Source organism: Aegilops tauschii, chromosome 2, assembly GCF_002575655.3.
Source record: "Aegilops tauschii subsp. strangulata cultivar AL8/78 chromosome 2, Aet v6.0, whole genome shotgun sequence".
Taxonomy (NCBI): Eukaryota; Viridiplantae; Streptophyta; class Magnoliopsida; order Poales; family Poaceae; genus Aegilops; species Aegilops tauschii.
In genome coordinates, this window is record NC_053036.3 from 347,539,205 (window position 1) to 347,611,293 (window position 72,089).

A 72,089-nucleotide genomic window follows, 5' to 3' on the forward strand; every position below is an offset into this window, starting at 1 on the left:
TACATAAATTCCCCTTGTAATCCAATCAAACTCCTCATAAGCCTCAAGGTACAAAGATTCAGAGATTTCTGAATAGGGAACTCTCCTCCTAAGATTTTCACTATAATATTGATAATCCCTAGATTCCAAACTACACATAGTTTCTTTATCATGGAGGATGTCTTCAATTGGAGGGTGTTCAACATCTTTTTTATAGAAAGCAAAAATATCCCTAGCTTCTTGTATTATAAAATCAAATTCACGCATAAGAATGATGGTGGCCATCTTTTTAGCTATAGGATGATTAATGTTGGGAAGTTCGTAAAACACCTTTTGCAAAGCAGGATGGATATGCACAAATTTTCTTCCTAATTTCTCAACGAGCATAAAAATGGCATCCGCATAACAATTTGTGTCAAGCATAATAGATCTTTTACTAATAGGCATAGATCCGCATAACGAAGGTTGTCGTATCAGTCATCTTTCTGTGATTCTGTACATTGCCGGTGGGTAGGGATGTTTGGGCAAGGCGCCAAGTAAACACCTTAATTTTTATGGTGAGTACCCACAATTTCTTCCATGAAATCCCGACCAGCCTCAATATGGGAATGCCATGGGACATGCTCTAACCAGTCCGTCCGCTACTTCTTAGTTGCTGACAGTAGTCGATATGCTGAATGTATAGGAAAAAACTCCCTTTTTTATCATAGTGCCATGCCCAAAAGTCATCCTGCTCTCTCAAGCTCACAGGAATGTTTGGGATTTCCTCCTTGTCCACCACAAGGAAAAGTTCATGAAGCTTAGCTATATTCCAAGTTGCCATGGTGTGCTCAATCAGATCCGAGACTTTTTGAGGTGGATTCATGGTTATAGGGGAAATCGCCCTTAGCTTATAATCACGAGGAATCCAAATGTCTAACCACATATTGGTTGTTTCCCCGTTCCATATCTTTTTTATTAGCCCCAACTTGAGGGTATCCCTTCCGTCCACAATATATAGAACGCCATACCTGAGAAGGATAGCTTCCCAACTCCGCATCAATAATAGAACAGGAAGGATAATAGACTGCCTTGAGAACCCAGGCACTAAGGGGGGAAGGTTCCTACAAGAGGCGCCAAGCTTGGCGAGCAAGAAGTGCCAAGTTAAACAGTTCAATGTCTTGGAATCCCATACCTCTCATAAATTTTGGTTGAGTCATGACTTCCCATGAGACCCAAGCCATTTTACGCTCACCCTTTTTTGATCCCCACCAGAACTTCCTTAGGAGACCATTAATGTGATGATAGAGCCCGCGAGATAGTTTAAAACATGCCATAGAGTAAGTCAGAATAGCTTGGGCTACGGACTTGATTAAAACTTCTTTTCCACTGACAGAGAGTGCCTTTTTCGTCCATCCCTGGACTTGCTTCTAGATCCTATCTTTAAGATATTTCAAGGAACACTCCTTGGATCTCCCCATGTTCAAAGGGAGTCCCAAGTACTTCTCAGAAAGTTTCTCATTTTGCACGTCGAAAGTTTGCATGATTTCTTGCCGTAACTATTTAGAACATCCCTTGCTGAAAGATATAGAGAACTTATCTTTATTTATACGTTGTCCCGAGGACCCGCAATATCTCTATAGTAAAGCATCCACTCGCACTACCATCTCAGGAGTAGCATTGAAAAAGAGTAAGGTGTCATCAACAAAAAGAAGGTGGATTCACCTATGGGAACTAGGAGCCACCATGATGTCATGTACCATCTCGCTTGGTTTGAAGGATTTAAGCAAGCTGGAAAGGCCCTCGGCTGCCAACAAGAATAGCTACGGTGATATAGGACGACAATCCCCTAGAGGGCTTGAACTCATCCAACTTTCCACCAATGAACATGACCGAAACAACACACCTCATGACAGAGTCAGTAAATCTTGGGCTGATTCCATGCTTCAACATTACTGCTTTCAGAAAGGGCCACTCCATCCTATCATATGCCTTCATCATATCAAGTTTCAATGAACAAAACTCGTTCCCCTTCACTCTATTTTCCATGTAATGCAAACACTCATAAGCAGATATAAAATTATCAGTGATGAGTCGGCCACGCACGAATACATATTGTTCTTCAGAGACGATGTCGGGGAGAATTTTTTTGACTATACACAGTAGGGCAAAGCCCCACTGCAACTTTTATAAATTAGAAAGGAGCCAAAAGGTCTTACAAAGAGCAACTAGGCTTGAGCTAAGCCTAAAAAAGGGCCAAAAAGAACAAGAAAAGAAAGAAAAGGAAAGAAGAAAGGAAAAGAAAAAAGGCCCTAACTATAACAAGAATTAAAATAGGAGGTCCAGCCAATTGATGAATAAATCTGCATGCTTGCCTTTGATCCTGTATCTGAGCCAGTTTAGTTCCATAAGATAAATCTCATTCCATCTCTGAAATGAATGTTGAATCTGTTGGAAGATCAAATTGTTTCTGGATATCCAAATGGCCCAAGAGGCAATTATGATAATTTCCATGAAGAAAGGGAGACCAAGTCTGGCCTTTAGGTCAATCAAAGCTTCCCGGATTGAGCTAGGGTTATCTTTGTTTGGAAAAAAGTTCCAGCATCATTCTGCAAAAGTGCAACCCTAGAACGGGTGGAATAAGGTTTCCTCATGTTGACAGTTCATCAGTGCACAATTGTATGATTCCAGGTAGAAATTCTTTCTTCTTAGCAGATTTCTTGTATTAACCCTGTCATGCAGAATCATCCAGAAAAAGATTTTGTGCTTGGGATGACAAGATCATTTCCAAATCCATTGAAACTATGGTGGGACCATTCTTACCCCAGTCATCACCTTGTATGATTTTTTAGTAGAGAATTTTGGTGATCCCCAAATATAACTCCAAGTATTTGTACTGTCAATATGCTTTGAAGATCTGAGTTCTTCACAAATAGTTTCTAGCTGTTGGAACTACTGATAGGCTTGGGTTGTTAGAGGCAAATGGAACAAATCTTCCAGGTATTCATGTTGAAGAGCATTATGGACTAAAATTTCTATATCTGTGGCAAATGAGAGCAACTGAGGAAATTCCAGTTGTAAGCAATTGGAATGCCATAGATCAACCCAGAAAAAAGCAGATTTCCCATCACCCAAATTGCATCTGGCCATGGACTTGAAAAGATAAATAAGTTTGAGGTTAGCTTTCCACCAGAAAGTGCCCAAGGTCTATTGTCCAGGCAATTGACCATTTTCATAATAAGCCTCCTAAATTAACTTGACCCAGGCAATGTAATGTCTGTTATAGAATTTATGCAAAAAATTAACAAGAGAGCTTTATTTTGAACATTCAAATCTTGGCCCCTAAACCCCCTTGACTTTTGGGTCTACAAACCACTTGCCATTTTACCAGTGCAGGTCTCTGGTCCTCCAAATCAGGCCCCCTCCAAAGGCAGTGTCTTAGATATTTGATAATCTGCTTTTTTAAATAGTTTCAGGTAGCTCTAGGTAGCACATAAAGAAAATATGCAAAGATGCCAGGATAGACTTGACCAATAATAATCTGCCAACTTGAGTCATAAAAGTGCCCAGACCCAATAGCTTGTTTGCAATTGTTAGAAGGGAGAGAGGGATTTGGTGGAATAGTTCATGTATTGCTTGAGCCTCGTAGGCATATATATAGGATTACAATGACCAACTTGGAGTACAAGACAAGGCAGGACCAAATCCTAGTCTATCCTATACTTCCTAATAATCATGTACTCAACATCCCCCCGCAGTCACAACGGTAGCAATGCAGACGATGAGACTGGAGAAGAATCCGAAGGAAAGCTGACGAACACCCCCATAGTCGTAAAGGTCGACGCATCACGGAAGTCATGCCTGGAGTAGAAACCGACGAGGTTGCTCAAGCAAGGCGGTAGCCCTTTGTGCCATTTGTCGAAGTAGCCGAGAGCGTAGGGTGGTGTAGCCGTGGTCGAGGTAGCCTGTGCGAAGAATGTCGTGGTCGATGTTGAGTCGGGGTGGCCGATGTCGAGGAAGTCGCCGTGGAGCCGCGGGCGCAAGGAGGCGCCGAGTTAGTCATGGGCGCAGTAGTGTCGAACTAGGGGTGCGCCAGGGAGAAGACGTTGTTGACGACGCATTGCGCCGGGGTTGCCATGCCCGGGGACACATCGTAGACGAAGGCACACTTCGGTGTTGCCAGCACCAGACATGCGTAGACTGGGACCTGCATGAGTTGTACGCCATGTCGAAGAAGTTGGAGAGGCCAGCAGAGAAGGACTCGATGACAGTTTCGGCATCAATTGGCGTGGGGCCGATGTCGCCCGCGGTTGTCGGAGTAGATGAAGTGATCGAGGTAGATGACAGTAATGCTGGCGACGGGCTGGGGCCAGACAAAGATGAAGGTGGTGGACGGGCGGCGGTGGCTACGGCGATAGCGGCGGCGGCTTGGTTAGGAGCGCGGCAGCGGTGCTCGAAGTAGGCGAGGAACCCGACAACGTGATGAAGACCGACGCGCACGGTGGCGTTCCTGCGCCAAGGGAGGTGGCGCGGTGCATACCATGGGAATTCGATGTGCGGGGACGACGGTGAACCGCAGACCGCGGCGCCACGGCTTGAAGGGGCGATGCGGCGGAAGCAGGCAAGTCATGGCGACGGTGGAAAGACCTTAGGATGGCGGCGAGGACCGCGAGTCGCGGCGCTATGGCCCTAAGAGGGAACGCAGCGGCGAAGCCCGGGTCGGTCCAACCACGGGGACAACCTCGGGGTGGCGGCGGGAATCGCGAATTGCGGCACTACGGCCCGAAGGGGCGACGCAGCGATGGCACGTGAGTCGATGCAGCCACGAGGAGAACCACGGGGCGGTAGCATGTTGCTCGATTGGTGGAGGGGCGCGCTGAACTTGGGGATGATCTTCATAGGACCTGCGGAGGCGCGCGCAACTGACGGGCCAGGTCGTTCGCGGGCGTAGATGAGGCAGATAACCCACAAGTATAGGGGATCACAACAGTTTTCGAGGGTAGAGTATTCCACCCCAATTTATTGATTCGACACAAGGGGAGCCAAAGAATATTCTCAAGTATTAGCAGTTGAGTTGTCAATTCAACCACACCTGGAAGACTTAATATCTGCATCAAAGTATTTAGTAGCAAAGTAGTATGGAAGTAACGGTAACGGTGGCAAAATTGACAGTAGAAGTTTTGAAGTAATTGTAACAGTGGCAACGGTAAAGTAACTAAGCAAGGATCAATATGTGAAAAGCTTGTAGGCATTGGATCTGTGATGGATAATTATGTCAGATGCGATTCCTCATGCAACAGTTATAACATAGGGTGACACAGAACTAGCTCCAGTTCATCAATGTAATGTAGGCATGTATACCGAATATAGTCATACGTGCTTATGGAAAAGAACTTGCATGAAATCTTTTGTCCTACTCTCCCGTGGTAGTGGGGTCCTATTGGAAACTAAGGGATATTAAGGCCTCCTTTTAATAGAGTACCGGACCAAAGCATTAACACTTAGTGAATACATGAACTCCTCAAACTACGGTCATCACCGGGAGTGGTCCCGATTATTGTCACTTTGGGGTTACCGGATCATAACACATAGTAGGTGACTATTGACTTACAAGATAGGATCAAGAACTCACATATATTCATGAAAACATAATAGGTTCAGATCTGAAATCATGGCACTCAGGCCCTAGTGACAAGCATTAAGCATAGCAAAGTCATAGCAACATCAATCTCAGAACATAATGGATACTAGGGATCAAACCCTAACAAAACTAACTCGATTACATGATAAATCTCATCCAACCCATCACCGTCCAGCAAGCCTACGATGGAATTACTCACGCACGGCGGTGAGCATCATGAAATTGGTGATGGAGAAAGGTTGACGATGATGACGGATTCCCCTCTCCGGAGCCCCGAACGGACTCCAGATCAGCCCTCCCGAGAGTGATTAGGGCTTGGCGGTGGCTCCGTATCGTAAAACGCGATGAATCCTTCTCTTTGATTTTTTTCTCCCCGAACGTGCATATATAGAGTTGGGGTTGAGGTCGGTGGAGCTCCAGGGGGCCCACAAGGCAGGGGGCGCGCCCAGGGGGGTAGGCGCGCTCCCACCCTCGTGGACAGGGTGTGAGCCCCCTGGTCTTGATTATTTCGCTAGTATTTTTTATTTATTCCAAAAATATTCTCGGTGAAGTTTCAGGTCATTCCGAGAACTTCTATTTCTGCACAAAAATTACACCATGGCAATTCTGCTGAAAACATCGTCAGTCCGGGTTAGTTCCATTCAAATCATGCAAGTTAGAGTCCAAAACAAGGGCAAAAGTGTTTGGAAAAGTAGATACGATGGAGACGTATCAACTCCCCCAAGCTTAAACCTTTTCTTGTCCTTAAGCAATTCAGTTGACAAACTGAAAGTGATAACGAAAATCTTTTACAAACTCTGTTTGCTCTTGTTGTTGTAAATATGTAAAGCCAGCATTCAAGTTTTCAGCAAAGATTATGAACTAACCATATTCACAATAACACTTAGGTCTCATGTTTACTCATATCAATGGCATAATCAACTAGCGAACAATAGTAATAAATCTCGGATGACAACACTTTCTCAAAACAATCATAATATGATATAACAAGATGGTATCTCGCTAGCCCTTTCTAAGACCGCAAAACATAAATGCAGAGCACCTCTGAAGATCAAGGACCGACTAGACATTCTAATTCATGGTAAAAGAGATCCAGTCATAGTCATACTCAATATAAATTAATAGTAATGGATGCAAATGACAGCGGTGCTCTCCAGCTGGTGCTTTTTAATAAGAGGGTGATGATTCAACGTAAAAGTAAATAGATAGGTCCTTCGCAGAGGGAAGCAGGGATTTGTAGAGGTGCCAGAGCTCGATTTTGAAACATAGATAAATAATATTTTGAGCGGCATACTTTCATTGTCAACATAACAACCGAGGGATCTCGATATCTTCCATGCTACACACAGTATAGGCGGTTCCCAAATAGAATGGTAAAGTTTATACTCCCCCACCACCAACAAGCATCAATCCATGGCTTGCCCGAAACAACGGGTGCCTCCAACTAACAACAGTCCTGCGGGAGTTTTGTTTGCAATTATTTTGATTTGAGCATGGGACTGGGCATCCCGGTGACCAGCCATTTTCTCGTGAGTGTGGAGCGGAGTCCACTCCTCTTGAGAATAACCCACCTAGCATGGAAGATACAGACAGCCCTAGTTGATACATGAGCTATTTGAGCATACAAAACATAATTTCATTTGAAGGTTTAGAGTTTGGCACATACAAATTTACTTGGAACGGCAGGTAGATACCGCATATAGGAAGGTATAGTGGACTCATATGGAATAACTTTGGGGTTTATGGAAGTGGATGCACACGCAGTATTCTTGCTTAGTGCAAGTGAAGGCTAGAAAAAGACTGGGAAGCGACCAACTAGAGAGCGACAACAGTCATGAACATGCATTAAAATTAATAAACATTGAGTGCAAGCATGAGTAGGATATAATCCACCATGAACATAAATATCGTGGAGGCTATGTTGATTTTGTTTCAACTACATGCGTGAACATGTGCCAAGTCAAGCCACTCGAATCGTTCAAAGGAGGATACCATCCTATCATACCACATCACAACCATTTTAATAGCATGTTGGCATGCAAGGTAAACCATTATAAACTCCTAGCTAATTAAGCATGGCATGAGCAACTATAATCTCTAATTTTCATTGCAATCATGTTTCATTCATAATAGGCTGAATCAGGAACGATGAACTAATCATATTTACAAAAACAAGAGAGGTCGAGTTCATACCAGCTTCTCTCATCTCAATCAGTCCATCATATATCGTCATTATTGCCTTTCACTCGCACGACCGAACGGTGTGGGTAATAGTAATAGTGCATGTGCAATTGGACTAAGCTAGAATCTACAAGCATTTAATACATAGGAGAAGACAAGGTAACATGGGCTCTTTGTTAAATAAACAATAATGCATATAAGAGCCACTTCAACATTTTCATTATGGTCTTCTCCTCTCGACCCCCAAAGAAAAGAAAAGAAATAAAACTATTCACATGGGAAAGCTCCCAACAAGAAAAAGAAGAACGGGAAATCTTTTTGGGTTTTCTTTTAGTTATTACTACTATAGGCATGGAAAGTAAACTAGCTAAAAGCTACAACTAATTTTTTTGGGTTTTCTTAAGGTTTTTCCAACACACAAGAAGAAAGCGAGAAAAAGAAAATAAACTAGCATGGATAGTACAATGAAAAAGTATGAGCACCGACAACTGGAATGAGTGTGTGAACATGAATGTAATGTCGGTGAGAAATACGTACTCCCCCAAGCTTAGGCTTTTGGCCTAAGTTGGTCTATGCCCACGGATCAAAGTGGTCCTCTCCAGTGTACTGAGGAGGATCCTCGGGGTGCCACCGGTTGGCGAGCTCCTCCGGATCCCAGTGATAAACCGACTACCAATAAGGGTCAAGTGGTGGCTCCGGCTCAGCCTCTTGAGCAGGTGTCACGCTCAAGTATGCATGAATGGACTTCGGCAAAATGAGGTACGTTCTTAACATCTTCAGCTTTAATACCCTTTTCTTTCATAGATTTCTTTGCCTCTTACATATCTTCAGGACTGAGAAATAGAATACCCCTCTTCTTCGGGGTTGGCTTAGGAGTTGGTTCAGGAAGTGTCCAATCATTTTCATTACTCAACATATTATTCAATAGCAATTCAGCTTGATCAACAGTTCTTTCCCTGGAAACACAACCAGCACAACTATCCAGGTGGCCTCTGGAAGCATCGGTTAGTCCATTATAAAAGATATCAAGTATTTCATTTTTCTTGAGAGGATGATCAGGCAAAGCATTAAGTAATTGGAGAAGCCTCCCCCAACTTGTGGGAGACTCTCTTCTTCAATTTGCACAAAATTATATATTTCCCTTAAGGCAGCTTGTTTCTTATGAGCAGGGAAATATTTAGCAGAGAAGTAATAAATAATATCCTGGGGACTACGCACACAACCAGGATCAAGAGAATTAAACCATGTTTTAGCATCACCCTTTAATGAGAATGGAAATAGTTTAAGGATATAGTAGTAGCGAGTTTTCTCATCATTAGTGAATAGGGTGGCTATATCATTAATTTAGTAAGATGTGCCACAACAGTTTCAGATTCATAGCCATAGAAAGGATCAGATTCAACCAAAGTAATTATCTCAGGGTCGACAGAGAAATCATAATCCTTATCGGAAATACAGATAGGTGAAGTAGCAAAAGCAGGGTCATATTTCATTCTAGCATTCAAAGATTTTTCTTTCAGCTTAGCTAATAATTTCTTAAGATCATATCTATCATTGCAAGCAAGCAAATCTCTAGTAGTTTCTTCATCCATAACATAACCCTCAGGCACAATGGGCAATTCATATCTAGGGGGAGAATCTTCATCATCACTTTCATCAATATTAACAGTTTCAATTATTTCATTCTCTCTAGCCCTAGCAAGTTGTTCATCCAGAAATTCACCTTGTGGCACAGTAGTATCAAGCATAGAAGTAGTTTCATCATAAGTATCATGCATAGCAAAAGTGGCGTCATCGATAACATGCGACATATCAGAATTAATAGCAGAAGCAGGTTCAGGTGTCGCAAGTTTACTCAAAACAGAAGGTGAATCAAGTGCGGAGCTAAATGGCAGTTCCTTACCTCCCCTCGTAGTTGAGGGACAAATCTTGGTTTTTTCGTCTTTCAAGTTCCTCATAGTGATCAACAGATATAAATCCCAAGTGGCTCAAAGAATAGAGCTCTGCTCCCCGGCAACGGCGCCAGAAAATAGTCTTGATAACCCACAAGTATAGGGGATCGCAATAGTTTTTGAGGGTAGAGTATTCAACCCAAATTTATTGATTCGACACAAGGGGAGACAAAGATTATTCTCAAGTATTAGCAGTTGAGTTGTCAATTCAACCCGTCGGGGGAAAATGACACCTATGGGATCACTGGAATCCCTTCTACGGTTGGCGGGCGCGGGGTTGTGCAAAGAGCGGGTCTAGGAGCCAGCACAAAGATCGTTTACCCAGGTTCGGGCCGCGAGGATGCGTAATACCCTAGTCCTGCTTTGGTGTGTATTTGAGTGTTCTTGAGCTTTTGAACTAGCTACGGTGCGTGCGTCGTCCAAAGATTCGAATCCTCTCCCAGTACGCCGCGGGCCTCCTTTTATAGGTAAATGGGCTGCCATAGTGGCACACAGGAGGTGGAAAGTTAAACAGTGCACAAGCTTATCGCCTGTCATTACAAGATAAAGTGCATTAAATGCGCTACTTAGGTGTCCACTTGCTTTATCGGGGGCGGTAACGAGGTTCGTCCCGTCCGTCGCCGCTCCGCCTTGCTCCGGCACGTGTCCAGGCCAACGAGGCATACAACGCCACGTAGGCTGGCAGGCTGCTGAGTTGGCGTGGTGGTAGGGTCTTCATGAAGATCTGCATGCCACCACGCAGGTGCTTTCTGAGTTGGCCTAGAGGACGCACGTCGCCACGCAGGTGTTCGCCTAGTTGATGGGCTGGCAGCTGCATGGGAATGGCGGCAGAGCTTTGGCAGATGTGGGCCTGGCTGCGGCCCCGCGGATGTCTTCGGCAAGAGTCTTGCCGGGGCCCCGGCAAGGGTCTTGCCGTGGCGTTGTGGTCGTCCCCGGCAAGGGGCTTGTCGGGGGTCTCGTGGGTATCCTCGGCAACGATCTTGCCGAGGATCATCGTCTTCTGACGCATCTGATTTTGTATGCTTCTGGTCTTCACAAAGATCTGCATGCCACCATGGAGGCGCCTCCCGAGCTTTGGTTCCAATGTGGTTAAGGGCATCGGGACTCTCAAGCTCGAGGGTGGCAGCCCTGCTGGTGCTGGGCAAGTTGCCCCGGCAAGGCTCTTGCCGGGGATGTGGAGGCCGCCCCGGCAAGGGCCTTGCCGGGGGAGTCCACCTTGCCCTTCTGCTCTTTGTGTTTCCGTCTTGGCATTGATCTAGTCGTCTTGTGCCTTTACTTCCTCTGCCCCGCCAAGCTTGTCCAGGGGCGTGGGGCTGCGACTGCCAGCGCACAAGTAAAGGGGTGCAAAAAAGGGGACCCCTACTTTTGTACACCGACAGGAGCCCCCGGGCCTGGGCCACATATAAGCGCGGAGCATTATTGGGCCAGGCCCAGAACGGTGCGCGGGCGCGCGTGCGATGGAGTTTTTACCGTAGTAACTCCCTCGCTCGCTTGCGCTTCCCCACGACCCGCGTTGAATGCGTGACGTGGGGGTCGTGCGTGGGGCAGTTGCTGCCCTCATGCGTCACATCATAGTAAAGAGGCGGCTTGCGCCTTCCCCATAAAAAGAGGAAAACGCAGGGGCGTGGCTCATTTACTAAGTGGACTCGAGTCGTGGCCTTCGAGGCGCCCGTGCCCCACAATCACGGGGTGGAAAACGGTCGCCTCACTCGTCTTCTTGATTTTGGTTTGCTCGCCACATGTCCCCCATGCCTCGAAGATGGTAAGCGGTGGACCAGGGGGGGCACGGGCCTTAAATGACGAGGCAGGGAACCGGGCCGTCGCTGATTGGAGCAGCGGGTCGGTCTCGATTCCCTGCGTCTCAGGTGGCCGGATTGGCTAAGCGGGGCGGCCGAGCCCCGGCCCCGCCCCTTTGTAAGAAGGGGAGGTGGATGGCACCCCTCAACCCTCCGCCATTCATCTCCTTCCACCTTGCCTTTTTCCTTTCTTCTGCTATGGCGAGAGGGCGCGCCGGCACTTCGATGGCAGCGACGAGGGTCTCTGCTCGACAGCGCGCCCCTCCTTACCAAGAGCTCATAGCGGCGGAGCCGGCCGCGAGAGGAAGGGGGAGGGGGCAAGGCCGAGGTCGCCGTGGCGCTCGGGGAAGAGGGGGACGGGGTGGCGCACCGGCCTCGCCTTCACCAGCGGCCCCTCCCCCAATGGAGGGCCACGTCGGGGACCAGCCTCGCGAGTTCGTCATCAGGCTGCACCGGCCAGTGCGTCGTCGCCTTCGTCTCCCTACTCCGTTCGCTCTGGAGATGGAGCTCGACCCGCCACAGACTCTGAGGTTGCATCTGAGGGGCTGCGGGAATGGCAGGACGCGGGTCGATGTCGACTTCCCCGCCCCTCACATCATGTATCTTTGTCGCGGATGGAAGACCTTCGCTCGTGCCCACAGCCTGTCGGAGGGGCTCATTCTCTACTTCAAATTAATGGAGAACGGCCTGCTCTCCGTCAAGGTCTTTGGGGACTTGGGAACTCGCCTGAAGTGTTGCGTGGAGAGCTCCTCCGATGATGAAGACTCCTCCTCAAGCTGGAGTGACGAGGAGGACAGCGACAGCGACAGCGACGACAAGGGCGTTAGGCGGGAGGACGCCGACTCCGACTGACCGCGTCACCCTCCCCCCTCAGCCATGCGCCCTGCCGAGGGCCTTCCTTGTCAAGCTCTCCATCGGCGCATTCCCGTCGCCTCTCTTTTGCCTTCACGTGCCGCACCTGGGAGGAAAGGGGCAAGAACGGAGATCACGGCGCACTTATCTTTTTTTAGTTTTTAAGCATGTGGGCACTTGTTAGATTTAAACCTTGTAACCCCCTTTCTCATGTTTGCATTATGTACGAACTGTACCTATTTGGAACGTATTAATGAAAAAAGGGTGTTTTTCGTTTTTTTGTGCGTGAGCGGGGCCCATGCCAAGGAATAAATCCTTGTTATTTTTAAGATAAACATTTTCGCCCGGCAACAGGCCTTGCCGTCCCCTTACTTCATTCACGACCATACTCACGCTCTCGGCGGAGGCAGGGGCGAAGTAGGGTTAGGCCCCTCGTTTGCTTCCTTGTCACCGCAACTACAACCAAGTTCCAACCCAGGGAATAGTTCCTGGGCACAGGAAAGGGGGAGCACGGTGGCCCAGGAATAAACGAGGCTTCATACGTCCCAATTCCACATGGAAATGCATAACAGGGGATAAGGGACTTATCTGGATCTGCAGCCCCCAGCAACCTTGGCTTGCCGCGGTCGGGTGCTTGAATCTGTAGCCCCCGGCAATGGCTTGCCGGGGTCGGGGATGTCGATCCGTCTCCTTGCCCTTAAATGGCTTAGCAGAAACACATGTGCAGCCTACGAACCAAAGAACAGACTAGAAAGGACGGAAAGACACACACTCGACCTCTATGCTAGGGGTTAGTTGCTGCCGGGCACTATCAACCCTACCAGAGAGACTTAACCTAGCATGCATGCTAAAACTTAAGGCGCCAACGCTTCATTTATTTATGCTCAGGGTCTGCGCCTGGCTTTGTACAAAGGGTTACATGCCTTATTGGCAAGGTTTGTGCAAAAGGTTGCTTGCCGGGAGGCCCGGCAACCGCGCCTCATGGGTAAATCTTACGAAGATGTTCAATGTTCCAGGAGTTGCTCACTGGGATACCATCTTCGGTCTCCAGGCGGACTGTGCCAGGCCTGGTGACTCGTATTACCTGATAAGGGCCTTCCCACTTCGGCGTCAACTTGTTGGAATTCATGGCGAGTGAACGCGCCGAAGAACAAGGTCACCTTCCTCAAGGCTTCGGGCATGAACCTTGCGGCTATGGTAGCGGCACAAGGCCTGCTAGTAGTGTGCAGCTCACACAGCCGCCTGAAGACGATCTTCTTTAAGGAGCGTCGCGTCATCTTGCCGCAACTGCTCTTGCTCAAGCTCGTCATAAGCGAGCACTTGAGGTGACCCGTATGTGAGTTCCGTGGGGAGAACTGCTTCTGCCCCGTATACTAGGGCAAAGGGTGTCTGGCTGGTGGCTCGATTTGGCGTCATTCTGACCGACCAAAGAACCATCGGCAACTCATCAATCCAGTGCCTTCCACACTTGTGCAGCCTGTCAAAAGTCTTCGTCCTCAGGCCTCGCAGTACTTCAGCATTTGCCCTCTCCGCATGGCCATTGCTCCGTTGGTGTGCCACCGAAGCGAAACAGACCCTGCTACTGAGGTCCTGGATGTATTGCATGAAGGTGCGGCTTGTGAACTGCGTGCCGTTGTCGGTGATGACCCTGTTCGGCACACCAAAACGGCAAACTAGCCCCTTGAAGAACTTGACGGCTGACTGTGTTGTCACCTTCCTCACTGTCTCCACTTCGGGCCACTTTGTGAACTTGTCGATTGTGACGTACACGTACTCAAAGCCCCCGGCAACACGGGGGAAGGGGCCCAGTATGTCGAGCCCCCGACCGAAAATGGCCAGGAGAGAGGGATTGTTTGAAGGGCTTGAGCTAGTTGATGAAGCTTCTTCGAATGGAACTGACATGCTTCACACTTGGTTACTAGCGCAGCTGCATCCTGGAGGGCTGTGGGCCAGAAGAAACCTTGCCGGAATGCCTTGCCGGCAAGGGCCCTTGACCCTATGTGGGAGCCACACATACCTCCATGTATTTTTGCCAACAACTCTAGTCCGTCCTCTTGAGGAATGCACTTCAGCCTGACTCCGTTTGGCCTCCTTCTGTACAGGGTATCATCCAGAAACTGGTACATGTTGGACCGACGGGCTACTTTCTCTGCTTCTTCCACCTCCTCGGGGAGTTCTCCTGTTTGGAGGAAACAGACGGTGGGCTGCGCCCATGCCGGAGCCTGGGGCTCGACGGCAAGGACCAAAGGCACATCTTCGGCTGCAGGGGCAGCTGCCTCTACGGTCAGGGCTTGGGGCCCCTTCGGAGGTAGTTGCCCCTCGGCAAGCTTGGGGTACCTGGCAACCTCCTTGCCAGCGGCTCCTGGGAGGTCGGCGGGAAGGTACTTGCCGGGGCTTGTCTTCCTTCGCTTGTTCTACCCTGTTGATGGCTCTACGGATGGTTGTACTAACTGAAGTACAAAGGTACCTGGTTCCACAGGAAACTTGAGGGCGGCGCGTTTCGACAGGTCGTCGGCAATGTTGTTCTCCGCTCGGGGAACATGTTCTGCCTGTAGGCCATCGAAACGTTCTTCCAACTTCCTCACTTCATTCACATAGGCCTCCATCAACGGGCTCTGATAATCCTTGTTGACTTGCTTGACGACGAGCTGCGAATCACCCCTGATGATGAGCTTCTTGATTCTGAGGTCTGCCGTGAGCCTGAGACCAGCAAGCAACCCCTCGTACTCCGCCGTGTTGTTTGTTGATTTTTCCCGGAGGAAGTGCATCTGGATTACGTACTTGAGGTGCTCTCCGGTGGGTGCGATGAGTAGCACACCAGCACTAGCACCTTGGAGTGAGAAAGCTCCGTCAAAGTACATATCCACGCACTGCTCATCTCCCTGCCGGGAAGGTTGGTCTCTTGGATCTCCTCATCGGGCGTTGCAGTCCATTCTGCTATGAACTCTGCCAAAGCTCGGCTCTTGATCGTTGAAGTACTTTCAAACCTGAGGCCAAAGCTCGACAGCTCTAGTGCCCACTCCACAATCCTCCCTGTCGCATCTGGGTTGTGCAAAATCCGTTGCAAAGGGAGGCGGGTGACGACGGTGATCTCGTGTGCTTGGAAATAGTGGCACAGCTTTCTCGAGGCCATGAGAAGGCCGAAAAGCAGCTTCTGCATTCCAGAATATCTTGACCTAGCCCCCTGCAAGAGGGAACTGACAAAATACACTGGGTGCTGCACCATCTTCTTCTTCTATCCCACTTCGCCCATCTGCTCAGGCTCTGCCCCGCCGGGTTCGGGCCTTGCCGGGGGTTCTGGTTTGCCGGCGTCAGGTTCTGCCGGGGTAGGCCCCGGCCCGTCGTCCGACGGCTTTGCTGCAACTGCTGCTTCTCCCCCAAGTTCCCTCTGCGCCACCAGCGCAAAACTGACCACTTGATTCGTTGCTGCTAAGTACAGCAGCAACGGCTCTCGTGGTTTAGGCGCGACTAGTACTGGCGTGGAGGAGAGGTACCTCTTCAAATCCTGTAGTGCTGCCTCTGCCTCCGGAGTCCATTTTACTGGACCCACCTTTTTCAACACTTTGAAAAAGGGGAGGGTGCGCTCAGCAGATTTGGAGATGAACCTACTCAGGGCAGCAACGCAGCCGGCGAGCCTACGGACGTCTTTGACCCATTTCGGCACCTCAATCTGCTCAATCGCTTTGATCTTGTCGGGATTTGCTTCGATTCCGCGTTGAGACACAAAGAACCCAAGAAGTTTGCCAGAGGGGACACCGAACACGCACTTATCTGGGTTGAGCTTGAGGTTGATCTTACGCAGGTTTGCGAATTTTTCTTCTAAATCTTGCACGAGCGTGGCCCTGTCCTTGGTTTTGACCACTATGTCATCCATATAAGCTTCCATATTTCTATGTAGCTGGGGCTCAAAACCAATCTGGACTGCTCAAGCAAACGTCGAACCAGCGCTCTTCAACCCGAAAGGCATTCGTACAAAACATTATGTACCACATGGGGTGATGAACGCGGTCTTCTCTTCATCTTCCTTCATCATGAAGATCTGGTGGTACCCTGAATAGGCATCGAGGAATGACAGCAGCTCACACCCGGCAGTAGAGTCTACAATCTGGTCGATGCGTGGCAGAGGGAAAGGATCCTTTGGACAGGCTTTATTCATGTCTGTGTAGTCAATACACAGCCTCCACTTCCCGTTTTCCTTACGCACCACCACCGGATTGGCCAACCACGTGGGGTGGAGTACTCCTCTTACTAGGCCTGCCGCCTCCAACTTCCTGATCTCTTCAATGATGAACTCTTGCCGCTCCAAAGCTTGCTTCCTGACCTTCTTCTTGACGGGCAATGCGTGAGGACAGACAGCAAGATGGTGCTCAATCACCTCCCTGGGAACGCCGGGCATGTCAGATGCTTGCCACGCAAATACATCGACATTCTCCCGCAGGAAGGCAACATGCGCGCTTTCCTATTTGCTGTCGAGGGTGGAGCTTATGGTGAAAGCCCCGCCCGTGTCGTCCTCCTTGATGGACACCTTCTTGGTTTCTAGTGGTGTAGCCTTGGACTTTTTGCTCTTATCGGTGGAGCTCTCTGGCACGTCCTCAATGGGAGCACAACACTCCAAAGAGGTGCGCTTGCCGGAGTGGGCGCAAGAGGTCTTGCCGGAAGAGGTCTTGCCGGCCTTCTTCCTCCCTGGAGCTTCAGCGGCAGGAGCAAGTGCCTGGGCGGCAGTTGCTGCACCCTCTCGGTAGAGTTGGTCAACGCAGATGAGTGCGTATTTCTTGTCAGAGGGGATGGCGATGATGGTCAGTGGCCCCGGCATCTTCAACGTGTTGTAGGCGTAGTGGGACGACGCCATGAACTTGGCCTGCGCTGGGCGGCCAAGGATCCCATTGTATGGCAAGGGGATCTCGGCGACATCAAAGACGATCTTCTCCGTCCTATAGTTCAGCTCGCCCCCAAACATAATGGGTAGCATGATTTTACCTTTAGGCTGGCTCCTTCCCGGGTTGACCCCTTGAAACGTGCCTGTTTCTTCGAGGTCTCCATCAGGAATCTGCAGCTTCTTGATCACAGCGGGCGAGATCAAATTCAGACCGGCCCCACCGTCAACCAGCACTTTGGTCACCTTGAGGTTGCATATTGTTGGTGAAACCAACAACAGCAAACACCCGACCGCAGTTGTGCTGTCAGGGTGATCCTCGGTGTCAAAAACGATGGGCGTGCGGGACAACTTCAGTGGCCTCTGGGCATCGAACGATGGCTCCACCGTAGTGACCTCACGCGCCCACTGCTTCAGCTGGCGGTGTGAGGTGTGCAACGAGGCGCCACCGTCGATGCAAATAGCCTCTGTAGCCTTCTGGAACTCGTGCTCGCCGGACTGGTCATCCTCGTCGTGATCATCATCCTCCTCTTTCTTGTCGCGGCCCCGAGCGGGCCTCTCTTGTTGGTTATCTTTGCCGCGGCGACCCCCTTGGCCGCCACACTTCTTGCCAGATCCCTCAGCACCATCCTGACCCTTCTCCTTGTATCGCCTTTCATATTCAGCCTTCTGCTTTTCTGCAAGCAGCTCAACTTGTCGGCAGTTCTGGAGGTCATGGCCCTTGGTGCGGTGGATCTTGCAGTACTGCTTGTCGGAGCCCCTAGCTTGCCGGCGGCCGCCAGGGCCAAGTAGGCGGCACACCCGGCAACCTCCTTGCCGGGGTCGTCAACCTTAGCCTTTTTGGCGGCGCCGAGCTCGCCGGATCCCTCAACGGCAAGCACAGTCTTGCCCTTGCGCTTCCTGTTGCGGCGCCGGCCTTTCTTTGTCGGGGCGGCGGCGGCCAGCGTCCTCGCCGGGGTACTTCCTCCCCTCTTCAGGTCGAGCACATCTATCGGCCAGAACATAGAGTTCGGCCACATCTTTGACCTAGTTCATTGCGAACTCTTCACGCATCTTGCAGTTGCGCACATTCTGATGGAATGCGCTGATAACGGCGGCGGGATGAACATCTGGGATGTTGTACTGCACCCGGCTGAACCTCTGTATGTACTTGCGCAGGTTTTCGCCTTCTTTCTGGGGGATGATATGCAAATCGCTCGCCTGGCCATGAGCTTGGTGGCCTCCAGTGAAGGCGCCAACAAACTCATGACACAAATCCAACCAAGAAGAAATGGAATCCACTGGCAAGTGCATCAACCATGACATGACATTGGGTTTGAGTGCCAATGGGAAGTAATTGGCAAGCACCTTGTCGTCGCGAGCTCCAGCAGCTTGCATCGCGATGGTGTAGATGCTGAGGAAAACTCAGACGGGTGGGTCTTGCTGTTGTACTTCTCGCCAACATCGGGCTTGAACGTGCGGTGGGAGGGCCACTGAAACTGCCGTAGCTCTCGGGTAAAGGCCGAACAACCCACCTCGTAAGGCAGGTCGCCGGGCCCCCCCGGCACCGGGTGGTCCATAGTAGGCCCCGCACGCCGATCTGACTGATAGCGCATCTCCCGTTGTCGTTCGATGGTAGTTCGAGCGTATTCCTAGGCCCGCTCTCGAAGGACTTGGCGTTTGTCGCGGCGTGTCCATGGGTCGGACGACGCAGTGGAAACGTTGTTGCCGACGTCGGGTTGACGGGCCGGTGGCTGTTGCCGCGGCCGTGGGGGGGAGAGTGCACCATGGTCGCAGCATCTCTAGTACCCCCGTCGCCGGCATGCACTGGCTCGTCAGGACACTAGTGCGAGGGCCCCGCCGGGAGCGGCTCGTCTTTGTTGGCGAAGCCAACAAGGCTTCGGATGGTGGCTCTCCACTCGTCGAGCTTCTCCGCAGCAGGGGGAAGTCGAGGAGCAGTTGCACACGCACCAGCCCTTCTGCTGCCGTAGGCGGCAGCTAGATCCGCGTAGACCGTGACGTGCTCCGACTTCTAACCGGGTTAGAAAGGGCTCTGTCGCGGTCTTGCGGTCGCACGCCGCCTGCACCAGCGTTTGAGCATGCAAGTCAGCCTGGTTCGTCCTGTGAGTGGCGCATAGGGCTCTTTCCGCGGCGGTGCCCGGGGGCTCCGGCATCGCGGTGCTGCTCATCGCGCGCGACTTGGGAAGGGAGCGGCGCAGGCGCCAGCTAGGGTGCCGTAGAGGCTGCTGCGCCGCCCATGGGCAGCACAGCCCCGCCCCCGGACCCAGTGGCGTGTGGATCCTCGTCTCGGATGCGGACGACGCCGCTCGCCTAGCTCCGCCAGAATGTTGTGGATGCTCGCGGGCCACATCTCCGGCCCCATCCGCGGGCACCCGGCCGCCTGCTCGCGCTGGCACGGATGGGCCAGCCCCGGACGAGCCGATCGCTGTGAGCCCCTTCTTCTTGGGAGCCATGGTGATGAAGAACTGCTAGACCAGCTGCTAGACCGAATTTTCGCAACTGCGCTCCTACCTGGCGCGCCAAAGATGTCGGGGGAAAACGACACCTATGGGATCACTGGAATCCCTTGTACGGTTGGCGGGCACGGGGTTGTGCAAAGAGCGGGTGTCGGCGTCCTGGGAACGGGGGTCCCCAGACTTGCCTGCCTGCGTCCCATGGCGTGGCTTTGCTAGCAGGCATGTACGGCCCATCTTCATCAACAAGGCATCCAAGACCCTCGCGAGGCGGACGACGCAAGACCTCCTCAGGAGCGGCCTCGCCAGGCAGGCTCGTGAGGGGTGGAGAGATCAAGGCAAGGCAAACCTCGCGAGGTTCTCGTGACGTAAGCCATGACGATCGAGACCAGGCGGGCGCCAGCGCGCGCAGCGTCCTTGTTTTCTCTTTGGTGCTAAGGAGGTAAGCGCAGGCGCGGAGTACCGAGGCATCAAGCAAAGGTTTCCATATCAGTGCAACGAGACCAAGACCAGCAGGACGGCAAGACGGAGGTCACCATGGAGCCGAAGGCGGCGTCACCACTAGAGCCTTTTGCAGGCGAAGACCGCTTTTGTTAGGATGAGCTGTACTAGTTGTCCCCTTTCAAATTGGCCGTTGTTGGCTCCCTTCCCGCTCAATATTTGGGGAGAGGACCATGGCCTATATAAGTAGAACTAGCCACCACCGTAGGAGATAACTCATTCTGAGGCATCTCATCTCATCTTGAGTAATCCTCACCCACTCAAGTTGGCCAAGCACAAGAACACCTCATCCTCAGGAGGTAGTTCTTCCCCTTGTACTGTTCATCATCAGCCCAAGAGGCAATCCACCACCACCACACTGGAGTAGGGTATTACACCACAACGGTGGCCCGAACCAGTATAAATCTTGTGTCTCTTGTGTTGTGAGTTCGTTGAGTTTGTCTGCGAGATCTTAGCAAGCTAGGACGTGGATCGGTAGGGGGAGAACTTCGCGCGCACCCTAGAGTTTGAACCTTAAGGGCTTTGCCCGAACCCGTGATCCGACAACGGGTCTAGGAGCCAGCACAAAGATCGTTTACCCAGGTTCGGGCCGCGAGGATGCGTAATACCCTAGTCCTTCTTTGGTGTGTATTTGAGTGTTCTTGAGCTTTTGAACTAGCTACGGTGCGTGCGTCATCCAAAAGATTCGAATCCTCTCCCAGTATGCCGCGGGCCTCCTTTTATAGGCAAAGGGGCTGCCACAGTGGCACACAGGAGGTGGAAAGTTAAACAGTGTACAAGCTTATCGCCTGTCATTACAGGACAAAGTGCATTAAATGTGCTACTTAGGTGTCCACTTGCTTTATCGGGGGCGGTAACGAGGTCCGTCCCGTCCGTCGCCGCTCCGCCTTGCTCCGGCACGTGTCCAGGCCAACAAGGCATGCAGCGCCATGTAGGCTGGCAGGCTGCCGAGTTGGCGTGGTGGTACGGTCTTCACGAAGATTTGCATGCCACCACGCAGGTGCTTGCTGAGTTGGCGTAGAGGCCGCACGTCACCACACAGGTGTAAGCCTAGTTGATGGGCTGGCAGCTGCATGGGAATGGCGGCGGAGCTTTGGCAGATGTGGGCATGGCTGCGGCCCTGCGGATGTCTTCGGCAAGAGTCTTGCCGGGGCCCCGGCAAGGGTCTTGCCATGGCGTTGTGGTAATCCCCGCAAGGGGCTTGCCGGGGGTCGCGTGGGTATCCTCGGCAAGGATCTTGCCGAGGATTGTCGTCTTCTGATTCTCATCTGATTTTGTATGCTTCTGGTCTTCACAAAGATCTGCATGCCACCATGGAGGCGTCTCCCGAGCTTTGGTTCCAATGTGGTTGAGGGCATCGGAACTCTCAGGCTCGAGGGTGGCAGCCCTGCTGGTGCTGGGCAAGTTGCCCCAGCAAGGCGCTTGCCGGGGCTGCGGAGGCCGCCCCGACAAGGGCCTTGCCGGGGGAGTCCACCTCACCCTTCTGCTCTTTGTGTTTCCGTCTTGGCGTTGATCTAGTCGTCTCGTGCCTTTGCTTCCTCTGCCTCGGCAAGCGTGGCCAGGGGCGTGGGGTTGCGACTGCCCGCGCACAAGTAAAGGGGTGCAAAAAAGGGGACCCCTACTTTTGTACACCGACACAACCACACCTGGAAGACTTAATATCTGTAGCAAAGTATTTAGTAGCAAAGTAGTATGGAAGTAACGGTAATGGTGGCAAAAGTGACAGTAGCAGTTTTGAAGTAATTCTAACAGTGGCAACGGTAAAGTAACTAAGCAAAGATCAATATGTGAAAAGCTCGTAGGCATTGGATGAGTGATGGATAATTATGTCGGACGCGATTCCTCATGCAACAGCTATAGCATAGGCTGACACAGAACTAGCTCCAGTTCATCAATGTAATGTAGGCATGTATTCCAAATATAGTTACACGTGCTTATGGAAAAGAACTTGCATGACATCTTTTGTCCTACCCTCTCGTGGCAGCGGGGTCCTATTGGAAACTAAGGGATATTAAGGCCTCCTTTTAATAGAGTACCGGACCAAAGCATTAACACTTAGTGAATACATGAACTCCTCAAACTACGGTCATCACCGGGAGTGGTCCCGATTATTGTCACTTTGGGGTTACCGGATCATAACACATAGTAGGTGACTATTGACTTACAGGATAGGATCAAGAACTCACATATATTCATGAAAACATAATAGGTTCAGATCTGAAATCATGGCACTCGGGCCCTAGTGACAAGCATTAAGCATAGCGAATTTATAGCAACATCAATCTCAGAACATAATGGATACTAGGGATCAAACCCTAACAAAACTAACTCGATTACATGATAAATCTCATCCAACCCATCACCGTCCAGCAAGCCTACGATGGAATTACTCACGCACGGCGGTGAGCATCATGAGATTAGTGATGGAGAAAGGTTGATGATGACGACGGCGATAGATTCCCCTCTCCGGAGCCCCGAACGGACTCCAGATCAGCCCTCCCGAGAGAGATTAGGGCTTGGCGCCGGCTCCGTATCGTAAAACGCGATGAATCCTTCTCTCTGATTTTTTCCTCCCCAAATGTGAATATATAGAATTGGAGTTGATGTCGGTGGAGCTCCAGGGGGCCCACGAGGCAGGGGGCGCGCCCAGGGGAGGTTGGCGCGCCCCCCACCCTCGTGGACAGGGTGTGGGCCCCTGGTCTTGATTCTTTCGCCAGTATTTTTTGTATATTCCAAAAATATTCTCCGTGAAGTTTTAGGTCATTCTGAGAACTTTTATTTCTGCACAAAAATAACACTGTGGCAATTCTGCTGAAAACAACGTCAGTCCGGGTTAGTTACATTCAAATCATGCAAGTTAGAGTCCAAAACAAGAGCAAAAGTATTTGGAAAAGTAGATACGATGGAGACGTATCAAAGGCGGATCCCGGCGGCGAGCGGGTGATCAAGATGGCCACACGTGAGGTCGGGGATGCCGCTCGCTGGAGGCGGGATGGCGGCACAGTCCGAGATGAGGCTGCGATGACGGACAGCGTGGGACAACGTGCGGACGAGCGCGTCAGCACTAGCACCCGGGCTACCAAAACAACGCCGGCGCCCAGGCAGCGAGGCCCGAGTGATCAACGTAGCAGCCGTTCCCAAGCTAAGGCAGCCAAAGAGCTAATGCACCCCGGGATGAGGGCGGCGAGGTAGACCGCAGGGCTGCCGTGTAGATGCGGTGGAAGCGGGTGGCATGGATCGATGGGCGGTCCGGCGCGCGAACGGCGGCTATGATGGGCTGCCGCATGGTGCGAGGCCGTCGGGTTGGGGTGATGCAGGAGTCCCAGTCGGAGCAGGGTAGAGACGGCCGGCATAGATCGACGAGCGAGCCCGCGCGCAGACGACTGGCGCGAGGGGCCGCCTGTTGTGCAAGGCCGCCGGGTCGGTGATGGAGTCGGCAGGTCACGTCGGTGTTGGAGTAGAGGCGCACGGGGGTCGACGGTGGCGGCGGGCGAGGCAACCCGATCTTATTAGATCAGAAAACCAAAAAGTAGACGCCAATCAAAGCGACCGGCGAGAGAGAGAGAAAAACCCAGAGTAAGGGCTTGGGAAAAAGACTCTCTAGGGCAGCCGATCAACACGACCAACGAACGACCCTAGGTATGGGAGGCGTGGCCCCCGGCGGCGGTCATGGAGGCCGACTGCCCCAGGGGCTGCACGCAGGGCGTAAGAGGCGGGCGGTGGCTAGGGTTTGGATCGGTTAGGCTAATACCATGTTAGAAGGGAGAGATGGATTCGGTGGAATAGTTCATGTATTGCTTGAGCCTTGTAGGCATATATATATGAGTACAATGACCAACTTGGAGTACAAGACAAGGCAGTACCAAATCCTAGTTGATCCGATACTTCCTAATAATCATATACTCAATAGCAATTCTTCTAACTAGGGGCATGCATTGCTCCACTGTGGGCTTCTGCAAATTGAGTGGCATTCCCAAGTAAGGGGGAAGCTGCCCCTTTTACAACTAAGAGTGTTAACCAGAATGTCAACCATATCCTCTGGGATGTTAATTGGTATTATGTTGGACTTATTGTAATTAACTTTAAGTCCAGTAGCATCAGCAAAAGTGTTGAGGAGAGCCTTTAAACAAATCAATTGTCTTGTGTCTGCTTTCATAACAATTAATGTGTCATCTGCATACTGAACAATTGGGAACTCGGGGCATGATGTAAAGAGGAAAGGTGGTGTGATCAGACATTGGGACATGGCTTTATTCAGAACTGTGTGCAAGAGGTCAGCAGCAATCACAAACAGTAGAGGAGAAATAGGGTCTCCCTGCCTAACTGCCTCCTTACAATAGAACTTTTTTCCTGGTACCCCATTTAGAAGAATAGCATATGAGGCATTTTGGAATAACATATTCATCCACATTATCCATCTGTTGCCAAAGCCCTTAGCTTGTAAGATGCTCAATAGATCCTTAAAATCAATGGTGTCAAAAGCTTTTTCCAGGTCTAGTTTCAAGACTACACGTTCATTTCTAGACTTCTGGCATTGGTGAATGTATCCATAGGCCCATCCCAAACAGTCTTGAATAGATCTGTTTTGAAGAAATCCATATTGATTGATGTGCACCAGCTTTAAAATAATCTTTTGCAATTTGTTGGCCAGAAGTATTGTAATGCTCTTGAGACTGTTCAGAAGGGATATAGGTCTGAAGTCATTTGCAGTAATTGGGCTAGACACTTTTGGGATCATATTAATGAATGAGGTGTTAATACTTTCCTATTTAACTATCCCTTCATAAAAATCATGAACAAGCTTCCTAACATCAGGTCCAATAATGTCCCAGCAAGCTTTAAAGAAATTATTATTCAAACCATCTAGCCTTGGTGACTTATCAGAAGGGAGTTCTTTTACCACCTGATTGATTTCCTCATCAGTGAAAGGTTTCTCAAGCTCTACAAACAGGCTTGGGTCAACATTGTTACCATAAAGTGACGACAAGTCAAACTGCATGGTGGTGTGTTGTGAAGCACCCATTCTTTTCCTAAAAGCCTCCCAAAGGATAGCAGCTTTACTTTCATGATATGAGAACTCCACTTGCTCATCATTCTGCGGAACTGCAATATAATTATGTCTATGATTTATTGTAGCCTTAGTGTGGAAGAATTTAGTGTTCTCATCTCCAAATTTGACCCCCTTAATTTTCCCCTTTGTTTCCAATAAATCTTCTGGTTTTGGAGCAGCACCAATAATTCCTCTTTAAGAATATTTCTGCAGTTCCATTCCAAAGTACTAAGAGCTCTATATTCCTCAAAAGGTCCAGAAGAAAGATTCCTTCATTAATAGCTTCAATTTTCTTCTTAAGACAAGATAAGCTTTTAGCCCATAACTTTAGGTCCCTTCTCAAGTTCTTGAGCTTAGCATTAATAATTTTGGCAGAATCAGTATGACCCACTGGTATATTCCAAGCATTAATCACTATATATCTGAAATCACTGTGTTGTAACCAATAATTTTCAAATCTGAAGGTTTGAGCTTGGGGGATCATGGTCCCAATTTTGACCATGCAGGGGATGCGATCAGAGATAGGTCTAGAAAGAGGTAGGGCCATTGTGTCAACAAAATATGTCATCTCAAGTAAAGGATTTTCCTGCATATTGCTCCAACTATATTGTCTCCCCTTCAGTGGTAGTTCAGTCAAGCCAAGGTTTCTTAATAGCCTCATTAAAGAGCAGCATTTCATTCATATCCCCCCGGTTTGTTTCTATCAGTGGGGTCCCTGATAAAATTGAAGTCACCCATAATAATCTAGTGAACATCATGTGGCATATGGATATGAGAGGACCAATCAATAAATCCTGCCTTTTCACTGTGATCACAAGGGCCATACACATTTGTCAGGATCCAGCTCTGGTTGGATAAATTGCTGGTAAATTGAATGGACAAATAAAACTTGTTCTGGAAAATCACTTCTCCACTAAAGAGGGCACCATTCCAAGCAATAAGAAGATAGAAATTCAAACTTATTGAATCTGTTTAGGCAAAAGTTTCTTATGTAATGAAGATCAAAGTTTCCCCTTTTAGTTTCCTGAAGACACACAATAGAACATGCACTTTCCTGAATTTTTTGCCTCAAAGCCAACCACTTGTTCTCACCATTGAGCCCTATAACATTCCAATTTAAAATATTCCAACTTCTGTTGTCATTCATGGGTAAACAGACTGTGTCTATGCTTATCAGACACAGTCCACAATGAACAGCAGGACAACAATGAACTAAATTACAATAAGGTAGTCCACAAGGTCACAACATTACAACATTGTAAGCTAGTCATACAAAAGGAAGAAGGAGTCTCATAGACAGATAGCACAAGTCTTACATTATTTATTACAAAAGTAGTAGAACCATGCATAACAGCAGTAGGGCTATTGTTCCCTTCCCAACATGTAGATGTGCAAATCATTTTTCAGATGGAGTAACATCCTCTTTTCCTCTAGCCAGGGACACCTTGGCCAGATCCTCCATGCCTTGCTTTTTCTTCTGTTTTTTAGTAAGATTGTCCTCCAACTCATCCTCAGCCACCTTGCAAAAGGATTTTGTCAGATTCTTAACCATTGTTTTAGATTGAAGAGGACGGATAGCATTGCATGGTAAACATTTACTGCTTGAGCAGGAATTTCTTTTAAATCCAGCATTTTCTTTACTTATCCTCTTACTTCTTCTTACCTCAGACTCCACTAATGGTGTTTTTCCACCCCTCTTTTTCTTGGATTTTCCACTCCAAAGGGAAGGATCAAGGCTTGCTCTGTAGTTGCTTCCTCACTATCAGGTTTGTGTCCTTCCTTCTCCACTTCCTGAGTGGGAACAACTGTATATTTGCACACAGCGGCCTATGAAACCATGCACTTATTAGGAATATGGAAGGTTAAAGTTTCTTTAGACAAATTTTTTTGGAGTTAGGAGCTCCCAAAGAGGTGTTTTTAACATGTGCACTGTCCAACTGAACTTATGAGGAGTCATAAGTAAGTGCATGATGAAATTAAACCAACCTACTGGAATTTGCACAATGAGCACTCCTTTTGTGTTAGTTGTTTGAGAGGCAATATGATCCTTCCATAGGACAAGACCTTCTTCAGACAAAATTGTATCAGCATTAGAGGAGGCATTAGTTGAACATTTTTTAGGACAAGCAATGAAGCACCATGACTAGAGCTTTCAAAATGACTTTCCAAAAGATCTTTCCAATGTTCTTTGGAGCTCCCACCCTTGGACATACCTTGTTTAAAGCAGTGCTAGGATACACAATAGGTTGCACCTTCCCATATTAGTTATTATCATTGGGAGCTACCTCCGGTTGCTATGATGGCATTCTCTCTCTCAAAATCCTTTCCTCGTTATTAGACTCCACAAAAGGAGCAACAACGACAGAATTTGCAATATTCACTTGAGCCATTGGCTTCTCAGGTTCATCTTGTATCAGTGGAGCAGAGACAAAGTTAACCACTACAACATTTGGTAATGTAACCACTGCTACAACAGGTACTGCAGGATCATCTGGCAATACTACAACAACAACATCATGAGCTACAGCATTGTCAAGTGCATACACATGCATAACAGCCTCAGGATCCCTATCATCATCATCGGGGTAGGCCTGCAGAAGCTTATTCAGGCCCAAACCAAGCCCTTGCTCCTATTGGTCAGGAAGTACATGTTGTACTTGGTTCACCTCATCACTTGGCACCAGACCATCTAAAGGAGCATTATTTGAGAAAGCTCCATCAGACAGAGACACAGTAGTTGTGAAACTACTGATTCCGTCATGTAATGGCAGTTCCAAATCAATTTCTTCTTGATTAGCATGCTCTAGGACAAGCTTTGCATCCATTTCTGCCCAATTGTTATTGTGTTGCTGCATAGCCCAATGTCCGTCTTGCTCCCACTCTTCCACATCCTCGTCAGCATTCTCTTGATCATCCCCATTGTTGTTGAGATTGTTATCCCCATTAAAGGGTTGTTGTGGCATGGGGTGAGGATCATCCCGTGGTGGAGGAATTGGGTCTTCATCAGTAGGTCCTCCACCCAGGATCTCTTGGTGAATTATTTCTACAGAACTTGACCAGCAATAATCTCAAAACCGTCCCCTTCAGACCATCTAATGCTCTTTGGCACATGAATAAGTTTAGTAACTCGGACCTTTGCAATAATTCTCGCTTTCTCCCTTGGATCATTCTCCCAATCAATTAGTTCCCCCCACTTGTTGACTGTAGTGCCAAGATCATCAGTTGGCTGATAACCCGAAGGCACTCGAAGAAACAAGATCCAACAGAGTCTATTCAAATAAACCTTCTCCAGTTTCTGCCCTCATCGTGCTTAGTGAAATACATAAAAACATCACCAAAAATATGAGGGTTGTCACTAACCAACTTATCTCTGTCATGAATATGTTGGAATTGCACATAGGCCTCGCCTATGCAGCACTGCTGCATTGAATGAACCCCCACTCTCTTCTCCACCTCCAGGAATTCCTCGAGAACCACACGAACATTGGGTAAGTGCACCTCCTATGGTAGAGGATGGATGGTGGCGACGACCACATCCTCATGGTGAGGTGCACGGTGGGGAACAACGGTACAAGATACTCCATTCCCGCCTTCAATATGGATGATCTCAAAGCCATGCGGGGCAAAAGGGGTTGGGTTGAAAGGGATATTCGCCATGCTCTCGCACAAAGCAGAGGAGGAAGTGAGAGGAAGAGCGAGGGCACTATCACCTACCAATGGCGACAAGTTCGACGTTTGAACAGTAGTAGTGGAATGCGAGGAGGCAGGCAACTGCTTAGACTGAAAAGTAGGAAAAACACCTAAAATGAGCTCTCTAAAAGAGGAAACCCGCTTGACTTGCGGGGCTGGACCCTGGGCCTGAAACCAACTCTCTACAACCCCATCGGCCCAAGCTTCCTCTGGCGGGATTGCAAAAGAAGAGAACCACATGAGAGGTAGAAGGCCCGTCAGCCTGGGCTCCTAGCAGAACGTTGCTTTGTGGCCCAACATACCACATGCATAACACATAATTTGAATGTGTCCAAAGGTACGTCGATCATTCCGCGTTGAGACATCGCTCGAGCGGTCCTCGCCACCATTAGTATCTTCATTATGTCACGTCGTAATTGGCATAGATGGTTGTGCCGACGGTGATGGCTCCCGGAAGGATAGCCTCTAGAAAACTGACAACTGATGAACCACTGGAGCTTGTCTCCGGCGATCATTGGAATTGTGAACAACTCTACCATTGCACCCAACTAAAGACCATTCAGAATCCTATTCACGATAGTATTGGACCTCTTCATGGTGCCAAAGAGCTCCATCACCCCCCATAGATTAAACACCATATCTAAATCCTTTTCCGAGATACGACCAATGTTGTAAACTTCAAAATCCACAGACTTAGAGGCTACCGAGAATTTGAAAGATCTATCCTTTAACAATTGCACCGAAAAACCATGCGGATAACCTCCAAAGCAGAATTGCAGAACAGCAGTAACCGTATGAATGTGCAATCGAAAGGATGCTCGGGCAAAGGAAACTACCAGGACAAATTCTCTTTGCCTAAAGCCAGGAGAGAAGAGCATCGGCTGCCCGAAATTGCTTCTCATTGCTGCTTCAAACTCTTTTCCAAGACCGAAGTTGAGCGAGGTAGGCTCCTTGGGGCCAAAACAGAGCGGCCAGAGCGCCGCCAAGGAGGGTGGCTGCCCGGACGGGAGTGGTCACCAACAGGGTGGTGGCCGCCGAGGCTGGAGTGGCCAACGACGCAAGAGTCGCCCTAGATTCACCCTCCCCCGGAAAGTTAGGTGTGGTTAGGAGAGATGTCGAGGAGAATAAGTTTGAGTCGGTTGGCCAATACCTTTGACTCAACCTTGAAGATCACATTGCTGAGCCGGTCTAAACTGTCTTAAATTCTTTGGACTTGCAATCCTGGGAATTAAAACAATGAACATCCTCTTAATCTCCTCAGGTGAATCAACTCCACTAAGAACATGGAGCACTATACCGGTCGCCTCATAGCCGCATAAATCCCAATGCCTTTGGAAAAAGTGTGCTAGGAAACCATCTGGCCCTGGTGCTTTTGTAGGGAACATTTGAAAAAGTGTCGTTTTTACCTCCTCCTTACTATATGGTGCATTGAGCTTGCTGTTCATCAGACCATCTACTCGAAGGTATGTGCGAAAGGACCTCCTCCATACCAATTGTGTTCTCTGAAGTGTATAGATTTTCATAGAAATTAGTGGTCATGGCTGCCATCTCTCCTGGATTAGTACAATGGAACCATCGGCCTTCTGTAGTTCCGCGATACAATTTTTTGATTTTCTTACACTCGCCTTCATGTGGAAAAACATTGTGTTGCTATCTGCTTCAGCAAGCCATTGGACTCGAGCCCTCTAGCGCCACATAATCTCCTCACAAAAACATAATTCGACCATGAGTGCCTCGATCAATTTTTCCTCTGCACCCGGCTCAAGTCGTATTGCCTCTGCTCGTAGCACCTCCAACCTGCTATGAAGCTAGAGAAGTTCCACTCGGATTGAGCCAAAGGAGGTACGACTCCAGCGTTGTAGCTGAGCAGCGGACTATTCGTTTTTTCAGAAAAATTGGCCACTGAATTAGCCCGGCCATGCAATGACCATGCACCTTCTAGCACATCTCCAAACCACGGGTCCCTCTCCCACATGCAATCATATCTGAAGGGTTTTTGGGTAGCACGCACACTAACATCCACTCGTTTCGCTTCGAAAAGAATCAAGTAATGATCCAATTTTAACTCTTGTGAGGTGCTCCAAGCTAGCAAACAGAAACAATGCTGACCAACATGCCATTGCCAATTCTTTGTCCACGCGAACCCGGCCAAAATATGTTAGGGAATGTAGCATGCAATTTCAAAAAATTCCTATGATCACGCAAGATCTATCTAGGAGATGTATAGCAACGAGAAGGGGAGAGTGTGTTCACGTACCCTTGTAGACCGAAAGCGGAAGCGTTTGACAACACAGTTGATGTAGTCGAACTTCTTCTCATTCCGACCGATCAAGCACCGAACGTACGACACCTCCGAGTTCTGCACGCATTCAGCTCGATGACGTCCCTCAAACTCTTGATCCAGCAAAGTGTCGAGGGAGAGTTCCGTCAGCACGATGGCGTGGTGACGGTGATGCTGATGTGATCCGCGCAGGGCTTCGCCTATGCACTATGACAATACGACCGGAAGAGTAAACTGTGGAGGGGGCACCGCACACGGCTAAGAGAACAATTTATGTGCTTTGGGGTGCCCCCGTATATAAAGGAGGAGAGGGAGGAGGCTGACCCTTGGGGCGCGCCATGGGGGGGCAACCGACTTGGACTTCTAGTCCTAGTCGGCCCCCCTTTCCTTTCTTTCGGAGGGGGAAAGGGGGAGGAGAGGAGAGGAAAAAGGAAAGGGGGGTCGTGCCCCCTCCCCTTGTCCTATTCGGACTCCACTTGGGGGGCGCAGGCCACCCCTTGTGGGCTGCCCTCTCTCCCCTTTGGCCCTTGTGGCCCATTACTTTCCTCGAGAGGTTACGGTAACCCCTCGGTACTCCGATAAATATCTGAATCACTCCGAAACCATTTCGGTGTCCGAATACTATCGTCCAATATATCAATCTTTACCTCTCGAACATTTCGAGACTCCTCATCATGTTCGTGATCTCATCCGGGACTCCGAACAATCTTCAGTCACCAAAACACATAACTCATAAAACAAATCGTCATCGAACGTTAAGCCTGCGGACCCTACGGGTTCGAGAACTATGTAGACATGACCGAGACACATCTCTGATCAATAACCAATAGCGGAACCTGGATGCTCATATTGGTTCCTACATATTCCATGGATATCTTTATCGGTCAAACCGCAATGACAACATACGTCATTCCCTTTGTCATCGGTATGTTACTTGCCCGAGATTCGATCGTCGGTATCTTCATACCTAGTTCAATCTCGTGACCGGCAAGTCTCTTTACTCGTTCCGTAATGCATCATCCCGCAACTAACTCATTAGTCACATTGCTTCCAAGGCTTATCATGATGTGCATTACTGAGAGGGCCCAGAGATACCTCTTCGATACTCGGAGTGACAAATCCTAATCTTGATCTATGCCAACCCAACAAACACCTTCGCAGACACCTGTAGAGCATCTTTATAATCACCTAGTTACGTTATGATGTTTGATAGCACACAAGGTGTTCCTCCGGTATTCGGGAGTTGCATAATCTCATAGTCAAAGGAATATGTATAAGTCATGAAGAAATCAATAGCAATAAAACTTAACGATCATTATGCTAAGCTAACGGATGGGCCTTGTCCATCATATTATTGTCCTAATGATGTGATCATGTTCATCAAATGACAACACATGTCTATGGTCAGGAAACTTAACCATCTTTGATTAACGAGCTAGTCTAGTAGAGGCTTACTAGGGACATGGTGTTTTTGTCTATGTATCCACACATGTATCAAGTTTACGGTTAATACAATTCTAGCATGAATAATAAACATTTATCATGATATAAGGAAATATAAAATAACAACTTTATTATTGCCTCTAGGTGTATTTCCTTCAGTCTCCCACTTGCACTAAAGTCAATAATCTAGTTCACATCGCCATGTGATTTAACACCAATAGTTCACATCGCCATGTGATTAACACCCATAGTTCACATCGCCATGTGACCAACACCCATAGGGTTTACTAGAGTCAATAATCTAGTTCACATCGCCATGTGATTAACACCCAAAGAGTACTAAGATGTGATCATGTTTTGCTTGTGAGAGAAGTTTAGTCAAGGGGTCTGCCACATTCAGATTCGTATGTATTTTGCAAATTTCTATGTCTATAATGCTCTGCATTGAGCTACTCTAGCTAATTGCTCCTACTTTCAATATGTATCAAGATTGAGACTCAGAGTCATCCAGATCGGTGTTAAAGCTTGCATTGATGTAACTCTTTATGATGAACTCTTTATCACCTCCATAACCGAGAAATGTTTCCTCGGTCCTCTAAGGATAATTTTGACCGCTATCTAGTGATCTACTCCTAGATCACTATTGTACCACTTGGCCAAACTCATGGCAAGGTACAAATAGGTCTCGTATACAGCATGGCATACTTTATAGAACCTATGGCTGAGGCATAGGGAATGACTTTCATTCTCTCTCTATCTTCTGCCGTGGTCGGGTTTTGATTCTTACTCAATTTCATACCTTGTAATACAGGCAAGAACCCTTTCTTTGACTGGTCCATTTTGAACTTCTTCAAAAATTTATCAAGGTATGTGCTTTGTGAAAGTCCAAGTAAGCGTATTGATCTATCTCTATAGATCTTGATGCCTAATATATAAGCAGCTTCACCGAGGTCTTTCATTAAAATAATCTTATTAAAGTATCTTTTTATGCAATCCAGAAATTCTATATCATTTCCAATCAACAATATGTCATCTACATATAATATTAGAAATGCTACAGAGCTCCCACTCACTTTCTTGTAAATACAGGCTTCTCCAAAAGTCTGTATAAAACGATATGCTTTGATCACCTCATCAAAGCATATATTCCAACTCCGAGATGCTTGCACCAGTCCATAAATGGATCGCTGGAGCTTGCACACTTTGTTAGCACCTTTAGGATCGACAAAACCTTCTGGTTGCATCATATACAACTCTTTTTTAAGGAATCCATTAAGGAATGATGTTTTGACGTCCATTTGCCAGATTTCATAATCATAAAATGCGGCAAGTGCTAACATGATTCGGACAGACTTAAGCATCACTACGGGTGAGAAGGTCTCATCGTAGTCAACTCCTTGAACTTGTTGAAAACCTTTCGCAACAAGTCAGTCTTTGTAGACAGTAACATTACCATCAGCGCCAGTCTTCTTCTTGAAGATCCATTTATTCTCTATGGCTTGCCAATCATTGGGCAAATGAACCAAAGTCCACACTTTGTTCTCATACATGGATCCCATCTCAGATTTCATGGCCTCAAGCCATTTCGCGGAATCTGGGCTCATCATCGCTTCATCACAGTTCGAAGGTTCGTCATGGTCAAGTAACATGACTTCCAGAACAGGGTTAGTGTTGGGGAACGCAGTATTTCTAAATTTTCCTACGATCACGCAAGCTCTATCTAGGAGATGCATAGCAACGAGACGGGAGAGTGTGTCCATGTACCGTCGTAGACCGAAAGCGGAAGCGTTTAGTAACGCGGTTGATGTAGTCGAACGTCTTCATGATCCAACTGATCCAAGTACCGAACGTACGGCACCTCCGTGTTCAGCACACGTTCAGCACGATGATGTCCCTCGAGCTCTTGATCCAGTTGAGGATGAGGGAGAGTTTCATCAGCATGACAGCATGGTGACGGTGATGATGAAGTTGCCGGCACAGGGCTTCGCCTAAGCACTACGATGATATGACTGAGGTGTTAAACTGTTGATGGGGGCACCGCACACGGCTAAGAGATTGGTTGTTGTGCTTTGGGGTGCCCCCTGGCCATGTATATAAAGGAGGGAGGGAGAGAGGCCGACGGCCAGGAGGGGCGCGCCAAGGGGGGAGTCCTACTTGGACTCCCAGTCCAAGTAGGATTCGGCCCCCCTTTTCCTTTCTTCCACCGGAGGGAAATGAAGGAGGGGAGAAGGAGAACGAAGGAGGGGGTCGCGCCCCCACCCCTTGTCCAATTCGGTTTGGGTAGGGGGGAGGCGCGCGCCACCTCTTGGCCCTTCTTCCCTCTCTCTCCACTAAAGCCCACTAAGGCCCATTAACTTCTCCGGGGGTTCCGGTAACCCCTCGGTACTCCGGAAAAATACCCGGATCACTCCGAACCATTCCGATGTCCGAATATAACCTTACAATATATGAATCTTTACCTCTTGACCATTTCGAGACTCCTCATCATGTCCGTGATCTCATCCGGGACTCCGAACAAACTTCGGTCATCAAATCACATAACTCATAATACAAGTCATCATCGAACGTTAAGCGTGCGGACCCTACGGTTCGAGAACTATGTAGACATGACCGAGACACATCGGCGGTCAATAACCAATAGCAGAAGCTGGATGCTCATATTGGCTCCTACATATTCTACGAAGATCTTTATCGGTCAAACCGCATAACAACATACGTTATTCTCTTTTGTCATCGATATGTTATTGTATGTTACTTGCCCGAGATTCGATCGTCGGTATCATCATACCTGGTTCAATCTCGTTACTGGCAAGTCTCTTTACTCGTTCTGTAATGCATCGTCCCGTAACTAACTCATTAGTCACATTGCTTGCAAGGCTCATAGTGATGTGCATTACCGAGAGGGCCCAAAGATACCTCTCCGATACACGGAGTGACAAATCCTAATCTCGATCTATGCCAACTCAACAAACACCATTGGAGACACCTATAGAGCATCTTTATAATCACCCAGTTATGTTGTGACGTTTGATAGCACACAAGGTGTTCCTCCGGTATTCGGGAGTTGCATAATCTCATAGTCAGAGGAACATGTATAAGTCATGAAGAAAGCAATAGCAATAAAACTAAACGATCATAATGCTAAGCTAACGGATGGGTCTTGTCCATCACATCATTCCCTAATGATGTGATCCCGTTCATCAGATGACAACACATGTCCATGGCTAGGAAACTTAACCATCTTTGATTAACGAGCTAGTCAAGTAGAGGCATACTAGGGACACTCAGTTTTGTCTATGTATTCATACATGTACTAAGTTTCCGGTTAATACAATTCTAGCATGAATATTTATCATGATATAAGGAAATAAAAATAACAACTTTATTATTGCCTCTAGGGCATATTTCCTTCAGCCTCCCACTTGCACTAGAGTCAATAATCTAGATTACATAGTAATGATTCTAACACCCATGGAGTCTTGGTGCCGATCATGTTTTGCTCGTGGAAGAGGCTTAGTCAACGGGTCTGCAACATTCAGATCCGTATGTATTTTGCAAATCTCTATGTCTCCCTCCTTGACTCGATCGCGGATGGAATTGAAGCGTCTCTTGATGTGTTTGGTTCTCTTGTGAAATCTGGATTCCTTCGCCATGGCTATTGCTCCAGTATTGTCACAAAAGATTTTCATCAAACCCGATGCACTAGGTATTACACCTAGATCGGATATGAACTCCTTCATCCAGACTCCTTCATTTTCTACTTCCGAAGCAGCTATGTACTCCACTTCACACGTAGATCCCGTCATGACCCTTTGCTTGGAACTGCACCAACTGACAGCTCCACCATTCAATATAAATACGTATCCGGTTTGTGACTTAGAGTCATCCAGATCAATGTCAAAGATTGCATCGACATAAGCAATTACGATGAGCTCTTTGTCACCTCCATAAACGAGAAACATATCCTTAGTCCTTTTCAGGTATTTCAGGATGTTCTTGACCGCTATGCAGTGATCGACTCCTGGATTACTTCGGTACCCCCTGCTAAACTAATAGCAACGCACACATCAGGTCTGGTACACAGCATTGCATACATGATAGAACCTATGGCTGAGGCATAGGGAATGACTTTCATTTTCTCTCTATCTTCTACAGTGGTCGTGCATTCAGTCTAACTCAACTTTGCACCTTGTAACATAGGCAAGAACCCTTTCTTTGACTGGTCCATTTTGAACTTCTTCAAAACTTTATCAAGGTATGTGCTTTGTGAAAGTCCAATTAAGCGTCTTGATCTATCTCTATAGATCTTGATGCCCAATATATAGGCAGCTTCACCGAGGTCTTTCATTGAAAAATTCTTATTCAAGTATCCTTTTATGCTATTCAGAAATTCTGTATTGTTTCCAATCAACAATATGTCATCCACATATAATATTAGAAATGCTACAGAGCTCCCACTCACTTTCTTGTAAATACAGGCTTCTCCAAAAGTCTGTATAAAACCATATGTTTTGATCAACTATCAAACCATATATTCCAACCCCGAGATGCTTGCACGAGTCCATAAATGGATCGCTGGGGCTTGCACACTTTGTTAGCACCTTTAGGATCGACAAAACCTTCTGGTTGCATCATATACAACTCTTCTTTAAGATATCCATTAAGGAATGCAGTTTTGACATCCATTTGCCAAATTTCATAATCATAAGATGTGCCAATTGCTAACATGATTCGGACAGACTTAAGCATCGCTACGGGTGAGAAGGTCTCATCATAGTCAACTCCTTGAACTTATCGAAAACCTTTTGCAACAAGTCGAGCTTTGTAGACAGTAACATTACCGTCGGTATCAGTCTTCTTCTTGAAGATCCATTTATTCTCTATGGCTTGCCGATCACCGGGCAAGTCAACCAAAGTCCACACTTTGTTCTCATACATGGATCCCATCTCAGATTTCATGGCCTCAAGGCATTTCGCGGAATCTGGGCTCATCATCGCTTCCTCATAGTTCGTAGGTTCGTCATGGTCAAGTAACATGACCCCCAGAACAGGATTACCGTACCACTCTAGTGCGGATCGTACTCTGGTTGACCTACGAGGTTCGTTAGTAACTTGATCTGAAGTTTCATGATCATCATCATTAGCTTCCTCACTGATTGGTGTAGGAATCACTGGAACTGATTTCTATGATCAACTACTTTCCAATTTGGGAGAAGGTACAATTACCTCATCAAGTTGTACTTTCCTCCCACTCACTTCCTTCGAGAGAAACTCCTTCTCTAGAAAGGATCCATTCTTAGCAACGAATATCTTGCCTTCAGATTTGTGATAGAAGGTGTACCCAACAGTCTTCTTTGTGTATCCTATGAAGACACATTTCTCCGATTTGGGTTCGAGCTTATCAAGTTGAAGCTTTTTCACATAAGCATGGCAGCCCCAAACTTTAAGAAACGACAGCTTGGGTTTCTTGCCAAACCACAGTTCATATGGTGTCGTCTCAACGGATTTAGATGGTGCCCTATTTAACGTGAATGCAGCCGTCTCTAAAGATTAACCCCAAAACGATAGTGGTGAATCGGTAAGAGACATCATAGATCGCACCATATCTAATAAAGTGTGGTTTCGACGTTCGAACACACCATTATGCTATGGTGTTTCAGGTGGCATGAGTTGCGAAACTATTCCACATTGTTTCAAATGAAGACCAAACTCATAACTCAAATATTCACCTCCACTATCGGATTTCGGGTTCCGGCAAAACCCTTGAGGTTCGAACACTGGGATGCGCACGAAGACCTCTCCTCCCCCTAGCTCACGCACTCACCACAATCTCAAAGCTCAGCACGTCGAACTCGCAGAACAAGGGACACAGGGTTTTTACTGGTTCGGGCCACTGATGTGGTGTAATACCCTACTCCAGTGTGGTGTGGTGGATTGCCTCTTGGGCTGAGGATGAACACGTACAAGGGAAGAACAGCCTCCTGAGGAGAGGTGTCCTTGAGCTCGGTGAGCTTGTGTTGTTGAGGATGATCTGAATGGGCCAAGATCAGTTGCCTCCTACTGTGGTGGCTCGTCCTATTTATAGGGGCCCTGGTCCTCTTCCCAAATGTAGGCGGGAAGGGATCCAACAACGGCCAAATTTGAAGGGAAACAACCAATACAAGTTATCCTGACTAAAGTTGGTCTTTGCCTGCCAAAGGCTCTGGTGGTGACGCCGTCCTGGGCTCCACAGTGACCTCCGTCCTGCCGTCCTGTTTGTCTTGGTCTTGTTTACCGATATGGCAACCTTTGCCTGATGCCTCGGGACTCCTCGCCTGCGCTTGCCTCTTTGGCACCAAAGAGGAAACGAGTACGCTGCGCGCTCTGGCGCCCGCCTGGCCTTGTCGTCATGGCTTGCGTCACAGGGATCTCGCGAGGTGCCCCTCGCCTTGATATCTCCGCTCCTCGCGAGCCAGCCTAGTGAGGCCGCCCCCGAGGAGGTCTTGCGTCGTCCGCCTCACGAGGCTTGGCCCCTCGCGTGGGTCTTGAGTGTTTGCTGATGAAGATGGGCCATATAGGGCGGCTGGTGGAGCCACGCCGTGGGCCGCAGGAAGGCAAGTCTGCGGACCCCCGTTCCCAGGACGCCGTCAGTAGCCCCCGGGCCCAAGGCGCGCTCGGACTTGGCTTCGAGGCGAAGTCAAGGGGCAATTGCGGAGCGCCGCGGGCCCCAACAGCCTGCGGCCTCGGTTTCCCACTCTGCCTCGGCAACCGCTCGACTTGACGAGTCCCTGATACATGCAGAGAAAACCATCATTACCTGTGATCGTGGGGGTCACCGGTTGGCCTTCTCCTGCTATAAATGAGGAGGGGGCGGAGCCCCCATCGCCCATCTCATCCTGCTCCGCTCGCTTCTCCTCCCTTCCTTTATTGCCCGCAGCGACACCCATGGCACCTGCGAAGAGGTTCTCGGCTGCAGAGAAGGGGAAGGCCCGCCAGGAGGGGCCCGGCTCGCCGCTGCCCAAGAGGGGGCGCGGTCGCCCGCGTAAGCACGCCGCGACCCCCGTTGTGGCCCCTTGCGGCCGCGGCGGCGCCTCCTCGCGCGGTGGGAGTCGCCCCGGTCGTGGCAGCCCCGTCGATGAAGTGAGGCGCGCCATGGTTGCGCGGCCTCCCCGGCCGCTCTTCCACTCGGCGGAGGTGCTGCCGGAGTTTGTTGTGTGGTCAGAGAACCCGGCCGGCACCTGGCTTCAGCTCCCGCGCTTCTTCGCCGGCGAACTGCTGGCCACGGGCCCAGGCGGGCGGCAGCAGCAGCCAGGCTTCATGGGTCGCGATGGAGGTCTCCGTCGCGGGCAACACAGCCTTGGCCCGTGGCTGGCAGACGTTTGCTCGCGCGCGCGGCCTCGGCAGGCAGTGCACCCTCCACTTCAAGTACGACGGCAACACAACCCTCTACGTGAGGGTGTTCAGGGAAGATGGTTGCCGCATCGGGTGCTGCCCTGAGGACAACGATGATGGCGAGGTGCTCGGCCTTGGCGACTGTCGCGACGAGGGTGAAGGTGGGCTTGTCCTCGGCGCCGGCCGCGGCTCGTCCAGGTACGGCAACTCTTCTTCAAGCGACAGCTCCAGCAACGGCGGCTATGACTAGCCGCCACGCCGCTGTGCCCGCTTCGAGGGCGGTAGCGGGTCATCTTGTCATCACGCCCCAGTGAAGCGCGAAGAGGGGTCTGGCTGAGTCCAGGAGAGCGCCAAGGGCCCACCCTCGCGAACCGCTGCGAGGGCGTGCGCCGCTTTTGTTTTGTTCTTTCCTTTCTTCCTGCATTAAGAAAGAAAAAAGTATGGGGCCCTGCAGGGGCGTGCAACGAACCATGATTTCCAAGTCGCTATGTTATGTTTATCGTTCCTGCGTCGTGTTGCAGCATCGTCGTTTTATGTAGGGGTGTAGAGATAACTTAGCTTGACATGTCTGAAGTAGCTTCCGCCTTGTGAGGCGCGCCTCTCCTAGTACCTGGTGAGACCTCCTTGCTGTTGGCTTGGGAGGCATCGAGGAACTGCAAAACTTTGTTAAGAAACTCTTATTCTTCCAAGCCCAGGTCGTATGCATGGCCGGTGCCATGATCCAGAGCTCCGCATCGCGGTACCCGAGGGGCACAGATTAAGGGAGGAGCGCCAGCTTGCGAGCTCGAGCGAGGGTGCCTTGCGAAGAACAGGAAAAACGCTCACGAGTGCACCTATCCAGCCCCCTCGCGAGGCATGTGAGGGAGAGTACGGGCCAAAACAAAGAACTGAGGGAAGAACAGGGGAAAAGGCGATCGAACCAAGACGACAAAAAACACCAGAATGCGAACTTCCATTAAAAAAGGGGCAAGCCAACTACGGAAAGCAAATGAAAAGCCGCGTCCGGCACCTAGTCTAGTCTTCTCACCAGCGCGGAGCTAAGTGCTACCACTAGGACGTGGGAGGGAGCCCCCGAGGCCCGAGGGCGGCACTCCTGAGACTCCGGGGAGTGTACAGCCCCACTCATTATTACGTCAGAGTGTCACGAGCAGAGACCTTCACAGGCACGGGGCCTTGCTTCACAAGCGCTGGGCCTTCCTTCATGGGTAGAACTTCCGGACGTGCTGGATGTTCCAGGCGTTCTGGATGGGGACCCCGTCCTGCGTCTCCAGGCGCACGGCGCCAGGCCTGGAGACGTGGGCGACCCTAAACGGGCCCTCCCACATGGGCGAGAGCTTATGCAGCCCTTCCCTGGAGAGTACCCGCCTTAGGACAAGGTCGCCCACCTTGAGCGTCCTGGAGCGAATGCTACGGCAGTGATACCGCCGCAGTGCCTGCTGGTATCTTGCAGCTCGAAGTGTGGCTTCGCGGCGGTGTTCCTCCCCCGGCACAAGGTCCATCCCCCGCATGGCGTCCTGCTGCGTCTCATCAAACGCCAGGACCCGCGCGGAGCAATGCTTGACCTCGTGAGGGAGAACCGCTTCTGCTCCATAGACGAGGAAGAACGGGGTCTCGCCTGTTGGCTTGGTGGCGGTGGTGCGGATGGACCACATCATAGACTGGAGCTCGTCGTGCCAGCCCCTGCCGCAGGCCTCGAGCTTCTTCTTGAAGGTCCTGGTTTTGAGGCCTCTCAGGACCTCCACGTTGGCGCGTTCGGCTTGACCATTGCTCCTAGGGTGTGCCACCGAAGCGTAGCAGATCTGCGTTCCAAGGTTAGCACAATATGTCTTGAAGAGATTGCTAGTGAACTGCGAGCCGTTATTGGTGATGATGCGGTTGGGGACCCCGAACTGGCTCACTAGACCCTTGATGAACTTGACCACAGATCCGGCCGGGATGGTGCGGACAGCTTCTACCTCCGCCCATTTGGCGAACTTGTCGATGGCGACGTAGAGGTAGCAGTAGCCCCCAGGTGCTCGAGGGAACGGGCCTAAGAGATCCAGCCCCCAGACTGCGAATGGCCACGAGAGCGGGATGGTTTGGAGGCCCTGAGCTAGCTGATGGATCTGCTTGGCGTGGAATTGGCAGGCCTCGCAGGACTTCACTAGCTTGGTTGCGTCGTTGAGTGCCGTAGGCCAGTAGAACCCGCTGCGAAACGCCTTGCCGACGAGGGTTCATGACGATGAGTGGTGCCCGCGGTCTCCGTCGTGTATGTCAGCTAGCAACTCGTTCCCCTGTTCCGTGGAGATGCATCGCAAGGAAACATCATTTGGCCGCTTTCTGTATAACTCACCGTCCTGGATGCAGTATGCCGTAGCCTATCGGGCCACGCGCTCCGCGTCCTCCTCTTTCTCCGGCAGTGTCCCTTGCATTAGGTATTCCTTGAACTCCTTGGTCTAGCACCCCTCCTGCGGGTCGAGCGCTAGGATTGGCGCGCTCCCGAGGTCGGGTTGCAGGCCGGGGCTCCTGAGGCAGGTGGTTGGGGGAGTTCCTCCCGAGGCGGCGCCAGCCCTGAAAGCGGAGGTGTCGCCGAAGGCTTGAAGAGCCGCTCCTCAAAGATGCCAGGCTCTTGGAGTTGTCACTTGGACGCCCTTTTGGCGATGTCGTCAGCCTCCTTGTTGGTGCCACGGGGCACGTGCTACAACTCTAGACCCAGGAAATGCTTTTCCATTTTGCGTACCTCCGTGAGGTATGCCTCCATGTGCTCGTCCCTTGGCTCGTATACCTTGTTGGAGAAGTTGACGAGGAGCTGCGAGTCGCCCCTGATGGTGAGGCGCTTGACCCCCAGGGCCACCGCGGCCTTAAGGCCAGCGATGAGGCCTTCGTACTCCGCGGTGTTGTTGGAGACCTTCTCGCCCTGCTGGAAGCAGAGCTGCACGGCGTTGTACAACTTGTCTTGAGTGGGTGAGATGAGCACTGCTCCAGCTCCCGCGCCCTGGCGTGCGAACGCTCCATCGAAATAGATGACCCAGCCATCTGGTGCTTCAATTCCTGGTGAGAGGGATCGGTCCTCACCTGCTTCAAACCCCGGGGCATCAGTCCATTCTGCTACGAAGTCAGCGAGCGCGACTCCCTTGATGACCCTGGTTGTGCTGAACTCCAGCTGGAATGCTTGCAGCTCGATGTTCCATTCGGCAACTCTTCCCGCAGCATTGGGGCTCCTGAGTACCCTCTCCAGTGGGTAGGCCGAGACGACCTCGATTGGGTGACCTTGGAAGTGGTGCCGCAGTTTACGCGAGGCCACCAAGAGCGCGAGCAAGAGCTTTTGGGGCATGGGGTACCGTGCCCTTGCATCCCGCAGTACCGTGCTGACGAAGTACAATGGGTGCTCGACGAAGGCGGGAGCATTGACGGAGCCTGCGCCTTCTAGAGGTTGGGGCGTCTCCTGAGGTGACGGGACCCCAAGAGCCTGGTCGCCCACTGGGGCCTCGGCTGGCCTGCGAACACCGCCTTGTTGGGCCTGGTCACTCGTTGGCGTTGCTGCAGCCTTTGCGGTACCCTCTGGGTCCCGCATCACCCCAGCTGGGGGCGCGACAGACCCTTGTCCTGGCGCTCTTCCCGAACCGCCACTAGAGCTGCGCTAGCGGAGTAGGGAGTGGCGGCAAGGTAAAGCACCAAGGGCTCGAGAGGGCGAGGCGCCACCATCACCGGAGGGCTGGTCAGCTATCTCTTGAGGTCTTGAAATGCTTGGTCAGCCTCCGGGGTCCACTCGAATGGGCCCTTCTTCTTCATCAGCTTGAAGATTGGTAGGGCGCGCTCTCCCAGCTTGGAGATGAAGCACCCCTAGCGAGATCACGCGGCCTGCAAGCTTTCCATCTCCTTGAGAGTTTGTGGCTGGCTCATGTCTTCTATCGCCTTGACCTTCTTCGGGTTAGCCTCGATCCCCCTGAGGGACACGAGGAAGCCCAGCAGCTTGCCAGAAGGGACACCGAACACGCACTTCTCTGGGTTGAGCCGCAGGTCTACCTCGCGCAGGCTTGCGAAGGTCTCCTCCAGGTCTTGAATCAAATTTCTTGCCTCCCAAGATTTTACCACAATGTAGTCGACGTAGGCTTCAGCGTTGCTCCCGAGCTGCTGACCCAGGGCGATGTGCATCAGTCGTTGGAAGCTCACGCCTGCATTGTGCAGCTCGAACATCATGCAAGTGTAGTAGTACACCCCACACGGGGTTAGGAAGGCCGTCTATTCCACATCCTCCACTGCCATCTTGATCTGGTGGTAGCCCGAGAACATGTCCAGGAAACACAGCAAGTCGCACTCGGTGGTGGAGTCGATGATCTGGTCGATGCACAGAAGCGGGAACGGGTCTTGGGGACAGGCCTTGTTGAGGTTGGTGAAGTCGACACACATGCGCTCCTTCCCGCCTTTCTTTGGTACGACGACAGGATTCGCCAGCCACTCGGGGTACCGAACCTCGCGAATGACACCTGCTGCCTCCAGCTTGCAGGACTGCTTCTCTGTGGACTGTCATCGCGCCTTCTGCTTCACAGGGCGCACATTGGGGCACACCCTCAAGTGATGCTCGATCACCCCTCTTGGGACCCCTACCAGCTGCTTGGGTTCCCAGGCGAATACCTCCTTGTTTGTGCGCAGGAACTTCACCAAAGCCTCCTCTTGATCCGGGTCAAGGTTGGCGCCTATGGTGAAGGTGGCTCCGTAGGACCCATCTTCCTCGACTGGCACCTGCTTGGTTTCGGCCCGATCTTGAGTGAACAACTGCTTCTTCTTCTTTGCTGGCACAGCCTCGTTAGCCCCAGGGGTGGCTTCGATGGCTGGTCGGCTGTCGCGGCGGTTTTGAGGGCAAACTTGAGCGCCGCCAGAGCCTCCTTGGTGTCTCCAACTACGGTGAGGACGTCCTTGCTCCCGGGCATCTTCATGAGGTTGTAGGCCGGATGGGTCGCCGCCATAAACTGAGCCAGAGCCGGGTATCCGAGGATGGCGTTGTATGGGAGGCCAATGCCGGCGATGTCAAAGTTGATCAGCTCGGTGCGGTAGTTGTCGCGAGTGCCGAAGGTCACAGGAAGGCGGATCTGCCCCAAGGGGCTGGTGGAGCCGCCGCCGACCCCGAAGAAGGGCTTGCTGGGGCGGAGCCGTTCGAGTGGTATGTGAAGAAGGCTAAAAGCCTCCACAGAGAGCACGTTGAGACCGGCGCCGCCGTCGATGAGGGTCTTGGTGACAGCTACGCTGCAGATAGTGGGTGTGCAAAGCATCGGAAGCACGCCTGAGCCGACGATGGTGACGGGGTGATCCCCCGAGTCGAAGGTGAGGTCGGCCTTGGGCGCCACCCAATCCGGGGGAGCTCCTTGCCACACGGCAGCGGAGCCAATGTGGCGAAAGAACGGCTTGGTGTGACGGTCTAAGGGCGGTGCTTGTGAGCCGCCGAGGAGGGCCGCGACAGTGAGGGGCGCCGGTTCCCCGAAGCGTGCGACGAAGAGGCCGCGCAGCTCCTCCCAAGATGCCACTTGGGATCCTGGGAGAGCGAGCAGCCAGGCACATGGCGCACCAGCGAGGGCCATGTGAAGCTGGTTGGCCATGACCTTGTCGTCGCCCCCGGCCTTCATGACGGCCCCTTCATACGCCAACAGGAAGGCTGACGGATCCGTCGTGCCGTCGTAATGCGGCGGCATCTCCGGCTTGAACTTGGGCGGCCACTGCACCCGTCGCAAGGCGGGGGCAAAGGCTCTGAGCCCCCTGGCTCCATCGTCGGCGCGTCATCCCAGCCGGAGGAGCAACGCCAGCCATGGGGACAAAAAGCGCTGGTGGCTGAGCGTGGATCGACGGAAGGAAAGCTTCAGCGCACCCCTACTTGGAGCTCCAAATGTCAGCTTTTGGTTTCCGGCAAAACCCTTGAGGTTCGAACACTGGGGTGCGCATGAAGACCTCTCCTCCCCCGAGCTCACGCTCTCACCACAATCTCAAAGCTCAGCATGTCGAACTCACAGAACAAGGGACACAGGGTTTATACTGCTTCGGGCCACCGATGTGGTGTAATACCCTACTCTAGTGTGGTGTGGTGGATTGCCTCTTGGGCTGAGGATGAACAAGTACAAGGGAAGAACAGCCTCCTGAGGAGAGGTGTCCTTGAGCTCGGTGAGCTTGTCTGGTTGAGGATGATCTGAATGGCCCAAGATCAGTTGCCTCCTACTGTGGTGGCTAGTCCTATTTATAGGGGCCCTGGTCCTCTTCCCAAATGTAGGCGGGAAGGGATCCAACAACGGCCAAATTTGAAGGGAGACAACCAGTACAAGTTATCCTGACTAAAGGTGGTCTTCGCCTGCCAAAGGCTCTGGTGGTGACACCGTCCTGGGCTCCACGGTGACCTCCGTCCTGCCGTCCTGCTGGTCTTGGTATTGTTGCACCGATATGGCAACCTTTGCCTGATGCCTCGGGACTCCTCGCCTGCGCTTGCCTCTTCAGCACCAAAGAGGAAACGAGTACGCTGCGCGCTCTGGCACCCGCCTGGCCTTGGTCGTCATGGCTTGCATCACAGGGACCTCGCGAGGTGCCCCTCGCCTTGATCTCTCCGCTCCTCGCGAGCCAGCCTAGCGAGGCCGCCCCCGAGGAGGTCTTGCGTCGTACGTCTTGCGAGGGTCTTGAGTGTTTGCTGATGAAGATGGGTCGTACAGGGCCGCTGGTGGAGCCACGCCGTGGGCTGCAGGCAGGCAAGTCTGCGGACCCCCGTTCCCAGGACACCGACATCCACGATCAGATCGTGGAAACTTTATTTTCTTGTACAATGATTTTCCACTTCACTCTGAAATTCTTTAAACTTTTCAAATGTTTCAGACTTATGTTTCATTAAGTAGATATACCCATATCTGCTCAAATCATATGTTAAGGTCAGCAAATAATGATACCGCCGCGAGCCTCAACACTCATTGGACCGCATACATCAGTATGTATTATTTCCAACAAGTTGGTTGCTCGCTCCATTGTTCTGGAGAACGGAGTCTTAGTCATCTTTCCTATGAGGCATGGTTCACAAGCATCAAGTGATTCATAATCAAGTGATTCCAAAAGCCCATCAGCATGGAGTTTCTTCATGCACTTCACACCAATATGACCTAAACGGCTGTGCCACAAATAAGTTGTACTATCATTATTAACCATGCATCTTTTGGCTTCAATATTATGAATATGTGTATCACTACAATCGAGATTCAACAAAAATAGGCCACTCATCAAGGGTGCATGACCATAAAAGATATTACTCATATAAATAGAACAACCATTATTCTCTGATTTAAATGAATAACCGTCTCACATTAAACAAGATCCAGATATAATGTTCATCCTCAACGCTGGCACCAAATAACAATTATTCAGGTCTAAAACTAATCCCGAAGGTAGATGTAGAGGTAGCGTGTCGACGGCGATCACATCGACTTTGGAACCATTTCCCACGCGCATCGTCACCTCGTCCTTATCCAATCTTCGTTTAATCCGTAGCCCCTATTTTGAGTTGCAAATATGAGCAACAGAACCAGTATCAAATACCCAGGCGCTACTACGAGCATTAGTAAGGTACACATCAATAACATGTATATCAAATATACCTTTCACTTTGCCATCCTTCTTATCCGCCAAATACTTGGGGCAGTTTTGCTTCCAGTGACCAGTCTCTTTGTAGTAGAAGCACTCAGTCTCAGGCTGAGGTCCAGACTTAGGCTTCTTCACTTGAGGAACAACTTGCTTGTCGTTCTTCTTGAAGTTCCCCTTCTTCCCTTTGCCATTTTTCTTGAAACTAGTGGTCTTGTTAACCATCAACACTTGCTCCTTCTTGATTTCTACCTCTGCAGCCTTTAGCATCGCGAAGAGCTCGGGAATTGTCCTATCCATCCCTTGCAAATTATAGTTCATCACGAAGCTTTTATAGCTTGGTGGCAGTGATTGAAGAACTCTGTCAATGACACTATCATCAGGAAGATTAACTCCCAGTTGAGTCAAGTGGTTGTGGTACCCAGACATTCTGAGTATATGTTCACTGACAGAAATATTCTCCTCCTTCTTGCATCTATAGAACTTATTGGAGACTTCATATCTCTCAACTCGGGCATTTGCTTGAAATATTAACTTGAACTCCTGGAACATCTCATATGCTCCATGACGTTCATAACGTCTTTGAAGTCCCGATTCTAAGCCGTAAAGCATAGCACACTGAACTATTGAGTAGTCATCAGCTTTGCTCTGCCAGACGTTCATAACGTCTGGAGTTCCTCCTGCAGCGGATCTTGCACCTAGCGGTGCTTCCAGGACGTAATTCTTCTATGCAGCAATGAGGATAATCCTCAAGTTACGGACCCAGTCTGTGTAGTTGCTACCATCATCTTTCAACTTAGCTTTCTCTAGGAATGCATTGAAATTCAAAGGAACGGTAGCACGGGCCATTGATCTACAACAACATAGACATGAAAAAACTATCAGGTACTAAGTTCATGATAAATTAAAGTTCAATTAATCATATTACTAAAGAACTCCCACTTAGATAGACATCCCTCTAGTCATCTAAATGATCATGTGATCCATATCAACTAAACCATGTCTGATCATCACGTGAGATGGAGTAGTTTTCAATGGTGAACATCACTATGTTGATCATATCTACTATATGATTCACGTTCGACCTTTCGGTCTCAGTGTTTCGAGGCCATATCTGCATATGTTAGGATCGTCGAGTTTAACCCGAGTATTTAGCACGTGCAAAACTGGCTTGCACCCGTTGTATGTGAATGTAGAGCTTATCACACCCGATCATCACGTGGTGTCTCGGGACGACGAACTGTAGCAACGGTGCATACTCAGGGAGAACACTTATACCTTGAAATTTAGTGAGGGATCATCTTATAATGCTACCACCGTACTAAGCAAAATAAGATGCATAAAGGATAAACATCACATGCAATCAAAATATGTAACATGATATGGCCATCATCATCTTGTGCCTTTGATCTCCATCTCCAAAGCACCGTCATGATCTCCATCGTCAGCGGCTTGACACATTGATCTCCATCGTAGCATCGTTGTCGTCTCGCCAACTATTGCTTCTACGACTATCGCTACTGCTTAGTGATAAAGTAAAGCAATTATATGGCGATTGCATTTCATACAATAAAGCGACAATTATAAGGCTCCTGCCAGTTGCCGATAACTTTTACAAAACATGATCATCGCATACAACAATTTATATCTCATCAAGTCTTGACCATATCACATCACAACATGCCCTGCAAAAACAAGTTATACGTACTCTACTTTGTTGTTGTAGGTTTTACGTGGCTGCTATGGGCTTCTAGCAAGAACCTTTCTTACCTACGCATCAAAACCACAATGATTTTTGTCAAGTGTGTTGTTTTAACCTTCAACAAGGACCGACCATAGTCAAACTCGATTCAACCAAAGTTGGAGAAACAGACACTGCCAGCCACCTGTGTGTGAAGCACGTCGGTAGAACCAATCTCATGAACGCGGTCATGTAATGTCAGTCTGGGCCGCTTCATCCAACAATACCGCCGAATCAAAGTAAGACGTTGGTGGGAAGTAGTATGACTATTATCGCCCACAACTCATTGTGTTCTACTCGTGCATATCATCTACGCATAGACCTGGCTCGGATGCCACTGTTGGGGAATGTAGTATTTCAAAAAAAATCCTACGATCACGCAAGATCTATCTAGGAGATGCATAGCAACGAGACGGGAGAGTGTGTCCACGTACCCTCATAGACCAAAAGCGGAAGCGTTTAGTAACATGGTTGATGTAGTCGAACGTCTTCACGATACAACCGATCCAAGTACCAAACGTATGGCACCTCCGTGTTCAGCACACGTTCAGCACGATGACGTCCCTCGAGCTCTTGGTCCAGTTAAGGACGAGGGAGAGTTTCGTCAGCACGACGGCATGGCGATGGTGATGATGAAGTTACCGGCGCAGGGCTTCGCCTAAGCACTACGAAGATATGACCGAGGTGTTAAACTGTGGAGGGGGGCACCGCACACGGCTAAGAGATTGTCTATTGTGCTTTGGGGTGCCCCCTGCACTACAAAAAAAGACACTTCCGTGATGATACGTGTTTGTCACAGTAGGTCACCTTTTCTGTCATGCATGTACATCCATGACAATTTTATGACAGAATCAAGATAGTCATACCTGTGCTGTCGTAGAAGTGTTCCATGACATTACCAAAATTATCATCCTGTAAGTGTCCACTTCCATGACGATAAATTGCGCGTCATGGAAGTGCTTTCGTCAAAGGTGACCGACACATGGCATCCACCATAACGGGTCGCCGTTAAGCTATCGGGTCCGGTTTTGGATCCGATAACCCGCTAACAGCCCGGACCAATGAGGATTTTCCACGTGTAAGATTCTCATTGGGCGGAGGAAACACGTCTTGGCTCACCGTTGGGACAGATGTCATCCATTCATTGGACAGGAGGCACCTATGATACGTCGACACATGGCACGGCCCAATAGAGGCCTATTCCAGTGAAAAGGCCGGCCCGTTTGACTTGGTCAAAAGGTAACGGGCCGGCCCACAGAAAGCCTGTTAACGGCCTATTCGTATATAGCCCACTTACGACCCGTTAACTCACAACCCGTTATGGCCTATTGGAATTAAGCCCAGTAGCTTTATCTGGGCCGTCCAATATGATTCCAGCCCGTTGTAACTTCCGGCCCATGTATGGCCCATGATGTCGTTTGGCCCATACGAGGCCATTTGTAACTCTTGGCCCATTAACGGCCCATGGTGAATCTAGCCCGCAGTGAACAGTGTACCCCTTTATACCCATTAACGGCCCATTATTCCATTGGGCCGTTTCCAACCCGTGTTATCTTTCGGCCTTCTCAGGGCCCATTTATTCTTGGGCTCAGTTCCAGCATTCAGTTACTTACGGCCCATTATTGGCCTTTTCTGCTTGTGGGCCAAATTTAGCCCGCGGTTACAATCGACCCGTTTGCAGCCTATTAATCCGTTGGGCCGTTTTCATAGCGTCATCAAATACAGCCGATTAACAATGGCCCGTTATTGTCGGCCCATAAACGGACGATTCCAAATCTAGCCCGTTTACGGCCCATAATGCGGTCTGTTATTGGCCCATGTTTGGCCTATCCATCATACGTCACGTAGAAGGCCCATTGATGCTACGGCCCGTAGAAGGCCCATTGTTTCTACGGCCCTTAGAAGGCCCAATGTTTCTACAGCCCGTACGAGGCCCATGGTGACTACAGTAAATATGTAGCCCATGGTTATTGTGGCCTAGTTTTAAAAAATAGGTTATTGCGGCCACTAGCAAACCGCGGAAAAAGAACTGTACTGACTACAAGCAAACAAGTAAACAAGACAACAAGGAAATAAATAAGCAAGCAACTTATGCTAGGCTATCACGGCTATTACACATATTACATCCACTGGGCATCAAAGTTCGCCACCAGTGCAAATATAGGGAACAAAGCAGCATATCATATACACTAGTTGTCAAAGTTGGCGACCAGTGCAAATAAACGCCACAACAAAACAAGTCCAGAACTAAAACCACTTCAGAAGATCTCAAGAAACAATATCCTGGGTACCCATAATCACTACTGGAATCAGCTAATTTGCCATCTGCCAGCTCTTTGCCGTCTGCTAGCTGACGGCAAAGAAGCTCTTTGCCATCAGCTACCCAAAAGCAGACGGCAAAGAAATGGCAGACGACAAAACAGGTCTTTGCCATCTGCCGGCTCTTTGCCGTCAGCCAGCAGACGGCAAAGAATCTCTGCCGTCCGCTGGCTGACGGCAAAGAGAGATGTGGCCCCCACCGCCCCCCCCCCCCCCGCCCGTTTAGAAAAACTTAACGCCCCACCTCTTTGCCGTCTGCTAGCAGACGGCAAAGAGACATAAAGGCGGACGGCAAAGATTGGTGGACGACAAAGAGGAGACTAACTAACGGCCCCTACCCCCCCGCCCGTTACTCTCTCTTCTCTCCCTCTCTCCTCCCCAACGCGCCCCACCACCACATCCCACCCCACCGCCGCCGCCGCCGCCCCCGCCCCCCGCTGCCCCGCCACACGCCGCCCCGTCGCCCCCTCCGCCCCGTCGCCCCCACCCCTCCGCCCCCACCCCACCCGCCGACGCCCCGTCGCCCCGCCACCCGCCGCCCGGCGCCGCCCCCGACGCCCCGTCGCCCCGCCACCCGCCGCCCGGCGCCCCCCCACCACCGCCCCCGCCAACCGTCCCATTGCTCCGGTGAGGGACTAGTGCTTTTTTTTCTGTTTAATTGTTAGTGCTAGATTGTGTTAGTGTTAGTGTTAGAAAATAATGGGAAGAAGTAGAAGTAGTAGAAGAAGTAGAAGAAGAAGAAAAGAGAAGAAGTAGAAAAAAAGATGAAAAAAGAAAAAGAAGAAAAGAAGTAGAAGAGGAAGAAAGGGAGAAAAGAAAAGAAGTACAAAAAAGATGTAAAAAGAAGAAGAAGAAAAGAAGTAGAAGAAGTAGAAGAAGAAGAAAGGAAGAAACGAAAAGAAGAAGAAAAGTAGAAAAAAAGATGAAAGAAGAAGAAGAAGAAGAAGAAAGGAAAGAAGAAGAAGAATTGAAAGAAAGAAGAAGACCCCTCCGCCCCCACCCCACCCGCCGACACCCCGACCCCGACACCACACCCCGACCCCGACACGACACCCCGACCCCCTGACCCCCTGACCCCGACACCCCGACTCCGACACCACACCCCGACACCCCGACCCCGACACGACACCCCGACACCCGACCCCCTGACCCCCTGACCCCCTGACACGACAACCCGACACCCCGACCCCCTGACCCCAACCCCGACACCACACCCCGACACCCGACCCCGACTCCACCCCGACACCCGACCCCCTAACCCCCTCACCCCGACACGACACCCCGACCCCGCCGACCCCGAAACAGCACCCCGACCCGACACGGCACCCCGACACCGACACGACACCCCGACCCCCGACACCTCCCGAAAAGGTGTTCTTTGGCCTTGCAGAGGCCGATGGGGTCATATATTTGTGAATTATTAGTTAGATCATATATTTTTCGATTTTGTTATGAAAACATCATATATAATTGTGTTGATCGGGTAGATTTAAATGTGCAGTTGTTTCATCGCTGCGAGGTTTGGTGGTCGACGACCTTGCCATGCGTTTGACGAGCTCTGCCCCTTCGTTCGTGGGTGAGCACAAATGACATGTCCTCCTCCCCCGTTAATTATTTGCTCTGTTCCGGTGTTCGTGCCGATGAAACTTGATAGCTAGCTATATATGTGTCTTGAATCATCAGTATGCGTAACCAATATGTGTCTCCCGTTCGAAAGCGTCATAGTTATAAATATGCATGCATTTGCATATTTATAACCTTGATTCTTTCGAATTGTCCAACGCTATCCATGGACAGCCCGAGTATGTTTAGATTGGGTTCGTTTTCCCATATGCTTTGCTCCGGATCTAACGCATAAGTTTCGTCAGTGCCTCCCCTCTTGTTCTCCGGGTACACATCCTCTCTGTTTATTGCAGAGACGTGTATCATGAGAACAGCGGGGAGGTGCTGCCGAAATTTTGCGTAGGATCCGGAGCATAGCATGGGAAAATGAACCCAATCTAAACATACTCGGGTGGGATTAGGACCTATCATTACCTATTAGAGTGTAGGTTGCATGGACGTAATAAAATTGACAAAGTAGATCAACTGATGAATATATACATGGTGAATTATATATATATATATTTGTTGTGTGTCTAGTAGCTCTGAAAGTCAAGATGAGTGATCGTGCGTGGATGTACACCGGTCACACTGGTCAGAACAAATGGAGCACTGAATGGTTCACAAAAACCAAGGGGTTTGTGCGAGCCGCATTTGCAAATGGCCAGAGGAAAACCTGGTGCCCCTGTTTACGGTGCGGCAATTGGGAAAAGAGGACAGAGGCTGAAATGGGCAAACACCTGCAGAAGAGTGGTTTTACGCCCAATTATACGGTGTGGACATTTCATGGTGAGTCTGCCCAACGTGACCGAGCTGAGGTGGATCGTCGTCGCACCGACGAGCATGGTACCGGGATGGAAAACATGGTGCAAGACTTCGATGATGCTCGGGATTCGGACGAGGAGATGGAGGAATCTGCAAAGGCCTTCAATGAAATGTTGGAGTCTTCAAAACGTCCGCTCCATGAGCACACTGAGCTTTGTCAGTTGGATGCCATCTCACAAGTAATGGCTCTGAAGGCTCAGTTCAACTTGGGCAGAGAATGCTACGATGCAATGATGACAGTATTTGGACGCTTTCGACCCAAAGGCCATGTAATGCCTGCAAACCTGTACCAGTCGGACAAAATCCTCCATGCACTGAAGATGCCCTATGATAAGATACATGTCTGTGAGAAAGGATGTGTCTTGTTTAGGCTTGACTATGCAGACTTGAACTATTGTCCCATTTGCAAGTCTTCCAGGTATGTTGTGGTAGACAACGGTATGGGTGAGAAGACACAGACCAAAATCCCCGTTAGTGTTCTTCGGTATATGCCAATCGTACCAAGACTTCAACGTCTTTTCATGGTCGAAGAGACGGCCAGACAGATGACATGGCACAAAACGGGCAAAAGAACCGAACTAGATGCAGATGGGAATCTGATGATTGTACACACATCGGATGGTGTTGCGTGGAAAAAGTTTGATGAATTACATGCTGACAAAGCGGCAGATCCGAGGCATCCTCGAGTCGACATCAGCACGGATGGGTTCTGTGTGTTTGGTATGACGGCAGCCCAATACAGTTGTTGGCCCGTATTTGTCTTTCCACTCAATCTCCCCCCCCCCCGGACAGATTATGCAAAGAAAGAACATTTTCCTGACATTAATAATTCCAGGGCCCAACTATCTGGGGAAAAATATGAATGTGTACATGCAGCCGCTTAAGGACGAATTGCAAGAAGCCTGGGATAATGGGTTCAAGACATACGACGCATATAGCAAACGGAACTTCATAATGCGTGTCTGGTACATGTACTCGACGCATGACTTGCCGGCGTATGCACTATTCGTTGGCTGGTGTGTGCATGGAAGGTTCCCGTGCCCCACATGCAAGGGAGCTCTTGAGTTTCGTTGGCTTCAGGCCGGTCGCAAGTTTTCTTGCTTCGACATGCATAGACAGTTCCTGAATCCTCGCCATAAGTTCAGGAAAGACAAGAAGAACTTCATCAGAGGTAGAGTTGTCAAAAACTCTGCACCACCTGCATTGACAGGCCAACAGAACCTGGATCAGTTAAACGCTCTCGAGCCAGATCCGGTACTTCAAGGGGTATAATTCTAAGCATGCCTGGACTCACAAAACATGCTTATGGGATCTGCCTTACTTCAAAGACCTCCTTTGCCCACACAACATCGACGTGATGCACACTGAGAAGAATATCGCCGAGGCACTTTTTGGTACATTGTTCGGCATAGATGGGAAGTCAAAGGATAATACTAAGGCTAGAGTCGATCTGGACGCGCTATGTGATAGGCCGTTACAAAACATGAAAGAACCGAAAGGAAAGCAGAACTGGACGAAGCCAAAGGCATGGTTCAATCGTGGAAGGCCAGCTATGAGGGAAATTATCTTGTGGGTGAAAATGCAGTTGATGTTCCCCGATGGGTATGCAGCGAATCTAAAGAGGGGAGCCAGTCTTGATAAATTGAAGATATTTGGTCTCAAGAGTCATGATTGGCACATATGGATTGAGCGGGTAATGCCGGTGATGTTGCGTGGCTTCATCCCTGAGGATGAATGGCTAGTACTGGCAGAACTCAGCTATTTCTTCCGTGTTCTTTATGCGAAAGAACTATCGCCTGGCGTGCTAGAAGAAATGGAAGAGTTGGCGCCGGAGTTGATCTGCAAGTTAGAGAAGATCTTTCCACCGGGCTTCTTTAATCCAATGCAACATTTGATTTTGCATCTCCCGACCGAGGCAAGATTGGGGGGGCCCGTGCAAAATCGTTGGTGCTACCCAACTGAGAGGATGCAGAAAACGCTTCGACAAAAATGTAAAAATAAACGTAGAATTGAAGCATCGATGGCTGAGGCATTCATCACTGAGGAGGCGGCAAACTTCGTGACAGCACACTACGAAGCCAAAAATCGTCATTTGCATAATCCGAAGCCTCGGTACAATGCTGACGACCCTAAAAAGGGTGGATCCAACCTCAGCCTATTCAAAGGGAATCTTGCACCAGCCAGTGTTTCAAATCCAGTATCTTTGGATAACGAACAATGGCGGACCATTTCGTTGTATATCTTCAACAACCTGATAGAAGTGCGGCCGTACATCGAGTAAGTTCTCGGTACATTGTTTCGCAACTTCTATTTCCTTTGAACTGCTCTTATTCCTGGATATTTCATATAGTCGATATGTCGCCTTATTCTCATATGGAGCGGTGATCCAAAAGGATTCTGTCGAAGAGTATGAGCTTCTCGCAAAGCAAGGAGGCGGCTATCCCGGTTTCATCTCTTGGTTCAAACAAACGGTAATTTCTATTAGATAATTTCATTTCATTCGCTAATTTGTGCGTAATGCAACAATCCTTTCATATTAAACTTGTAGGCTAATTCAGAGTCTATGGACGCCGAATTGAGACAAGTCGCTAATGGTTTTGACTATAAGGTCCGTTCATTTGACAAATACGACATCAACGGGTATCGCTTTCGTACCTATGGCAAAGAGCTATCTATGGCCGACCGAAAGTCTACAAATTGTTGTGTATCTGCTATCGGCGAAGGAGGTACCGAGTATTATGGGAGAGTTGAAGCAATTTATGAACTTCTATTCTATGGTGAAAACCCACCGAATGTCGTAGTCTTCAAATGTTATTGGTTTCAGCCGAAGGAGACTAGAAGGACTCATGAACATATAGGGCTAGTTGAAATCAACCAAAGCACCCATTTAGATGTTCCTGATGTCTATATTACGACTCAACAGGCGACCCAAGTATTCTATCTTCCGTGGGCCTGCAAAACTAATCCAAATCTGAAAGGTTGGGATGTCGTTTATGAAGTGCCGCCACGTGCTAGACTATCTCCCCCAAAGGAAGAAGATTATGAACCTCACATTAACCCAGACACATATGAAGGAGAATTCTTCCAAGAGACACGTCTTTCCAAAAAGCGTTTCAAGAACTGCTATACTTTACCCCAAAACATTGAAGTAGACAGCAACAATGAATCCGACATCACCCCAGAGGAGGAACAAGAAGAGCCGGAACAAGAAGAGGTTACTGCTGCGGATGACCTATCATTGCTTGACCGATTACGTCAAGGTGGCCTTCCACATGTTGATGCCACTGAACCCTATGAGCCCGTCATTGATTATAGTGATGATGATGATGATTATGCATTTATTGATGATACTGATCGAGATTATTAGTAGTGTCAGGTATTAAATTTTTTTATGTTGTACTTGATGATGATACACTTAAGTGATACACATATTATTATTCATGTCGGTCTTTTTTTTATGTTGTACTAATTTCGTTTACTGTTTGTCATGGCAGGTGTTGAAATATGGTGGGCGCTGGTCGGGAGCGCGCCAAGGATCCTTCTTCGTCGGCGCGTGGTGTGAGGTCTTCCATTCCAGACGCACCTCTCCGCCGAGCGTTGCTGGACAGTATGGCGACACCGCGGGCCCTTCTTCGTCGACCGCGGTGCCCAGCAGGGGACGAGGTAGGAAGAGAGGAGGTGGGGCACGTGGTCGTGGGAGAGGAGGTAGGGTGACTGCTACGGCGCCTTCCTCGCCGCCACCCCCAGCTGTTTCACCCGAGCACGTGACTGCTAGGGTGGACTCGTCCGAGGAGGAGGCTACACGGACTCCGGTCCACGAGCCTCCGGTCCATGGGTCTTGGGCCCACGAGCCTCGGGTCGACTGGCCTTCGGCCCACGAGACCCCGGAGGAGCACACGTCTGGATGGGGTACCTGGCCGGATCAGCCCGAGGAGCCGAGTGGCCATGCTGATGATGGCGGGGAGCCGACTGATATTGAGGAGGAGGGGGGCACCGTCTACCAGCGTGGTGCTACACGGCTCCCGTCCGTGCCGGCGACCCGCGAGCAGAGGTGGTTGATTTTCCCTGATGGGGAGAGGTAAGTGCATTTAATATTTTTGTACCTTCTGCATTCACGTTTCTTCAAATAACTAATGCGTTGGCCTTGTCATGCTGCAGGGGTTGGGACCACCATCATAGTGTCCGCTGGCCCAACTCCGTCCTTGGAGTTCTTTGCCGGCAAAACTTCCCGGGGTTTGTCACGTTGCCTGGTGAGGGTCGGCTTCCAGAGCTTGGATTGAGCTGGGAGCACTACTTGGCTGCCCCGGCCCCGCCGGATGAGATTATCGACGGTGTCTTGTGCGACACGAGGGCAGACGTGGTGATCAGAAAGTTCTGGGTAATTTCTCCTTTACACATTTAAAAATCTTCAACTAGCTAGTTATTAATTGTACTAATCAATATTGTCTCATTTGATTGTAGACATTCTACAGGTGTGAGGAGGGATACGAGGAGGACGCGGCACATGTTATCGAGAATGTCTGCAAGCGCCTACTACAGAACTTACGGCACGAGGCTCGGGTGCAGGCTGTTCGAGACTACTACGCCTTGCGTGGTATCAAGAAGACCAAGTCGGCGTGCCGTGATAAGTTCCTGAGTAAGGAGCAGTACATGAAGGTAATTCTTAAGGCCTTCTACTTAAGTTCCTTCATTTAGTAATTCTTAGCCGTAGCGCTCAAGTTTCTATTTGCTAACTTAGGCGCCTCCGAGATGGTGTGCGGATCGGATGGATTGTTGGGAGGTGTTGGTCAATGAGTGGTGCTCAAAAGAATGGCTAGCCCTCCACAATGAGGCCAAGGACAAACGTGCCCAAATGGAAGGTGTGCCACACCATCAAGGCAGCTCCAACTTATATCAGTTCGGGCGGAACTGGGTATGTGTTTTGCTTCATGATTCATGCAATTCATTCATCATGCTAGCTTGAGCCCTTTAATTACTAATTTACATTGTTTCTCTCTTTCAGGCACGCCACAATAAGGTGGATAAGGTGCCAGAGGTGTACGACCTGTATGCCATGGCCCACACTACCTCTTTCAAGAAAGTCAAGGCATTCTCTCAGTCTGACCTCGATGATGCAAACAACTTCACCAACATCTCCTCCCACAGCAAGCTCGTGAGATATAGAGATGAGGGGAAGGCGAGGAAAGGGGAGGACTTTAACCCGAGCCAGGGTCCCATTGATCCAGAGCTGGTGATGATATCTGGTGGCGGGAGGTCCCATGGCTCCATAGCCATTGGAGATGGACTTATCCGTTGTCCTAGCACTCTCCCAGAGATCAAGGCGCGCCAGTCGAGCTCCGCTCCTGAGATAAGGCCTCATGAACGGCCAGTGCAACTCGCCATCAAGGTTAGTGATACGTACTCAGCTATCTTTCTCCATTACATTGTGTGCGCTTCCATCAATGATTACAAATGGTCATGTGAGTGGTGTTGCAGGCTGCTATACAGAGTGAGAGAGATAGAACGGAGAAACTTCTGGTGGAGGCGGCGGAGAGGCAGCGGGAGTTGGAGGAGAGGACGACAAAGATGTTGGAGGAGGAGAGGGCACGGAATGACATGCAGGCAAGGGCCATGTACGAGCTCCTTGTGGTAAGTTTCTTCTGCAGATTAGCCAAAACATTCATGTAGTGTTTGTCTCATTACTAACTAGTATGACTGAGTCGTCAAAACCAAATGTGCAGTCTGTGTGCGAGAAGACCGGTCAGACCGCTCCGCTGATGCCAGTGATTGCTCCTGGGACCACGGTGAGTTTAATTTGAATGGACATTACTTGCTAGTCTTAACATTTGAGTGTCATCATGCTAACAAGACATTGGAAATGATCTTTGGTGCAGCGTAACTCCAGACAAGCATCGCACGATCCTTCTCCAGCTACCGGCACAAGCCAGCCCGCTCCTACACCTCCTGGATCATGGTAAGTTTATCTAGTGTTTTTCTTAACACATGCATAAAGACCTAGACTTAGCTTTATTTCCTCCAATGCTTACCATAATGACCTAGACTTAGCTTCTTCTCCTCCAAAATGACTTAATAAGCTTACTGACCTCCAAAACCATCCATTTTACCTAAGTTAGCTCTAAAACGATCTGTACTTAGCTTACTTATGTCAAAAATTGCATAATTAGCTTAGTTAGCTCATAAACGATCCATTTTACCTAAGTTAGCTCTAAAATGACCCATTTTACCTTGGTTAGCTTATAAATGATCCAGTTCATCCAAGTTAGCTCAAAAATGACCCATTTTACCTAGATTAGCTCCTAAATGATCCATTTTACCTACGTTAGCTTTAAAATGACCCATTTCACCTAGGTTAACTCCAAAATGACCCATCTTACCTAGGTTATCTCATAAACGATCCATTTCAACTAATTTAGCTCATAAACGATCCATTTCACCAAGTTAGCTCAAAAACGATCCATTTCACCTAAATTAGCTCTTAAATGATCCATTTCACCTAAGTTAGCTCAAAAAGATCCATTTCAACTAAATTAGTTCATAAATGATCCATTTCACCTAAGTTAGCTCAAAAACGATCCATTTCAACTAAGTTAGCTCATAAATGATCCATTTCACCTAAGTTAGCTAAAAAAACGATCCATTTCACCTTAGTTACCTCAAAAACGATCCATTTGACCTTAGTTAGCTCATAAACGACCCATTTCAACTAAGTTAGCTCATAAATGATCCATTTCACCTTAGCTAGCTCATAAACGACCCATTTCAACTTAATTAGCTCATATATGATCCATTTCACGTAAGTTAGCTCATAAATGACATACTCTTCTTGTTCTAGTCTTCTTCTTGTTCTACTCTTCTTGTTCTAGTCTTCTTCTTGTTCTACTCTTCTTGTTCTAGTCTTCTTATTCTAGTCACCTATTTCTAACTTTCTTATTTTGCCATTTTGCAGATTTCATTCACTTCATGGAAGCTAGCTTGCTATGGAGTGCTTGTTTATGTATGGATGGAACTTGCTTATGTATGAATGGATGGATGGAACTTGCTTATGTAATATGTATGGATGGAACTTGCTTATGTATGAATGGATGGAACTTGCTTATGTATGAATGTATGGAACTTATGTGCTGGATATATGTGATATGTTTGCTGTTAAATAGGCCTGTGAAATATATCTATATATGTCATATATATTTGCTGTGAAAATTGTTGGATTTAATAAAAAACAGAAAAAAGAGCCAATATGCAGGCTCTTTCTAGTCAGCCGCCAGGAAGCAGATGGCAAAGTAGCTCTTTACCGTAGCCTACTTTGCCGGAGCCTTTTGCCGTCCGCGGCTGACGGCAAAGGCCTTTGCCATCCGCCGTTCATGCCTTTGCCGTCCGCCGTGGCAGACGGCAAAATAGCTGATTCCTGTAGTGAATGTTGGCAAGATGCTTAGCAAGCTTATTAACTTTCTCTTGTTTGGCGCTTAAATCCTCGAGCACTTGCTGTTGCACCAGGAAGTATGCATCTGATTTCTGCAGGGACTTCCTCAGTCCTCCGGCTTCCTGTCGCATAACATCTGATCAATGTATTTCACCTTGAAGTTGAGACTCAAGAAGCCAAACTGATTCAGGAAGCAAGTTCGAAGAGCTGGTGCCAGCAGTAGTAGCCAGTAACTCGAACACTACATCAAGACAAGACTTTGGGGTTGTCTAAGTGTCTTCAATATAGTTTTTATCAGCTTTCTTGGAGACCAACAGGGATGTCTCACTATCTTGAACCTTATCTGCATTACTTCCTTTACAATTGCATAACGGGGTACTCTTCTCCAATATTTTATCCGTGTTCTAAAAGAGAAACAAACACATCATAGGTTTACAATGTAGTATATGAAACTCATTTTGGTAAACCAATTCAGTAGTAAGGTGGACAGGATAACAACATGAAACAAACATATATCTATGTAGTATGGTCACTGTATGGTCTATATCATTCTAGTTTATGTTGCCAAATCAAGATAGATACAGTTCGAATCATATCTATTTAAGACAAAGCAGCATAGACGGAATATAAGTGTGGGAAACTACACAACAATAACAACACTTGTAATGTGCATGGCATGAGAACATAATTGTTTATTAAATTGAAACTGAAATCAACATAGAGCAAGTTACAACATCAAACACGTTAAAGAAACAGGTTTAAAACATACCTGTTCCGCCATTGGAGTTTCAATTGCATCCTTCAAATTTGAAATTAGTTGGTATGAGTAAATACAGTGATGCAAGAGCAAAGTAGTATGAATCATAGCTACAGAACCTGACCAGAGAACAATTCTTCTTCTTCTTTAAGCGTTGACTTGGGGTTCGGAGTGGTGGTCCTCGTGCTTTGGGCACTGCAGTTGCCTTACTAACTGCTGGTGTTCCGGTGCTCTGTGGTGGAGACGGTGTTGTGTCAACTGGAACTAGGTTACTATCTGCTGGGGTTGGGGTTAGAAGGGGTGTAGCTCGTTCTCTGTCCAACTGGGTATGGGTACAATCTGCGTGAGTCTGGGTTATGTGTGGTGGGGCTAGTTCTTGGGCAAGTACAACCGTGGTTCTATCTGCATCGACAGGTAGCATGATCTTTTCTGAAGACCGTGTTTTTACTCCCACAGATACTGCGATCACCCCCTCCAATTGAAATGGCTGATAAACAAGAAAAGTATTTGAATGTACAGACATTGTAAGAGACATGTGCAATGGATAGTAGGGAAGAAAACAGGGCATGAAATAATTCACATTTATGTTGTCTAACCAAACAGAATAGCAGGACATAATTTCACATATATGATGGCTAATTAAACAGGATAGCATGACATAATTTCACATGTATGATGGCTAACTAAACAGGATAGAATGACATAATTAAAAATATGATGACTATGTAAACATGATGACATGATATAACTATACGATGTGTCTATTAAAGTGGTTGGCATGCCATAAATCACAAACATGCCGTCGATGGAAACATGATGGCATGATATAATTCACGGATAGAATGACATAATTCAAAATATGATGACTATGTAAACAAGATGAGATGATATAACTATATTATGTCTTTAGAAAATGGGTTGGCATGCCATAATTCAGATACATGTTGTCTATGTAAACATCTTGGCATGATATAATTCAAATATATGATTTATATACTAAGCAAGTGAGCAGAGGGCAATTGCATATATTATGTGTCAACTAAGGAGATGGCATTCAATATTGTGTATATGATGTAAAAACTAAGCATTGCAATACAACATATGCATGATATGAGTAATATAACTCTGCCAAGTTTGAGCATACACCTTAGGGGGATAATAGGACTGGTCATCTGCCTCTGAATCCTCCTCTGAAGAGCTATCTGTAACCAGCAAGATATCTGCTTCAGCAGGTAGCATTGTCTGCTCTGAAGACCTTGTTTCCACTCTAGATTTCTCCATCACCAATTCAAATGGCTGATGCACAGGAAGAGCAGTTGAATATACAAACATTGTCGACAAATGCAATGAGAAATACAAAAAAAGGACAGCATGATATAATTCAAATATATGACGCTTGGCTAAACAGCATGGCATTGCATAATTCACATATATGGTAATTAGACACTAAACAAGTGGCATTCACACAAAGCATGTCTAAACTAAGCAAATGACATAGCAATGCAAGATACCATACGCACGATATGAGCAACATAACCCTGCCAAGTTAGAGCATGCACCTCGGGGGGGGGGGGGAATAGGACTGGTCATCTGTCTCTGGATCCTCCTTTGAGGAGCTATCCATAACCTGCAAGACATGCGCTTCGTCAGATAGCATTGTCTACTCTGAAGACCTTGTTTCCACTTTAGTTTTTTTTCCATGACCGTGCCAAATGGCTGATGCATAGGAAGAGTAATTGAATGTACTAAAATTGTTGACAAATTTAACACATAATAAAAAATTATGGCATGATATAATTCACATATAAGATGACTGGCTAACCAGAGTGGCATTGCAAAATTCACATATATGATGCCTGGCTAAACAAGATGGCATTGCATGATTCACATATACGATAAAGAAACTAAACAGATGGCATTGACACAAAGCATGTCTAAACTAAGCAGATGACATATTTGATGTATACAGTAAGCAATGCAAGGCACCATATGCATGATATTACCAACATCAGCATGCCAAGTTAGAGCGAAGACCTCAGGGGGTAAATAGGAGTGGTCTTCTCCTTCTGAATCCCCCTCAGAACAGTTATCTTCCTCTTGATTATGATCCGAAATGGGTGGAGGGGTCTGCCTTTGCGCCCACCATGGAGCGACGTCTGCATGAAATTTTCTTGCCACGCAAGGCTAGTCTCTTTTGCTCTACATGTTCAGTTCCATTGCGTACAATAAGTGACATGCATAAGAATAAAACATAGTGATATTATGTAAGAAGTGCATGCACAAATCCAGAGTGATGGTAGCAAACTGTGGATAGACCCAAAACCAATGATGGCAGGCAGATAATAGCTTTAGTTAAAAAATACAGATAATGGCTCCTTTAACGTTTGTTTGCACCCAACATGAAACTCATAGTAGACACCCGAGATTAACCAGATAGTAGACAGATAGTACTGATTGTTGCCCCAATATGTACCCCACAACCATTTAAAAACTCAAGTTTCAGCATTAGTTTGGACCTGACTCAGAGTCTAATAGGTGAACACGACGATAAAGTAGCATGTCATCATGTTAAGCGATGCATAACGTAAGCAGACACGGAAGAGTGCGACCTCTCTTGCGGACCCGTGTAGTCCTCAAGGTCATCTGCTCAATTGATGATGGTAATGCAGTTGTCGTGGCTGCCGGCGGTGGGGAAGAAGATCTGAAGCGGCGAAAGACAGTCTGGAGAGCGGATCCCTGCTGTGGTGTACCCTTCCGTCATTGGAGCAGCTGAGCTGGGGTGGAACACAGCGCAGCAGGAGCAGGACAAACCACACAAGGCTTTCTTTGACACATATCTGTAACAGAAGTAATGTGTAAGGGCTTGCTTGAATTTGAGGATTCTAACAATGCAGGGATAGGACATAGACATGAATAGGATAGGAATGCACGTGCAAAACAGAGAATTTAAAAACACAGGATTTCTGCCAATCTGGGTGTTTGATTCACAAGAATTGGAAGATCACAGGATGCAAAGAAGCATCGTGAGATTAAGTCAAACCACACATGTACAACCTCTTTGGCGAAGCCATGTTGATCTCAGCGTGATTGGGTTTGTCGGTGAGGATGCTCCAGCTAACTTGGCTGTCGGAGGAGGGGAAGAAGATCTTAGGCGTGTGGAGATGGAGCCCGGGGTACTGCTCCGCTGTGATGGAGGGTTTCATCATTGGAGCAGCTCCGGTGAGTTGTACGACGCCGAGGCTGAAGCGGGACAAGAGAGACAACGTTAACCTGAGTAGAATTCTAATAGCATCTCCAATAGATGACGTAAAATACATAACCACAAAGTGCTAGATGTAAAATACATCAGCCGCTCATCTCTGAACTTACCTGTTGAAACTGAACTTAACTGTCGAAACCGAATTTTTCTGTCAAAACTGAATTTTACTGTCGAGACTGAACGCACTAGTAGCAGAAAAGCAGTAGCAGCAACAGCAACGCGTGCGAGAGCCAGCTGGTCATGTAGCAGCATCAGGTGAGGCTACCCTGAGCCGCCAGCCATCACCGGCCAAACAGCCGCCCCCCGCTGCCCCGCCCGCCTCGAAACCACTCCCCACTGCCGGTCCGCCGCGGCCCTGGCCATCCCTCTACCCCCTCCCCCCCCCCCCCCCGTGCCGAGCTTTTTCTCCGGCGATCCCCACGCCACCACCCCACCACCGCCGGCAACCACCGCCCCCACCCTGAACCCTAAGATAGATACTGGGGTACCTCTCCGGCGAGCCCCCCTCCCCGCTGTGACTGAAGTGTAGCTAAATCGGAGCAGCATCGCAAGCAAGAGCGAGAGCGAGAGAAGCAGCGCGAGCAAGAGCAAGAGCAAGAGAAATAGCAAGAGCAGACCAAGCAAGGGACCGAGAGCAAGAGCTGAGCAGCAGCGCGAGCGAGAGCTAAAGCAGCAGCAGCTCCTACTAACGTGGACGTCGCCGCCGAGGGAGCGACACCGTGGAGGAAGTGGCCGGCGATGCCACAGTGGATGGAGCCGCGCCGTGTCGGCTCGGGACCGAGCGCCGGCAGCACCGTGAGATCGAATCAAGAAGAAAATGCGGCGATTAGTGTACAACCTCTTTGGTGGCGCAGATTAGGCCTCATCTTCATCCGAGGAAACGGTGATGATGATGCTCTTCCGGTGGTGCAGGTGAAGACGACGGTGTGGGAATTGAGGTGGCGCGAAAGATGAGGGGAACATCGGGGCAGCTCCTTGGAGGTGGAGGACGGGGTGGCTGAACCGGCGGGACGACGAGATCGACGACGGATCCTCATCCGGTATGGTGGATGAGGGATGTCGAGGTGTTGCTGTGGACGACCTCGTCGGGGAAGAGGCTCCGGCTGGGTGGCGGACGGAGGAGGGTGTGGGGCTTCGCGGATTTTTGAGGCCTCGGTGTAAGAATGGGTGGGCGGATGGGATGGGAGTGGGGAACCATGGCTTAGGGGGGCGCTTGTCCGAAATGTGGGGTAAGTTACGGAAGTACCCCCACCGATTTGAGCTAGGCGGTTCTTTCGGTTCAGGGGTATCACGGGCATTTCGCGTGTCGGGATTTCACAGGAGGTGGGAGTATTCTCGCACGTTGTAATTTTGGAATAGCAAGGCGCAGGTTGAGATGGAGGGAGTTGTCGAAGCACAACGAGACAAAGATATATCTTAAATATTTCGGGAAAACAAGGCGCAGGTTGAAGAGGCGGGAGTTTCGCTGCACGATAGACAAAGACGCTAGCTTGAAATTTTGGCATAACAAGGAGCGGCTTGAATTTCGGGAGAACAAGCTTAACGTGTACCAAAATAAAGACAATTCACACCTCATCACTAGAGAGAGCCATGTCCCATTTTACTATATTACTAGAAATGCATTCAAATATAACAAAAAAACTAAAAAAATCGGGACAACAAACATAACGTGTACAGTACCAAAACAATTTGCACTTCCCTCAACAATAAAAAGACAATGTGTGTTGTCTAGCATATGGACTAAATTTGAGTACATTTTCCCTGTTTGAATGGGATTGTACTCAGGTTAGTTATACAACAATCTAAATATTATCTTCACAACACAAGACATGAATATAGGAGAAGTAAATTCCTATATAAATACGAACTACATGTACATACGATCTCAAATTCAAATATATGTATCCATTTTATGTTGAATTCAAATCATAGTACATGTATACTCTAGCTAGATGTTCAGAATCCAAACCATGTATGATATACTACGTACAATGTGTTTAACAAGAACAACACACACACAAACACCATTTAGACTAGTAAGGTACACGTGCATTGCACGCATGAGATTTGGCAACCAAATTATGAATAAATACCACATTATAGCATGTAAGCTTTGAGTCATATATGCATGATGTAGATGTTCGTTTAATTATAGTTCATTTCATTCAAAATCATCTAGTTTGTATAAGAAAGCTAATCTATTTTAAGATTCATGGAATTGTGCGTTGTAAGGCATAAAGTAAAAACAAATGATGGCAAATCATGTGGAAAAACAGTTGGGCAATTCTGATACGGAAGATTCTAGAACAAAGAAGAAGTGCTTGTGTTTTGAGGTTTGTGCATTATGCTTAAGTTCAACCATGGATTCTTCTAGATTGTACATATCGGGCATTCTTTATCTCTCACGTGCATGCGCAACGATCGATGTTCCTCTATGTGTGTGTGTGTGTGTATATATAGCTAGGTCTTTCACAGTTTCCCACACAAACCGGTCAATCTATATATCTAGTGAGGTCTCACCCTCTTTCCCATGTCCACATCAATCAATGTATACCTATCTATATAGGATTACATAGCTAATACACACACATTAATTATATATCCAACGTCCCCCTCTCATCATCCATGCCTTCCGCTTCATCTCTCAGACACGCGCACAGTGGCGAAGACAGGGGCAGCAAGGGCCCTGCCCCCCCTAACATCACTATATATCGAGGCTAATATGAATGTGATCATTAGACAATTGCTGGTAAAATGGTTTAAGTTGATGAATTGGCCCTCCTCGTAAAGGATTAGTAATGCTTGGCCCCCTAGCTCATTTATTTTTCATGGCTCCGCCACTGCGTGCAACGACGCACGTTCTCGCCCCCTCTCTTTAAATATCGATCTCGCACTTGTGCCATCCTTCATAGTCTCCCTCCACTTGGCCCCTCGCACCATCTACTAGCCCCCCACCGGATTTTGCCACATGTACAATCTAGCAGACTCCATGGTTGAACTTAAGCATAATGCACAAACCTCAAAACGCAAGTGCTTGTCCTTTGTTCTAGAATCTTCCGTATCATAACTGCCCAAACTTTTTTTCCAGTTGAATTGCCATTATTTGTTTTTACTTTATGCTTTACAACGCACAATTCCATGAATCATAAAATAGATTAAGGGCTTCTTTGATTCAAAGGATTCTCAAAGGAACTTTGGAGGATTCTAATCCTTAGGAATTTTTCCTATCTTGGTTGTTTGATTCGTAGGATTGTAAACCATAGGAATTTTTCATAGGATTCATTTTCACTAGATTCCATAGGAAACATCCCATCCACTCAAACCTCTTTGAAAGAATCCTGCGTTTTTTCTATGCACAATCAAACACTCATACAATCATGTAGGATTCAAGATGACACTCCACTCTAATCCCATGTTTTCCTATTCCCGCGTTTTGGATATCCTACAAATCAAAGAGGCCCTAGCTTTTTTATAAAAACTAATTTATTTTGAATGAGATGAACTATAAGAATTAAACGAAGGTCTGCATCAGGCATATATGACTCAGAGCTTACATGCTATAGTGTGGTATTTATTCATAATTTGGTTGCCAAATCTGATGCGTGCAATGCACGTGTACCTTACTAGTACTTCCAGTATGTGCAAAACACGTAAATTAGGATTCTAATGGCACGCTACACAGTGTCTCTCTTACAGTTCATGAAGCCACGTGGCACATGTGGAGTTGTTGTCGTGACCTCCTTGTGTGGATTGATCACAGTGACGTGCTGCTTGTTCCAGAAGAATGTACTCGTCCTCTCTGAGCCACACTGGCGGTACATGCATGAAGCGAAGATGTGCACGCACGCCACACACTCACTCATTCCCTCGCACGCACACGCGGGTACAATGGGGGACGCATTTTTGTACGAAGATCCACCCCATGTGATAATTTGACGCGTGTAAAGTCCTTCACTTCATTGATGGTCAATTAATACAGCACATGCAAATTGAGTGGACGTGAGGGCGGAAGAAAGACATTACTACTCCACTGCGCGCATGCGAGTAGTTAAATCATGGGTTGCTAGTACTTCCATTGGACTCCTTTGTATTTTGTGCCAATTTTTGACCATATTAAGTAACATAATATTTATGCATGTCATAAAAAGTGGCACAAAAAAGGGGGCCAATAAACCAGGACGCAGGCAGCATGATCAGTTTTTGCCAGGGCTACTGTTGGTGGCCTTTGTATTTAAATATGGACGGAGTGGAGTAGTACTATCTTTATCTTAGCCTCGTAGGGCTCTCCCAGCGCCTAGGCTCGCCTCCCCGCCTCGCCCACCAGAAGTCTCCATCGCGTAATACTTTACGGTCGGTCGCACCAACAGACTGTCGGTCGGACCCGCGTCTCACCGAAGGGACACGTGTCGGCTTGGTCTTACATGTACGACCAATTACATCACTGACTTGTGCGACCGCATTTGAGCAGTGTAGTACTACTTGAAATTTATGTTCCACTAAACTCATCGGGAGCCATTTCGGGCCTCAAAACCAAAACCATCAATTAATCTTTACCTTGTTCCCATCACATTCCAAAGTACTAGTGCTACAATTAAGTGCAAGCCTGCTCACACCTACTAGTACGTACCAAACCTGAATGTGTTCTCACTATGCAGGTTTTAGTACTAGTGCTAGTACTTAGGTTATAAAAAGGGGAACTACCTAACTGAAAATTACTCCACCTTCCTCCTCATAAGTCCTTCTTCTTCGTCCATCCTTGCCATGGCCGGTATGCAGAGCTCTAGGTCTAGAACTACTTGTAACAAGGGAGTGGCAACCAAGGCTGCGGAAAAAAAGAGAGGGCTCGCCGCCACGCAGAGAAAGATCTCTCATGGGCATGCGATGGCTCCCGGGAGCGCCCTAGCCGCGGAGGTGAACATGCCGAGCTGGCAGCGCTGGAGTCGTTATCCCTCGACGGCATGCCCGATCAGCTCAATAAGCACCTCAATAAGCAGAAGGAGTTCATCCACGGCTTAGTGGAGCTGCTGAAGGAGAGCCTCAATGACATGCCCACTGAGCTCAATGAGTAGGGGGAGTTGACCGCCGGCTCGGTGATGCTGCTGAAGAAGAGCATTGCCTCGGAGAAGAAGGCGACCTGCGAAATCCTGCAACTTCAGGAGGACAAGGCGAAGCTCTGCCACGAGCTTGACCTGCTGAAGGAGGAGAACGCCGGCTGGAAGAAGCTGCGTGAGAATAGTAGTTCCTCGATGAAGATGATGCAGGCCCTCGTCATGGAACAGAAGGAGGAGTTGGCGAAGCTCCGCATCGAGCACCCAGCTGCTGTCAAGGTACGTAATGCGGCCGTGGAACAGATGATGAAGGCTCGCGTCGAGAAATCCCGCGTCATGGACAGAAGGAAGAAGATGGCGGAGGAGACGCGCAAGGAGATGGAGGTCGTGGAGGCGATGAAGAAGCAGTTACGACTCCGCGCCCAGCAACCCTTCATGTAGTAGAGAGCAGCGCCCCAGACTTGTGTGTGCATCTTCCTTCTTTTTTGGGGGTGATAATCTTCCTTCTTCTTTTGCTCCTGTGTTTCTTCTTTTGCTTCGGGTGTTCCGCCGCACGTGTCACATTCTCTGCGAGGCGTGAATAGAACAATGCTAACAATGAGATGACTAGCAAATTAGATCATTTTTTATCGCCATATGGCACTGGTTTGCCGTGTTTCGTGCTCCTTCGTCATACTACTCTACTGGAAAACTTGAGTATACCGCACGGTTCTTTGCTCCTCCTCAGGTCGTCAGCTCATTTATACAAGCAGTCAAATCACAAGGCCCCGCCTTCCAGCAGTAATGAGCCGTCAAATCACAAAGGCCCTCGCCTCTCTTCAAACCGACCAAGCTAGACTGCCTCGCCCTCTAGCCTTTTAAAAAATGTATACTTTTGTACATTAGTAGTATCGACGGATTGCGCCATGGAGCAAAACTAACAAGATGAAATTAAAGAAAAAAGGTGGTACATATAGAGAGCGCCCGTCGCCAAATTATGCATATAGTACTATTAAAAAAGCTAGTACGTGCTTAAATGAGGTGCTAAATTATATTAAAGAAATTAGCATACCTATTTAATTCTTGGGTTCTTATTATTTATGCCACTAGTTGTGTATCACTACTCAGTTTTGCTATTAGAAGTTACAACTACTCAAAAATGCCATCGATCCGTGAGATGCCTGCTCCAAAATGCAATTAGATATCTCAAAATTCGTTAAGTTAGATGTTTGCTCAAAAATGCCATTAGACATTGTTATTTTCACGTCAAACCTGTTGACCATGTTATATGACAAAAATAAGCCGATTCTCACAATAATGAGTGTGGCCCCGCTTGTCAGGACTAACCAAGCGAATAATTTTACAGAAAAATAAGAACGCTGTTGGGATCAAGTAGGCCCCACACTTTATTTTACTGTAGTGAGATAGAGGGAGAGCTGGCATGTTGGTCCATCGATATTTATGTCATTATAAAATGGCCAAAGAGATTTGAGTCACAATAATGGTGTCGAGCACAACA